Source organism: Salmo salar, chromosome 03 (genome assembly GCF_965601325.2).
Source record: "Salmo salar chromosome 03, fSalSal1, whole genome shotgun sequence".
NCBI classification, from domain to species: domain Eukaryota; kingdom Metazoa; phylum Chordata; class Actinopteri; order Salmoniformes; family Salmonidae; genus Salmo; species Salmo salar.
In genome coordinates this window covers 43,778,276-43,850,364 of record NC_138293.1, presented here as the reverse complement: position 1 = coordinate 43,850,364, position 72,089 = coordinate 43,778,276, and the positions used below count along the sequence as shown (strand labels likewise).

Here is a 72,089-nt window from a genome sequence, read left to right as displayed (position 1 = left end):
AGACCTGAGGTTAACTACTGTATGTTGGTACCCGAGGTGAACTACCGTACGATGGATGGTAGCACAATAGTATAATGATGAACAAACAAACATTGCAGGCAGAACTAGAACGTAAGACATTCTACCATGTGGAAGGAGGGTGAGACCTGTGCATACAGTCTGACAACAGAATAGAACGGATGCAGGATACAGATAGGACAATTCTTAATCTATGCCTACACTCAATCTATGCCTACACTCAATCCTTCAGTATGTAAAATGGGGTGATGTAAATGTAAAAATAAAACCAAATAAAATCCACCCAGGATTTTAGTTTCATTTAGCCATTTTGACAAGCTAATTAAATAAGCCTTGTCCAAGCCAGAATTGTCCATTTTGATTTAAGTATTGGGTCAATAAACATTTACAATTCCTTCACAACATAGGTTACATAAAGACACTGGCTTGGTTCAGCCAAAGCGTTGGTCAGTTACTGTCAGTCAATGTTATGAAACACTTTCAGTGAGGCCTAAGTTTCTCTCACTCACTCACTGGTTCACTGTCAAGTCGGAGAGGTGCGAGAAGGGGGCCAGTCAGAACCAGTAGCCGAGCAACACACAAATTGTTGATGAATTGTCAGTCGCGCAACAGAATCTCACACAAACTGGTCTGATGACATTACCCAATCTCAACTCCCCCCTTTCAGTTTAATGAAAAAGCTAGCTTCACATTACTATTAGGGTTTTTTCAACTCTGTCCAACTCGCTCTCTCATCCCGTCACATAGGCTGAAACCAAACTCGACAGCGTTTAACATCCAAAACAAGTACAGAGGTGTTAGTCGAGCATTTGATTTGTTGCAATGCTGCTAGACAAAGGCTGTTTAAGAGGGTCAACTCCCATGCCTAAATACATTAATGGTGCATAGTGTTGGTGCAAGAGTAGGTATAGGCCTATTTCATCACAAAGTCTCAAGAATTCTACTACACTGACTCTTACCAGCTTTTTAAATAGTTAGTTAAAAGATCACGAGTGGGTCACCAGGTGCAGACGGGGTGAATAGAAACCATACGCAGAACTCCAGAGTGTGACCATTTAGTCGTATTTTGTGACCTTTTAACTTGGCTGTGCGAGTTTCATTTTTAATTGCTTGCACTGGTGCGATCTGCCCATTCCACCTCAATCAAAAAGTCCTATTTTTGGGCAGATAAATTCATGAATTTGTTCAACAGTAAAGTGCATTATCCGCAAGATTCCTGTAATAAGTGTCTGCCCTGACAGTGTGCCTGCCCGTTTCACTGGGGCAGGCTGCTGTAATGAACGAGCCTCTCACTCGCTCTCCCCACTCATGATTGTAGAACATTTAAAAATGCAATTGCGGGGGAAAATACAACTTTGGAAGCAACTAGTTGTCCATATTAAAAAGAGAGGAGTGTCTCAACCTTCTGTAGGTATAGTTGTTCTTTTTCAACTATCATTACTGTGCTCAAAGCACTGTTCTACAATCAAGATACCTGATATGGCTTTGAAATACGGAGGGTGTGAAATTACGCATCGGCCATCGCAAGTGAACTAGCCTCATTGCACTTACATGGCTACTAGCAGTAGGTGTTATATTTAGAGTTAGCCATCTAGCTAATGTGTTGAGTTTCTACTTCCTCAGGTGGTGAATTAGCACCAACTGAATTAGAGAAATAATATATTGTTAACGTACATAAAGATGAAGGCAAATTAATCTCTATTTAACAAGACATTCTGGAGCCCTATTTGACAGTAAAATATTTTAAGAAATAGGCTAATTGTCAAGCCAAAATGCATGACTATCACTGGATCAGGTTGCATATCAAAATATTTTGAATCATGCATTCCTGTTTGGACGTGTTAGATGAAACAACTTATACAGAAAAAAATAAACGCAACATGCAACAATTTCAAAGATTTTACTGAGTTACAGTTCATAAGGAAATCAGTCAATTGAAATATATAAATTAGGCCCTAATCTATGGATTTTACATGACTAGGCAGGGGTGTAGCCATGAGTGGGCATAGGCCACCCACTGGGGCCACAAATAAGACAAATAACAGCACAACAGTTGTATGCAGAACGGCATCTCGGAATGCACAACTCGTCGATCCTTGTCACAGACAGACTATTGCAGCAGACGACCACTCTGGGTTCCACTCCTATCAGCTAAAAACAAGAAACGGCTCCAGTTGGCATGCGATTATCAACACTGGACTATTGAGGAGTGGAAAAACATTGCCTTGTCCGAGGAATCCCGGTTCCTGTTGAGTCATGCTGATGGCAGAGTCAGGATTTGCTGTAAGCAGCATGAGTATATGGACCCATCCTGACTGGTGTCAAAAGGTACAGACTGGTGGCGGTGGTGTACTGTCGTCCAATCTGCAGCAACTGAGTGATGCCATCGAGTCAGCATGAACCAAATACCCTGTGGAATGTTTCCAACTTGTAAAATACATACCCCAAAGAAAATCAGGTTGTTCTGGAGGCAAAGGGGGTCCCGACCCAGTACTAGATGGGTGTACCTAATTAACTGGTCGGTGAGTGTAAACTGCCCTCTTTTAACCTGTTAGGGCTAGGGGGCAGTATTGACACGGCTGGATAAAAAACATACCCGATTTAATCTGGTTACCACTCCTACCCAGTAACTAGAATATGCATATACTTATTACATATGGATAGAAAACACCCTAAATTTTCTAAAACTGTTTGAATGGTGTCTGAGTATAACAGAACTCAAATGGCAGGTCAAAACCTGAGAGATTCCTTTACAGGAAGTGGCCTGTCTGACCATTTCTTGAACTTCTTTTCCATCTCTATCATTTACTAAGGATCTCTGCTCTAACGTGACACTTCCCACGTCGTCCATAGGCGCTCAGAGCCCGGGAAAAAACAGAATGTCGTCATTCCAGCCCCAGGCTGAAACACATTATCGCCTTTCTCAAGTGGCCGATCAAGGGACACGGGCTTATGCGCGTGACCCCGACCGCCCCCGCCTTTGGAATTTTTTCCTCTGTTTGCCGAAAAGGAGATTCCCTGTCGGAATATTATCGCTTTTCTACGAGAAAAATGTCGTAAAAATTGATTTTAAACAGCGGTTGACATGCTTCGAAGTACGGTAATGGAATATTTAGAATTTTATTGTCACGAATTGCGCCATGCGCGTGACACTTCTTTACTATTTCGGATAGTGTCTGGAACGCACGAACAAAACGCCGCTATTCGGATATAACGATGGATTATTTTGGACCAAACCAACATTTGTTATTGAAGTAGCAGTCCGGGGAGTGCATTCTGACGAAGACAACAAAAGGTAATCAAACTTTTATAATAGTAAATATGATTATGGTGAGTGCTAAACTTGCCGGGTGTCTAAATAGCAAGCCCGTGATGCCTGGGCTATGTACTTAGAATATTGCAAAATGTGCTTTCACCAAAAAGCTATTTTAAAATCGGACATATCGAGTGCATAGAGGAGGTCTGTATCTATAATTCTTAAAATAATTGTTATGCTTTTTGTGAACGTTTATCGTGAGTAATTTAGTAAAATGTTAGCGAATTCCCCGGAAGTTTGCGGGGGGTATGCTAGTTCTGAACGTCACATGCTAATGTAAAAAGCTGGTTTTTGATATAAATATGAACTTGATTGAACAAAACATGCATGTATTGTATAACATAATGTCCTAGGGTTGTCATCTGATGAAGATCATCAAAGGTGAGTGCTGCATTTAGCTGTCTTCTGGGTTTTGGTGACATTATATGCTGGCTTGAAAAATGGGTGTCTGATTATTTCTGGCTTGGTACTCTGCTGACATAATCTAATGTTTTGCTTTCGGTGTAAAGCCTTTTTGAAATCGGACAGTGTGGTTAGATTAACGAGAGTCTTGTCTTTAAATGGCTGTAAAATAGTCATATGTTTGAGAAATTGAAGTAATAGGATTTTTAAGGTTTTGAAAATCGCGCCACAGGCTGGCAGTGGCTGTTACGTAGGTGGGACCTAGCCCATAGAGGTTAATCTCCGTCTTTGTTGGGAGGGCAACAGAAGCTAGGTTGTTCGTACCATGTCCATCCTTTATCCTTACCATTCATTTGAACTAATTTGTTTTATCCAATCTCATTCAAATCAGTGTCGTAAAAAACCTGCAATTAAAGTGGTTGGTTTGACATAATACTTTAAGGCCAAACTAACTATTTTAACCTCCGTCTTTGTTTACTCACTGTTGTACATGTGCATCCGGTTCCTTTACCATTCATCCTTTACCATTCATTTGTTTCAACCAATTTCATCCAGTGCTGTGATAAACCTGCTGTGATTTCAGAAAGTGTCTGGTTTAACATTAAGTACCCTCTTTTAATCTGTCATTTTGTTAACTAATTTACTGCTATTTGCAACACAACAGTCAATCTAGTGAATCACACAGTAATGTAGATGGCTAATACATGTACATGTCTTGTAATAATGACTATTAGTGAGTGAATGTGTGGCGTATGTGTGTTGGTGTGAGTGCTGAGAAGTGTATGTCTGCGTTAGGCTGTGTGTACGTGTGTGTGTGTTGGTGGGGGTGCTGTATGAGTGTGTAGGGATGCTGAGAAGTGTTTGTGTGTGTGCGCGCGTGCACTCTAGTCCTATTCAGAGGGGCTACTGAATACAACGGTGACACAACCTAACTTACTAACTAGTAAATAGTTACCCTACTTTTTGTTCATGATCATGTCATCCCAATTACTCTGTTACCACCCCTGGTGTGTGTGTGTTTGTGTGTGCTCACTCAAGTACATGGGCGCCACCTTACTCTTCAGTGTAGACTCCCAGGAGTGCATAAAATCAATATACATGTTAACAATAGGACCACCTGATTTTAAATTAATGGGTTTAACATACTGTATTTGTTTTATTCTGTACCGACTAATTAGCATATTCATATGCATCTGATTTGCATAAGGCCATATTTTTTTATTCTAATTTCAAAAATTGTTTCAATTTGTTACAAACTCTCAGTTATGCATAAAGCATGTATATTTGTTAATAATATGACCATTGGCCTCAAATTAATGTAATTATGCATTCTGTACTGCCTACTGTGCATATTAAGTGCCTAATTGTCATAATATTACATATACATTTCATAAATGTCAGAACAATATGACCACTCCATCTTAAGATATTGGACAAAACTGGTTGAAATTAAGAATCCATACAGGTGCTTTGGTGCCTTTCTGACAAGGGATTATCATTGACCTGTCCACAATTGTTTTTTTTTAACCTTTTCTGATCACGTGAAAATAAGATCTCAGCGATGGTGAGTCTACACCCTCATGAAATAAAGTGTTCTGTGTCCTGAAAAGCTGTACTATATGGAATACAAAGTATAACACAAGAACCAGGGTCTCATTTTGAGCCCTAACACCCTACCCCTAATCAATTTGTGATGTACATTGCACCTATTTGATAGCCAAGCACATTTATGGGATAGACATGAACAATTGCAGGTTGCAAAGGCATTTTGGCCAGTTTAGGTGGTTAAGTAATTTTTTTACTAACCAAAAAGTCAATAAAATAGACCTTTGTCCGTTTAAATCTAGCGTATGTAACGAAAAGGTTGGCCTTGCTGTCATCATAGCGGATATTGATGTCAAAGCAGAGCCTTCCAAAAGCAAGTTAAGTGACACTCTTAAATTAGGTACAATTATGCAAGTGAACACAGATGAGTAGGGTGAGAAGATTATAACTAGGTACTTACTTTCTGTATTTTCTCCATTCGTTTGCTGACAATTCCATATGTAGACAGCAGTCACAAAAACCACAAGGAAAGTCCGCTGACACATATTAAATCAATATCCGACCGACGACACAGTCGAGAGCAACTGGGTTTGAATCCGTGTCTACTCGGTTAAAACTAGCTTGCAAGTGGTTTGTTAGCTAAACCACGAGAACCCACAGGTAAACAAAAATAAAAACATGCATTCCGGAAAAATGGGCGGAGGGAAGTTAAGAGTCCAACGTGTTCACTAGCTACCTGGTTAGCCACTGCTAGTTATCTGTACAGATCTGGTGGATATTCAAAATCGCCACAAACAAATGCAACAATGTGATTCATTGTGGACAAACGAAGCTAAAGTCTCACTTGCCAATAACTTGCATGGCATTTTGTCTTTTCAATTGTTCTTGATTCAATCCAGTCTCGAAAGTCATAGAACAGGCCAAGGGGAGTAGCTAGCTAACTGCTAGCTGGCTGTGCAGCAGGCCACAACGCAAGTTAGTGCGATTTGATACCAACTCACAATTGAATTACGCTTTCGGCAACACTCGCTATGGCGCCGTGTATCTACTTCGGAAATTGCTTATTCCCTTGCATTGAAAGAACAAAAGCCACAGCTAGTGATGTGCAGCAATTTCTCTCGTGACGCAGTCCCGCATTCTGTAGCTTCCCTTATGACAACTTCAGGTTCATGGCACGCGTGGCGTACTAAACCAAATCCACGGGTCACTGAGTTTCACGCTCACCGCTGGTGTCTTTCACAAAAATACCCCAATAATAAACGCAAAAGTATTGCGATTACTAGGTCGTTTACTTAAACTCATCTGAACCTTGTATGGAGAGAATAAATAATTAAACCGCAAACTCGATTCGGTCAACACTAACATTAACGAGACAACATTTACTGTCAGACTTCGCCGTTGGTCAAGTTGTTCGCACTATTTCTTCGCAATAAAGCGCGTTTAGGTGATTTTACATGAGGGATATCTCCCTTCAAAATGACCACATGGTTATTGCATAACGACAACAGCAAAAAATAAAGTCGAAAACTTATATTTTAGGCTCCCACATGAGAGGTAGATTGTTAAATCCTCTTCTCTGCCTCTCCTCCGCCAGTAAACAAAACCTGCAAGTGAGCCAGCTGGGGCTAAAGGGAAATACGGACTGGAATATATTGGATTAGGCAGTTAGACTAAAAATACTGTAAAAACCTATATTGCATCTGTGAATAGGCTACAAACGAGCGGGGGTCATACCATGGATCATCTTTACTACTATAACCCATAGAAACGCATTAAATAACACATTCATAAATGGAAAAAAATAAAGAAAAAATTAATCATAAGGAATAAGATTTTTAAGTGTCTGTCCTATATTTAGAATACGACCGATTTTCGGCACGTCTTAGAAATAACGCTATAGCTTGGCCACCTTTCACCGCAGATGCGGAAGGCCGACACAGCTGGGTGTGAGAGATTGAGATGCAGCCCATGGAGAAAAAAACTGATATCTCTAGTTTAAATGTACTGATTTTGATGGGGATTTTTATTATTATTAATTACTTAGATTGACGCACCACTACGTCAATAGACTCTTAATTAATTATGTGTTGGAATAAAGGTCCACTTTCAATTAGGGTCATGAGTATGTTGATTGAACTCCACTCCATGGTCAAGGAAGTTTCTGTTGAACTCCACCAATGGAGTGGAGCAGAGACCAGGCTTTGTGGTCAATACTTAAACAACTGTAAATTATGAAACACCTACCTTGTACCTATGTTTGACGTCTGTAGTTGAGTGACTTTCTTTGTCAGTTGGTGGTTGTATTTGATTAACATTTATTGAAAAAGTATGGATTTCAACAAACAAAGGCATGCAACTACAGAGGGCAAATATAAGTACACAGTAAGCGTTTAATAATTGAAAGTATTGCCCTTGGGGCGAATTGATGTAGTTGGAGCTGAATTCCCTAGGAGTTCATCAGAAACTTCCTTGACCATGAAGAGTTTAGTCAGCTAGGTCAGGAGGAAAAATATTTTCTAGAACACTTGTTGATTACATTTTAATTTCTTCCCCCTCTTATTTAGTTTTATGTTCAGAGGACGCCAACCAACCTGCCCATCCAGTTTTAAGACATGGTGGGAAAGGGGCGGGGGCAGTTGTGTGTCTGTTAATCATGGTCTGCATTACAAACGGCACCCTATTCCCTTTATAGGGCACTACTTGAATAGGGTGCCATTTGAGACACAAACTCGTAGGCTAGACCAACAATTCAAGGACACCTAAGCAGTACCTGCAATATTCTCTTTGGAAAGGGGGATACCTATGCAGTTGTACAACTGAATGCTTTCAACTGAAATGTGTCTTCTGCATTTAACACAACCCCTCTGCCTTAATCGACATCCACGTCTTTGACGCCCGGGGAACAGTGGGTTAACTGCCTTGCTCAGGGGCAGAACAATTTTTACCTTGTCAGCTCGGGGATTCGAAGGTTGCTGGCCTAACGCTCTAACCACTAGGCTACCTGTTTAAACATCACATTGTCCAGCATTGTTATCTCTTCTCTCTGTGTTAGTCCTTGGCAGCCTTTATGGGAAAAACAGCTGCACTGAAACCCCTATGCTCAGATATCCTCCCTATGTCAATGCTATCCGCTTAGAGAGGAACTATCACCCGTGGTGGAAAAAGTACCCAATTGTCATACTTGAGTAAAAGATACCTTAATAGAAAATTACTCAAATAAAAGTGAAAGTCACCCAGTAAAATACTACTTGAGTAAAAGTCTAAAAGTATTTTGTTTTAAATATACAGTACCAGTCGAAAGTTTGGACACACCTACTCATTCAAGGGTTTTTCTTATTTTTTTGTCTTAATGCCAAGAGTGTGAAAAACTGTCATCAAGACAAAGTGTTGCTACTTTAAAGAATCTGAAATATAAAATACATTTTGATTTGTTTAACACTTTTTTGCTTACTACATGATTCCATATGTGTTGTTTCATAGTTTTGAAAATAGTAGAAATAAAGAAAAGCCCTGGAATGAGTAGGTGTTCTAAAATCTTTGACTGGTAGTGTGTGTGTGTGTGTGTGTGTGTGTGTGTGTGTGTGTGTGTGTGTGTGTGTGTGTGTGTGTGTGTGTGTGTGTGTGTGTGTGTGTGTGTGTGTGTGTGTGTGTGTGTGTGTGTGTGTGTGTGTGTGTGTTTATGTATGTATGTATGTATGTATGTATGTATGTATGTATGTATGTATGTATGTATGTATGTATGTATTACATAATTCCAAACTTTTGACTGGTACTGTACTTAAGTATCAAAAGTAAATGTAATTGCTAAAATATACTTAGGTATCAAAAGTAAAAGTAAAAGTATATATCATTTCAAATTCCTTATATAAAGCAAACCAGACAGCGTAAATTTCTTGTTTTATTTTATTTACGGATAGTCAGGGGCATGCTCCAACACTCAGACATCATTTACAAACATCAGAGGCAGTAGGGATGACCAGGGATGTTCTCTTGGTAAGTGTGTGAATTAGGCAATTTACCTGTCCTGCTAAGCATTCAAAATGTAACGAGTACTTATGTGTCAGGGAAAATGCATGGAGTAAAAAGTACATACTTTTCTTTAGTACTGTAGTGAAGTAAAAGTTGTCAAAAATATACAGATACTCCGATAACTACTTAAGTAGTACTTTCATGTATTTTTACTTAAGTACTTTACACAACTGACTGTCACTAAGACATATGTGTACCAATTGTTTCCAGTTTTAGCTTTCTGAATTCCCTTGTGTTGTCTGTATGTATGTATTGTTGAATAGGTGGATAACATCCCAAATCGCACCCTAGTCTCCTCATTGTGCACTAGTACACTACTTTAAAAAAAAGTTATGCACTACGTAGGGAATAGGGTGCCATTTGAGGCATACATAGTCTCACGTGCCAGTCTTAAAGGGCTGAACTGAAGGGGTCTTTTCCTACACTGCTGTAGGGAGACACTATTGAAGATGTGGGAGTATGTGCCCGTGCCAAATGGCGACCTATTCCCTAAATAGTTGAGCATTATATAGGGGGATAGGGTGCCATTTGGGACTAACCGATATGTGTTGATGTTCACAGTACACTTAGAAAAAAAGGAGCTATCTAGATCCTAAAAGGGTTCTTCGGCTGTCCCCATAGGATAACCCCTTGAAAAAACATTTTTGGTTCCAGGTAGAACCCATTCCACAGAGGGTTCTACATTGGAACACAAAATGGTTCTATGTGGAACACAAAGGCTTCTCCCTGGAACCAAAAAGGCTTTTTCAAAGGCCTATCCCTCTTGAGTTGGGACAACGTGTTTTTTTATTAAGTTAAACGTGCTCTTTATGAAAAATGTTTTTTGGGACCAAGTTACACTTCTCAAAAGGCGGCGAACTGGTGGAACGACCCACAAATACTGGCTCTCCTCTTCCCTGGCTGCAACTCTTTCCCACACTTCATTGTTGGCGTGGAGAGGACAATGTGTTCTTCTCAACCAACATAACTGGTAAAATAAGGGTCCTAGATAGATAATAGATAATAATAGAAAAATAGATTTTACTACACTGCGTCTAAAATGGCACCGTATTACCTATTTAGTGCACTACTTTCGATGAGAGCCCTATGGGCCCTGGTCAAAAGTAGTTCAATACATAGGGAATAGGCTCCCATTTGGGACGCATGATTTGATAGGGTGGAGATGCTTATTGTTCATTTATTGTAATCATAACTAACCACAAGCCTACCTGTGTTCAAAAGTTGATGGGTGATGCTTATAACTGATAACAACAAGCGGAATGATGACTTAGATTAGTTTTTCTGTACTGGCAGCCAGGGGATTGGCTGGACAATACCACCAGTGTTAACTCACTACCTGTTAGCATCCTGCCATCCCAGCAGGACCAGTACATTTCGGATAAAAAAAGGAACCTCTTCTGTCACCAATTAAGAGAAAATAGCCCTCAATCTTACAGGAATTCAAACACATGCACAAACACTCACATACGCACCAATGATGTCTATAAACCCTGGATGACTGACAGGGGATGCTGTATTGAAGCCACTGTGCAGCCATTTTGGTACTACATTCATTTTTGACAAGTGTATTATATTACAGACACCTTAATGCATGCTTTTTTAAATTATTAGGTGAATCAAGTGAACTAGTTCAGGGCTAAAACAAAATTGTGAAACATCTGGAGCTGTCACAGGATCCAACGAAAGTGGCGCCCCTCCTTGGTCGGACGGCGGTCGGCGGTCGTCGTCGCCGGCCTATTAGCTGCCACCGATCGTTGTTTCTGTGTCGTTTAGTTTTGTCTGTCTGTTCCGCACCTGTTTTGTGTATGTCATTAGTGGGGACTTATTTAATGTGTGTTTTCAGTTGGGATTTTGTGCGGGATTGTTTATTGTCCACGTTGTGTTACCGACAATTATTATCGAAGGATTTACCGGGCTGCGCTCCGTGCCTTTGAATTATATTTGGTGTTTTATGGGAAAGTGTTTCTCCCAGGCGAACTTTGTATAGCGCCCTGTGCTTTTTGGCGTTTGTGTGTGTCCGTTTTATTAAAAGACACTCACCTCCAGCACCTCTGTCTCCTGCATTTGATTCCGCCTATCTGCCAGTCCAAATCAGACGTGACAGGAGCTCCCCATGGAGAAGCTTGAGAATCACTGGGCTAACTTAACCAGGTAACATTTTGAGTTAGTATCTAAACATTTTGAGTTAGGATCTCAATATCTTGAGGTAGTATCTCGATATTTTGAGGTGGTATCTCAACATTTGTAGATACTAAATGTTGAGATAGCATCAACATACAAAAATTAATTGGGCTTCCATAAAGTGCATTCGGAAAAAAATAAGACCCCTTGACTTTTTCCACATTTTGTTACGTTACAGTGTCACGTCCTGACCGTAGTAAGATGTCATTTTCTATAGTAGAGTAGGTCAGGGCATGACAGGGGGTGTTTTGGGGTTCTATGTTTTCTATTTCTATGTTTAAGTTCTAGTTTTTCTATTTCTATGTTGGGATTGTTTGGGTTGATCTCTAATTGGAGGCAACTGATCCTCGTTGCCTCTGATTAGAGATCATATTTAAGTAGGGGTTTTTCTTCCTGGGTTTTGTGGATAGCTGTTTTCTGTTTAGTGTATGTCACCTGACGGAACTGTTGTCGGTCATTTTGTTGTTTTTGTTACGTGTTTCATTAAAAGTAAATATGAGCACATCACATGCCGCACCTTGGTCTCCTTTATACGACCCACGTTACATACAGCCTTATTTTAAAATGGATTCAGTGTTTTTTTTCTCCTCATCAATCTACAAACAATACCCCATAATGACAAACAAAAGAAGGTTTTTAGAAGTGTTAGCAAATTTATTAAAAATTGAAAACAGAAATACTTTATTTACTTAAGTATTAAAACTTGCTATGAGACTCGAAATTGAGCTCAGGTGCATCCTGTTTCTATTGATCATCCTTGAGATATTTCTACAACTTGATTAGAGTCCACCTGTAGTAAATTCAATTGATTGGACATGATTTGGAAAGGCACACACCTGTCTATATAATGTCCCACAGTTGACAGTGCATGTCAGAGAAAAAACAAAGCCATGAGGGCAAAGGAATTGTCCGTAGAGCTCCGAGACAGGATTGTGTCGAGGCACAGATCTGGGGAAGGTTACCTGTGCAGCGACACTCCCCATCCAAACTGACAGAGCTTGAGAGGACCTGCAGAGAAGAATGTAAGAAACTCCCCAAATAATGTTGTGCCAAGCTTGTAGCATCATACCCAAGAAGACTCAAGGCTGTAATCGCTGCCAAAGGTCCATCAACAAAGTACTGAGTAAAGGATCTGAATACTTACAGTACCAGTCAAAAGTTTGGACACACCTACTCATTCAAGGGCTTTTCTTTATTTGTACTATCTTATACATTGTAGAATAATAGAAGACATCAAAACCATTAAATAACACATATGGAATCATGTAATAACCAAAAAAGTGTTAAACCAATCTAAATATATTTGAGATTCTTCAAAGTAGCCACCCTTTGCCTTGACGACAGCTTTGCACACTCTTGGCATTGTATGACATTGTAACAAGTCAGCTGTAAAACTGTATTTTATGGGCTATGATGGGACAATACTTTTTATAATCTGGTCGTATTGTAAAAACTACACAACAACTGCGATTGGACAATACAACTAACAGGGCTGCACTTGCTTTATGCAGGGTTGCATTGTGTACGCCTTTGCATCTGTAATTAAATAGTTACTCACACAGTATGTCATCACTATTGTGTTAATTGATTAATTCCAGTCAATCCTTTTGGATTGATAATGTCTAAGTAGCCTAGCCACCTGAAGTTGTAATATAAAACAAATTTGATGACGTTCACATTTTCTCTTAACACAAGTAAATAGGCCTATTTTCGGCTATAAATACTGGAACATAGCTTAGGCTATTACTGCTTCGTTTCCCCTGGCCAGATGTGATCAGAGCTCATAGGCTTCTCTAGGCTACCTGCAGCTGTGATTGTTAGTAGGCTACAGCTGATCAGACTGAAACACAGATTGTACATGAGTTGACCAATCATGAGACAAATCAGTCTAACAACAGTACTTTGACCCTCTTTTCAATGCTTTTGTGTCAATATTTTTTATTCAACTGAATAGAAAGTGCCAGCTCGCCACACATTTGCCGGTGGCAGTGCTGTGCTGACCTCTGAAACATGGATAAATTGAAATAATTTGCCACATATTGCTACAAATGAAGAAATATTTCCTGTATGTATGTTCTACTATCAAAAAATGTCAAGTTAGTTTGGGCTTCCATACTAATGTTACTGTCCTCAATACAACAAATAAATACTACTGTAGAATTCCATTAATTCCTATGGAGGACTGCTCCTTCTGAGTGCCAATATGGCGGCCGGTGGCTTCATAGCATCTAATTGGCCAATACATAGCATCAGCAATCCAGGGTTTCTATATATATCTTTGGTCCACACGCACATGCGCACACACACACACACACAACCCCCCCCCCCCCCCCCCCCCACCTAGACCGATTATAGCTCTGAATCTGTTATTGTGTTGAATTGACATCAATCTGCTATAGTTAATCAATAGCTGTGGCAATGCAGTTTTTGGCTTTCACACACCATTGCGGCAATATCGTACACTAGTATTATTGCAGTGTTTGTTATTCTATTAGACAGCCATATTCCCCTCCTTTCTATGAGATTTGGGATGCCACCCTATTCCCCATGTCAAAAGTAGTGCACTATGTAGGAAAAGGAGTGCCATTTGGGATGCAGTTTTGATGGCCGGCAAACCTCCAGAACACGGCTTCCTCCGATCACAGAAGACAGAGCAGAGATCAGGGTTGAGTCCCAAATGGCACCCAATCCCCTGTAGTGCACCCCTTTTGACTAGGGCCCATAGGGTTCTATAGTGCAAAAGTACTAGTCTCTGGTCAAAAATAGTGCACTAGGGAACAGGGTGCCAACTAGAATGGAGACCAAATCATGCAGAGGAGAGAGTAACTAGAATAATAAAGATGTGTAATGAGTGTGCTGCAGTTGAATACCAGGAACAACAGTCACTGGCCCCATCACATCAAGGATCAGTACACTACAAGGGCTTAGAGAGAGATCATGGTGGTTTGCAGCCAAAATAGCACTCTATTCCCTACGTAGTGCACTACTTTTGAGCAGGGCCCTTAGGAAATAGGGTGCCATTTGGGATGCAAACCATGTCAGCAAGGCCATCACATAGTACATTGATTCAACATCATGAAATTAGATGAGATGAGAGGGTCAGAGAGGTGAATGTTATAGCCATCTTACTAATGATGATGCTGTTCAACGTGTCATCCGCAGGCTGTGGAGTGGGAGGTGAGTCACTCACAGGCACTGGATGGAGCCTTGCACTGGGCTTTCTGATAGCAGTTCTTTTCAAGGAGTGTTGACTTGTGATGATTGGTATTGAATGTGGTCTTAGCTATTTTAGTTGATGCACTTATTGCAAATTGGTCTGGGTAAGAATGTCTGCTAAATGACTATGAAGTAAAGTCCCAGGCTATGGGAAAGAGGGAGATAGGTTAAGAGAGATAAGGGGGTGAGGGTAAGGGTGAGAGAGAGGTGACCAGCAGCTTTGAGCCAATGAGCCGATTTCAGCATGTCACTAATCTGGGAACATCTTTTATTATAAGAAGGTGTAAGGAAGCTAATAGGGTTGTGATGCACTTCTTGACACAAATTATAATCTCATAGTCTGTCTGTAGGTATGTGGAGTTATAATAACATCATGGCACTAGGCAGTTTCAGTTTTAATCACCCTGTTAAGGTATTTTGTTCCAGTCTTTTGTTCACAATATTTCCAGTAACAGTTTATTTTAAGGGTATAACACTTCACAACAAATTCATAACGATTACATTACACATTCATAAGTAATACAAGTCATGTAGGTACACTTCAAATAAAGTGTTACCAAATTTCCATTGAGGAAATTATCATTTATTTAGCAGTACGCAGTGGCTGATTGTGGGTGTTTACAGTAAGGCTTGTTTTGCCTCCTTGACAGTGTAGTTCAAGAACCATTTGAGGAAATTGAAGCAAGATCCTTTCCCATAATTTCTGATGGAAATAAGAGCGAGAACGAGCACACAAATAAATGCCTGATCTAGTTAATGGCGACATTATAACACAAATACATGTTTGAGGTCTACTGAGGTTCTTTTGAACAACAATTTAAGACTGGGGCCATGCATAGAGCTAAGCTCAGCAGTATTGATGTAGTATTGACAGTCTAGCTTCCTGTCCAGGGGGTGTACTTGTACATCAAGCCAACTCACGGTACACGAAACAGCAGATAAGCTCCTGCCCCTATGGGCCACTCTGACTCGGACAAGGCTTACTTACTGACGACAACTGAAGGATAGCAGATGACCGGTAAACACATGATGCTATTGTTGACAGTATGTAACTAGTTGCCATGGTCTGTGTCGTGAATGGCACCCTATTCTCTAACAAAAGTTTTCCAAAGGGGTTCTTCAGCTGTTTCCATAGGAGAACTCATTCATCCATTCATTCAGATTACACTAGCATTTCGTTTTCTTACAGCATAAAACAGTCAATTTACGGTATTGTACTGTCATTACACAGCACTAGCTTTGATACCATATTACAGCAGGTATACTGTAATATAGAATTTTCTTTACCACCGAGCTGTCTGTATCAACTGTCAAATTCACTGTAACTCCTTTACAGTGTAGATGGCACCTTTTTTTCTAAGAGTGTATGTAATGCATTACTTTTGACCAGAGCCCTATGGCTCTGTGGCTCTCAAAAGTAGTGCACTATATAGGAAATAGGGTGCCGCAGTATTTGCTACGTAGACATAGTCAAAAGGCTGTTGTTGACTGACTGACTCCTAATCCTGCTAGCCCTCATCCGGTTCCAGGGGCCTTTGGGGAGGCAGGTCACAGCTCTCTTTCGCCCCTCTCTCTCTCTCTCGCTACCCTCTCTCGCCCTCTACCTCCCTCTTCTCTCTCAGGGGTTTCTCTGAAATCCCATTACACAATGCACAGAAGTAGGCCAGCTTAGAGATGATTATGTAGCTGCTCCTACACACTGATCTAAGGTCAGTTTTCAGTATATACACTGAGTGTACAAAACATCAAGAACAACTGCTCTGTCTAAGACATAGACTGACCAGGTGAATCCAGGTGAAAGCTATGATCCATTATTGATGTCACTTGTTAAATCCACCTCAAAATCGGTGTAGTTGAAGGAGAGGAGACAAGTTAAAGGATTTTTAAGCCTTGATACAATTGAGACATGGATTGTGTATGTGTGCCATTGACGGTTAATGGGCAATACAAAAGATTTAAGTGCCTTTGAACAGGGTATGATAGTAGGTGCCAGGCACACCGGTTGTGTCAAGAACTGCAACACTGCTGGGTTTTTCACACAGTTTCACGTGTGTATCAAGAATGGTCCACCACCCAAAGGACATCCAGCCAACTTGACACATCTGTGGGAAGCATTGGAGTCAACATGGCCCAACATCCCAGTGGAACACTTTCGACACCTTGTAGAGTCCATTCCCAGAAGAATTGAGGCTGTTCTGATGGCAAAAGGGAGATATTAGGCAGGTGATCCTAATGTTTGGTATACTCTTGTGTGTAATACATCTGAGAATATGTAAACCTGGTGATCCAAATATCAATTCCCACTGGGAATTTCACTTTGGGAATACGGTTCCCACGTTCCCAAAAATAGTTATCTTGTCTGCTGCCTGGTATATTGACTCACTATATATCTGCAGATCTTAGAGAAACATTCATCAGTGCTGGACGTACCTCAAATGGATGATCTTAACCGGTCGGATATAGACATGGAGTCAGAGAGGACCCTCATCGAGAGGATCAAATCCATCAAACAGGAGAAGTGAGTGAAGAGACTGAGACTCCTCTAGTTCTCTGTTATGGGGTGCAAAATCTTGTTCTAGCCCAGCACTAACACATCTGACTGAACTAATCACCAATGAATCAGATGTGTTAAAGAGGAACGCTATCTCAGTAGAAGCTGTCAGTGTTAAAGGGGCAGTGGTTAAAAATGTGATTTCCCGTTTTTTTTAAAGATATTTCCACAAGGTTGAAATAGCAATCTGAAAGTGAAAATTGTGATAATGCCATTTTTGTGTAGAGCTGTTTTAAAAAAAAGGCCTGGAATTTCAGCCTGTTCAGGTAGGATGGAGTTTTTTGCCCAGATCATGACATCACAATATGATCTAATTATTCTGACCAATGACCAGTCATCTTTTATTTGAATATGTATCCTCCTACTTTGAAGGGGTAAGCAGTGTATGCACCATATACCATACAGCTCAGCATTTCTCAATACTTTCCTGGACCTTTAGAGGGGTGCACAATTTTGTTAAACCCAGCACTAACTCACTTGATTCAAATAATCATTGAGCCGGTCACGGTGAGCACTACTGGTGGAGAAGTCAGGTGCAGGAGAGCAGAGAGTTGTGAACAGGCGCACACTTTATTTGGGTAGAGGCAACAAAACAGACAGACGCCACTGCGTCAAAACCTCCAGCCAAAGGATAAAGTGCAAGACACGAAACAGTCCCAACAAAATGAGCAATATTTTACAATAAACAACCTTCGTGAAATACCATGGAAAATACAGGAAAAAACCCAGCCTGGCGCGTACACACGAAATGCGTAACAATTACAATTTCACACAAAGACATGGAGGGGAACAGAGGAATAAATACATGCAGTGGATTTGGGAATGAAAACCTCTGCTCTCCTGCAGGGAACAAGACAAAACAAATGGAACAATGGAAAAATGGAGCGGCGATGGCTAGAAAGCCGGTGACGTCGACCGCCGAACGCCGCCCGAACAAGGAGAGGAGCCGACTTCGGCGGAAGTCGTGACAGAGCCCTTGTTAGTTGAATCAGGTGTGTTATAGTGCTTGACTAGAACAAAAGAGGGGGGGTGGGTGCAACTCAATATTAGGAAGGTGTTCTTAATGTTTTGTACACGCAATGTATATATTATCTCCCTCCAATGATTAAGGTAAGGATTTAGGGGAAGTAAACTGATCATAGACCTGCTCTGCCCAGGAATGGGGTACAGTCTGGATGAAGCAGCAAGATTGGACACCCATGGAGTCATCAAGGCTTAGGTAGCAAATCTCTTACTGCTAGAGCAAATCTGTTAGGGCTTGACTCATTACTTACTTAACTATTCAATCCGATAGCCCCCTTTTCGGCTATGAAACATTTAAAGGCAATCTTACCGCGGTCTCCGAGACTTCATTCAGTCAACGCTGTAGATGTTGGCTTAATTGTAAATTACCTTTAAATGTCATAGTGGTCAGTGTGGCTGACGTCTGGTGAGGTACAGTAGAAACCTCATGATGATAGCATCACCATCAAAATGGCCAGATAAACGCTGGACAACAGTCAGTGGGGGAATAGGGTTTAAAACAGATTGAGCCTAGTTCCGGATTAAAAACCACTTTCAATAGAGATTCACAGGTAAACCGGCCCTTCGAGTACCTCAAGCCTTGAGCTACACATGAATGTCCTTGACACAGTATTGAAAAGCTAACCCAATAGCCCTCAGCTTATTCCTCTATGTAGGTAACCAGCTGCACACTGTTCAAACATGACAACTAAAACAACAGGGTCAGGGTTCAGCCTGATAAGAGCCATGCGAAGGCCACTCTCTCGCTGTTATATCATGTATGATAATATATGTGGCTCAGCCTAGTGTTTGTTATTCGGCCAAGTCTGCGACAGTGTCATAAAGTGCTTGTCTTGTAGAATATATACAGTGCATTCGGAAAGTATTCAGACCCCTTGACTTTTTCCACATTTTGTTACGTTACAGCCTTATTCTAAAATTGATTAAATAAATAGAAATCCTCATCAATCTACACACAATATCCCACAATGACAAAGTGAAAACAGGTTTCTAGAAATGTTAGGAAATGTATTAAAATGGAAAGGATTAATACTTTATTTACATAAGTATTAAGACCCTTTGCTATGAGACTCGAAATTGAGCTCAGGTGCATCCTGTTTCCATTGATCATCCTTGAGATGTTTCTACAACTTGATTGGAGTCCACCTGTAGTAAATTCAATTGTTTGGACATTATTTGGAAAGGCGCACACCTGTCTATATAAGGTCCCACAGTTAACAGTGCATGTAACAGCAAAAACTAAGCCATGAGGTCAAATGAATTGTCTGCAGACCTCCGAGACAGGATTGTGTCAAGGCACAGATCTGGGAAAGGGTACCAAAAGACTTCTGCAGCATTGAAGGTCCCAAGAACACAGTGGCCTCCATCATTCTTAAATGGAAGAAGTTTGGAACCACCAAGATTCCTCCTAGAGCTGGCCGCCTGGCCAAACTCAGCAATCGGGGGAGAAGGGCCTCCACCAATCAGGCCTTTATGGTAGAGTGGCCAGACGGAAGCCACTCCTCAGTAAAAGGCACATGACATCCCGCACCTAAAGACTCTCAGACCATGAGAAACAAGATTCTCTGGTCTGATGAAACCAAGATTGCACTCCTTGGCATGAATGCCAAGCGTCACATCTGGAGAAAACCTGGCACCATCCCTAAGGTGAAGCATGCTGTTGGCATGCTGTTTTTCAGTGGCAAGGACTGGGAGACTAGTCAGGATTGAGGGAAAGATGAACGGAGAAAAGTACAGAGATCCTTGAAGAAAACCTGTTCCAGAGCACTCAGGACCTCAGACTGGGGCGAAGGTTCCCCTTCCAACAGGACAACGACCCTAAGCACACAGCCAAGATAATGCTGGAGTGGCTTCGGGACAAAGATTGGAAAGCTGCCGCGGTCATCCCCCTCTTCAAAGGGGGAGACACTCTAGACCCAAACGTATAGACCTATATCCATCCTGCCCTGCCTTTCTAAAATCTTTGAAAGCCAAGTTAACGAACAGATGCCCAACCATTTCGAATCCCACCGTACCTTCTCTACTATGCAATCTGGTTTCCGAGCTGGTCATGGGTGCACCTCAGGTCAAGGTCCTAAACGATATCATAACCGCCATCGATAAAAGACAGTACTGTGCAGGCGTCTTCATCGACCTGGCCAAGGCTTTCGACACTGTCAATCACCACATTCTTATCGGCAGACTCAATAGCCTTGGCTTCTCAAATGACTGCACCGCCTGGTTCACCAACTACTTCTCAGATAGAGTTCAGTGTGTGAAATTGGAGGGCCAGTTGTCCGGACCTCTGGCAGTCTCTATGGGGGTGCCACATGGTTCAATTCTCGGGCCGACTCTTTTCTCTGTATATATCAATGATGTCACTCTTGTTGCTGGTGATTCTCTGATCCACCTCTATGCAGACGACAACATTCTGTATACATCTGGCCCTTCTTTGGACACTGTGCTAACAAACCTCCAAACGAGCTTCAATGCAATACAACACTCCTTCCGTGGCCTCCAACTGCTTTTAAATGCTAGTAAAACTAAGTGAATGCTCTTCAACCGATTGCTGCCTGCACTCTCCTGCCCGACCGTCCAGCATCACTACTCTTGACGGTTCTGACTTAGAATATGTGGACAACTACAAATACAGCACACCCAACTACCTCATCCCCATATTATTACTTAGCCTCTTGCTCTTTTGCACCCCAGTATTTCTACTTGCACATCATCATCTGCACATCTATCACTCCAGTGTTAATGCTGAATTGTAATTATTTCGCCTCTATGGCCTATTTATTGCTACTTACCTCCCTACTCTTCTACATTTGCACACACTGTACTGTACATATATTTTTCTGTTGTGTTATTGACTGTATGTTTGTTTATGTCTAACTCTGTGTTGTTTTTGTTGCACTGCTTTGCTTTATCTTGGCCAGGTCGCAGTTGTAAATGAGAACTTGTTCTCAACTGGCCTACCTGGTTAAATAAAGGTGAAATAAAAAATAAAATAAAGTCTCTGAATGTCCTTGAGTGCCCAAGCCAGAACCCAGACTTGAACACGATCGAACATCTCTGGAGACCTTAAAATAGCTGTGCAGCGATGCTCCCCATCCAACCTGACAGAGCTTGAGAGGATCTGCAGAAACAAATGGAAGAATCTCCCCAAATACATGTGTGCCAAGCTTGTAGCATTATACCTGAGAAGACTTGAGGCTGTAATCTCTGCCAAAGGTGCTTCAACAAAGTACTGAGTAAAGGTTCTGAATACTTATGTCAATGTGATATTTCCATTTTTATTTGTAATAAATGTGCAAAAATGTCTAAAACTGTTTTTCTTTCTCCTTATTGTGTGTGGATTGGTGAGGGGAAAAAACAAGTTAATACATTTTAGAATAAGGCTGTAACGTAACAAAATGCGGAAAAAGTCAAGGGGTCTGAATACTTTCCGAATGCACTGTATATGTGAGGATGGGAAGGAGTGTGGGGGCTGTCATGATGGGTCTACTCTGTCCAATCTTCACAGTTCCCAACCTTCCCCTGGTGGAACAAAAACTAAACAGTGATGTCCCCCAGAGGCTCCCCCGGCCCCTGGCTGCATCCCGTAAGGCAACCTATTCCCTACATAGTGCACTACAGGGCCCAGGTCAAAAGTAGTGATCTATGGGGAATAGGGTGCTATTTGGGACTCATTCTTTGTCGAAGCAGCAGTTAGGTGAGAAACTCCCATCCCTGTGTTAACAGTCCACCCAACATCCATGGACAATGGGAGTGAAGGACGCAGTCTGTCCGGAGGCACTCCACCGACGGAGATCTACATATAGAACATGGGAAGGGAACAGGGGTGCAGCAGAGGTGAGAGACAGAGACCCTTTCACACGAAGCTGCCTGACAGGAACAACAATAAAGTTCAGAGTGATTCATCCGAGGGCTCTGCCAGGGCGCCACGACGATCCGCACTGCCCCGTCAGGAAGAGGTGATGCCATCCGCTCTCTCCACTCAGTCCGAGTGTGACGTCCTCTTCCACCTCGCTGGCTTCCCCTTTGGACCGCCCGGGGTCCCATGGTGTCTCGTTCTCAAGAAAGATTCCTTCCGGCTGCCCCTTTCTAGTATTTCTAAAAACAACATTGTTGTTTTGAATCTTGGCTGATGGATACTGGGGCTTTGGAGGGTTAATGGACACACTCATTTACTATGGAGGTTTGTGTGTGTGTGTGTGTGGGGGGGGGGGGGGGGCTGTGTGTGAGCGTGCGTCCTTCCGTGTGTGTGTGCGTGATTGTATGCGTGTGGACCCGAGCCAGTTCAAGGAGAACTAATTCAATGTACGTATTCGTCCAGTCTGGGACTAGAACCTAAATATGCTATGACAGCGTCTCTGCTTAAGTGATAATGCCAGAGAATCCAGTGTTTGGAGGATATATTGGCACGTGTGTTGTTAGTATTGACAAACCGTGCCAATAATGTATATCCTCCAAACACCAGCTTTTATACAAGGGTTACCAACATGTTAAAATAATGATTGACATATTTTCATAAAAAACGTTATTTTGCTGAATTTATTCATACTATTTCCTCCTTCCACAATATTCCAGACACAAATCTCGTGTTGCTACCCATGCCGGCTGGTCATTCATTCTATCAATTCTGTATCTATGAACGCGACCCAGTCGTTCGTTCTAAATGTTCCATTGTCATATTGGCTGGCAACGGTCGTATCCCTTGCTTGCTAGCTAGCCAATTATGGCTAACTTACAGTCACGTCAAAAAGTGCAGCCAGAATAACAGCAAAGTAGCTGCACTTGCATTGGTTTAAGCTATTTTCTAGTGACATTTATTTGGATACACACATAACAATGAGAAAATGAAGCGAAATTTCGCCTGGCATAGAACATTTGCTCACTCGTCAGGATACTGTTGTTCAGAGGAGCTAGACAACAACACAGCTAACACAATCACGTCATAGTGAAGCTGGAAGACAGCAAACTAGCTACACTTCTTTTTGTTTTACCTTTTTTCGATTTAAATTTCTTTATATATATTCATAAAAATGATGCCAGCTGATTCATGATTTCAACTGGCTGAGAAACGCTGCCAACCCGGATGTAATATAATTCTGGTTTTGTGGCGCTAGTCTGAATTCCCCATGGGAAAACTATAAACAGGAAGACGTGCATATTTCTTCGCCAGCACCAGTCACTGAGCTTGCAAGCTGAAGTTAGCTAGTGAGTCACAGAAAAGTACGTTTAGCCTGTAAATTATTTCAACCCGATTCTTGCTGGATAGATACTTTTATAGCTAACATGCTAGCTAGCTAATGCTAACGATGCTAGATGACCCCATCTAGTTCCCAAGAGAAGCAGACCGATAAATCAAATTTGCTTTCGAACTTTGTAATTATCTGTAAAGTTGTTTTACATGAACTCATACTAGCTATATATATATATATATATAATATATATATATATATATATGTGTGTGCACGTACAGTTGAAGTCGGAAGTTTACATACCTTAGCCAAATACATTTAAACAATTTTTTTCACAATTCCTGACATTTAATCATAGTAAAAATTCCCTGTCTTAGGTCAGTTAGGATCACCACTCTATTTTAAGAATGTGAAATGTCAGAATAATAGTAGAGAATTATTTATTTCAGCTTTTATTTCTTTCATCACATTCCCAGTGGGTCAGAAGTTTACATACACTCAATTAGTATTTGGTAGCATTGCCTTTAAATTGTTGAACTTGTGTCAAACGTTTCGGGTAACCTTCCACAAGCTTCCCACAATAAGTTGGGTGACTTTTGGCCCATTCCTCCTGACAGAGCTGGTGTAACTGAGTCAGGTTTGTAGGCCTCCTTGCTCACACATGCTTTTTCAGTTCTGCCCAAAAATGGTTTATGGGATTGAAGTCAGGGCTTTGTGATGGCCACTCCAATAGCTTGACTTTGTTGTCCTTAAGCCATTTTGCCACAACTTTGGAAGTATGCTTGGGGTCATTGTCCATTTGGAAGACCCATTTGCGACCAAGCTTTAACTTCCTGACTGATGTCTTGAGATGTTGCTTCAATATATCCACATAATTTTCCTCCTTATGATGCTATCTATTTTGTGAAGTCCACCAGTCCATCCTGCAGCAAAGCACCCCCACAACATGATGCTGCCACCCCGTGCTTCACGGTTGGGATGGTGTTCTTCGGCTCGTGTAACCGATGTGAAATGGCTAGCTAGTTACCGGGGTGCGCGCTAGTAGCATTTCAATCGGTGACGTCACTCGCTCTGAGACCTTGAAGTAGTTGTTCCCCTTGCTCTGCAAGGGCTGTGGTTTTTGTGGAGCGATGGGTAACAATGCTTCGAGGGTGGCTGTTGTCGATGTGTGCAGAGGGTCCCTGGTTCGAGCCCAGGTAGGGTCGAGGAGAGGAACGGAAGTTATACTGTTACACTCGCAAGCCTCTCCCTTTTTCCTCCAAACATAACAATGGTTGTTATGGCCAAACAGTTATATTTTTGTTTCATCAGACCAGAGGACATTTCTCCAAAAAGTATGATCTTTGTCCCCATGTGCAGTTGCAAACCGTAGTCTGGCTTTTTTATGGCGGTTTTGGAGCAGTGGCTTCTTCCTTGCTGAGCGGCCTTTTAGGTTATATCGATATAGGACTCGTTTTACTGTGGATATAGACTTTTGTACCTGTTTCCTCCAGCATCTTCACAAAGTCTTTTGCTGTTTTCTGGGATTGATTTGCACCTTTCGCACTAAAGTACATTCATCTCTAGGAGACAGAACGCGTCTCCTTCCTGAGCGGTATGACGGCTGTGTGGTCCCATGGTGTTTATACTTGCGTACTATTGTTTGTACAGATGAACGTGGTACCTTCAGGCCTTTGGAAATTGCTCCCAAGGATGAACCAGACTTGTGGAGTTCTACAATTATTTTTCTGAGGTCTTGGCTGATTTCTTTAGATTTTCCCATGATGTCAAGCAAAGAGGCACTGAGTTTGAAGGTAGGCCTTGAAATACATCCACAGGTACACCTTCAATTGACTAGATTATGTCAATTAGCCTATCAGAAGCTTCTAAAGCCATGACATAATTTTCTGGACTTTTCCCAGCTGTTTAAAACTTCTGACCCATGGGAATTGTGATACAGTGAATTATAAGTGAAATAATCTATCAGTACACAATTTTTTGAAAAATTTGTTGTCATGCACAAAGTAGATGTCCTAACCGACTTGCCAAAACTATAGTTTGTTAACAAGACATTTGTGGAGTGGTTGAAAAACAAGTTTTAATGACTCCAACCTAAGTGTATGTAAACTTCCGACTTCAACTGTATGTATGTATGTATGTGTTAGGCTACAGTACACTACAGTACCGTTAGTATTACTGAATGACAACAATATAGCCTTGTCACTACTAACGTTGGTTGATAGGGGTGCAGTAGGCTACAGTACAACATTACTAAATGATAACAACGTAGCCTTGTCACTAGCTAGTAGTTGGTTGATGGGGTGTGATACAGTAGGCTACAATACAGCAACAATAGCCTTCCTATTGTTCTGTTATTCATTGGGTTTATGGTTAAATTAGTTAATATTATAAGAAAGATCACACATTCATGCAGCTGTTGTTGTGTCTCATTGTCTTTATCTATACCATAGCTTCTGCTATGGATATGCCTTTTACTTGAGAGCCCTTCCTCTTTGCCAGGTCTCCCTTTACAAAATGTTATTTTTGACCTGGTACAATAAGCTAACGGTTGTGTGCACTCTCACCAGATAGAATTGTGTGGTTCGGGGGCAGATTTTCAAAAGAAAATAGACATATACAGTATATCATCAGCAATCAGCACTCTTTTGGTTGGGCTTCCTCTGGAGAGGAGGAGTTATCATTTGAGTTCCCATTCAGGACAGGCTTCTGCATGAAAACAAAACAATAATGTAAATTTGGTCAAGGCAAGTTCTGTTTATATTTTTAGGTTATATCGATATAGGACTCGTTTTACTGTGGATATAGACTTTTGTACCTGTTTCCTCCAGCATCTTCACAAAGTCTTTTGCTGTTTTCTGGGATTGATTTGCACCTTTCGCACTAAAGTACATTCATCTCTAGGAGAGATGTTCCAAGATGGCGTAGCAGTTCAGACGTCCTTTGTCGTGTCCCGTGTGTATGTATATATATATATATATATATATATATATATATATATATATATATATATATATATATATATATATATATATACATATATATATATATATATTTACATATTTTCTTCGCATATCTTTTTACATATTTTTTTCTAAAAACTCAACCTCAAAACACTCTCCTGCAACCCGCCTCACCAATTAAAAAAAAAAAAAAGTATTATTTACCTCATCTGAAATCCACAACAGAAGCTAGCCAGAGGTTAGCCATTTCACTGGCTAATGTTGGAGTTCAGGCTAGCCACGGTTAGCGGTCCTCAGCTATCCATTAGCTCGAAAAGCTATCGCCAGTTTTTGTACAGCGCGACTCAGTCTCAGACCACCTATTCTCTCTCCATATCCCCGGATTCCTACCGCAGGCTCTGGACTTTTACACCTGGATCTTGCAGCGTGCTAGCTGTTACCTGAGTGACTATTGGCAAACGTCGGTCCTGGAGCTAACATAAATTATTCCGGAGCTAGCCAGCTGAAGAGTTCCTTCAGCCACTCCTGGGCTACAATCACCTATCCGGACCCGGTTTTTTTTACTGCCGATGCGGAGCCCCATCGGGCCTTCACGACTGGACGACCGACGTTATCTGCCCGAGGGAGTTATCCAACTGGCCCCTCCGTCGCGACGTAACCTGAACGCCCATCTGCGGCCTGCTAATCGTTAGCTATCTTATCGGCTGCTATCTGAATAGGTCTATCGGACAACTTCTTTGGGCCACTATAACTATTTTGCCAATTGGACTGATCCCCCCCCTACCACACGGAACCCCACTAATCTACAGACGGAAACGCACGAGGTGGCTAAAAACAGACCTCCCTCCATCTTCTACCAGCTTGCTACCTATGGCTCGGCTAGCTATCTAATTCTCACTGGACCCTTTGATCACTCGGCTAAGCATGCCTCTCCTTAATGTCAATATGCCTTGTCCATTGCTGTTCTGGTTAGTGTTTATTGGCTTATTTCACTGTAGAGCCTCTAGCCCTGCTCATTATACCTTATCCAACCTCTCAGTTCCTCCACCCACACATGCTATGACATCTTCTGGTTTCAATGATGTTTCTAGAGACAATATCTCTCTCATCATCACTCAATGCCTAGGTTTACCTCCACTGTATTCACATCCTACCATACCTTTGTCTGTACATTATACCTTGAAGCTATTTTATCGCCCCCAGAAACCTGCTCCTTTTTCTCTCTATTCCGGACGTCACAGACGACCAATTCTTATAGCTTTTAGCCGTACCCTTATCCTCATCCTTCTCTGTTCCTCTGGTGATGTTGAGGTGAATCCAGGCCCTGCAGTGTCTAGCTCCACTCCTACTCCCCAGGTGCTCTCTTTTGATGACTTCTGTAACCGTAATAGCCTTGGTTTCATGCATGTTAACATTAGAAGCCTCCTCCCTAAGTTTGTTTTATTCACTGCTTTAGCACACTCTGCCAACCCGGATGTCCTAGCCGTGTCTGAATCCTGGTTTAGGAAGTCCACCAAAAACTCTGAAATCTTCATCCCTAACTACAACGTTTTTAGACAATGCCTTCCTCACCATCTTAAATGCCTTCCTCGCCATCTTAAATAAGCATGCCCCATTCAAGAAATTTTGAACCAGGAATAGATATAGCCCTTGGTTCTCCCCAGACCTGACTGCCCTTAACCAACACAAAAACATCCTGTGGCGTTCTGCATTAGCATCGAACAGCTCCCGTGATATGCAACTTTTCAGGGAAGTTAGAAACCAATATACACAGGAAGTTAGAAAAGCCAAGGCTAGCTTTTTCAAGCAGAAATTTGCTTCCTGCAACACAAATTCAAAAAAGTTCTGGGACATTGTAAAGTCCATGGAGAATAAGACCACCTCCCAACTGCCCACTGCACTGAGGATAGGAAACTCTGTCACCACCGATAAACCCACTATAATTGAGAATTTCATAAGCATTTTTCTACAGCTGGCCATGCTTTCCACCTGGCTACCCCTACTGCAGTCAACAGCACTGCACCCCCCACAGCTACTCGCCCAAGCCTTCCCCATTTTTCCTTCTCCCTTATCCATTCAGCTGATGTTCTGAAGGAGCTGCAAAATCTAGAACCCTACAAATCAGCCGGGCTAGACAATCTGGACCCTTTCTTTCTAAAATTATCTGCTGAAATTATTGCAACCCCTATTACTAGCCTGTTCAACCTCTCAACACTCTTGACCCAAATTGCTACAGACCTATAGCCATCCTACCCTGCCTTTCTAAGGTCTTCGAAAGCCAAGTCAACAAACAGATTACCGACCATTTCGAATCCCACCGCACCTTCTCCGCTATGCAATCTGGTTTCAGAGCTGGTCATGGGTGCACCTCAGCCACGCTCAAGGTCCTAAATGATATCATAACCGCCATCGATAAGAGACAATACTGTGCTGCCGTATTCATTGACCTGGCCAAAGCTTTCGACTCTGTCAATCACCACATCCTCATCGGCAGACTCAATAGCCTTGGTTTCTCAAATGTTTGCATTGCCTGGTTCACCAACTACTTCTCTGATAGAGTTCAGTGTGTCAAATCGGAGGGCCTGTTGTCCGGACCTCTGGCAGTCTCTATGGGGGTGCCACAGGGTTCAATTCTTGGGCCGACTCTTTTCTCTGTATACATCAATGATGTTGCTCTTGCTGCTGGTGAGTCTCTGATCCACCTCTACGCAGACGACACCATTCTGTATACTTCTGGCCCTTCTTTGGACACTGTGTTAACAACCCTCCAGATGAGCTTCAATGCCATACAACTCTCCTTCCGTGGCTTCCAACTGCTCCTAAATACAAGTAAAACTAAATGCATGCTCTTCAACCGATCGCTGCCTGCACCTAACCGCCTGTCCAGCATCACTACTCTGGACGGTTCTGACTTAGAATATGTGGACAACTACAAATACCTAGGTGTCTGGTTAGACTGTAAACTCTCCGTCCAGACTCACATCAAACATATCCAATCCAAAGTTAAATCTAGAATTGGCTTCCTATTTTGCAACAAAGCATCCTTCACTCATGCTGCCAAACATACCCTCATAAAACTGACCATCCTACCGATCCTCGACTTTGGCGATGTCATTTACAAAATAGCCTCCAATACCCTACTCAACAAACTGGATGCAGTCTATCACAGTGCCATCCGTTTTGTCACCAAAGCCCCATATACTACCCACCACTGCGACCTGTACACTCTCGTTGGCTGGCCTTCTCTTCATAATCGTCGCCAAACCCACTGGCTCCAGGTCATCTACAAGACCCTGCTAGGTAAAGTCCCCCCTTATCTCCGCTCACTGGTCACCATAGCAGCACCCACCTGTAGCACGCGCTCCAGCAGGTATATCTCTCTGGTCACCCCCAAAGCCAATTCCTCCTTTGGCCGTCTCTCCTTCCAGTTCTCTGCTGCCAATGACAGGAACGAACTACAAAAATCTCTGAAACTGGAAACACATCTCCCTCACTAGCTTTAAGCACCAGCTGTCAGAGCAGCTCACAGATCACTGCACCTGTACATAGCCCATCTATAATTTAGCCCAAACAACTACCTCTTCCCCTACTGTATTTATTAATTTATTTTGCTCCTTTGCACCCCATTATTTATTTTCTACTTTGCACTTTCTTCTACTACAAATCTACCATTCCAGTGTTTTACTTGCTATATTGTATTTCCTTTGCCACCATGGCCTTTTTTGCCTTTACCTCCCTTATCTCACCTCATTTGCTCACATTGTATATAGACTTATTTTTCTACTGTATTATTGACTTTGTGTTTGTTTTACTCCATGTGTAACTCTGTGTTGTTGTATGTTGTCGAACTGCTTTGCTTTATCTTGGCCAGGTCGCAATTGTAAATGAGAACTTGTTCTCAACTTGCCTACCTGGTTAAATAAAGGTAAAATAAAATAAATAAATAAATAATTCTCAATCAGATGAGGTACACAGCTAACCCAAATTTAAGTTCATTCATTCATAAATGTGGACACTAATTATTGTTAATATTCCAATTCTCTAGGCCCTTCATTCCCAAACCTGAAGCCCCCTGTCCACAGCAGGAAAGACCAGGAAAAAGTGTTTGCTTAAGGTACAACTTCCTATTGAGGAAATGTAAGATGACTCAATGTCATATTTAGTTACTGACATGAATCGAAGCATATACAAGCGATCTTTCAAATGTATTTCATAAAGCCCCTTTTACATCAGCAGTTGTCACAAAGGGCTTATACAGATACCTAGCCTAAAACCCCAAAGAGCAAGCAATGCAGATGTAGAAGCACAGTGGCTATGAATAACTCCCCTAGAAAGGCAGGAACCTAGGAAGAAACCTAGAGAGGAACCAGGCTCTGAGGGGTGGCCAGTCATCTTCTGGCTGTGCTGGTGGAGATTATAAAATAGTGCAGCCATTTAATAATCACAGTGGTTATAGATTATGAAGTAGTTCAGCACCTCGGGAGTAAATGCCAGTTGGCTCTTCATAGCTGAGCAATTAGAGGTTGAGACAGCAGGTCTAGTAGAGAGAGACCGGATCAAACAGCAGGTCTGGGACAAGGTAGCACTTCCGGTGAGTCCTGATCGGGTCAGGGTTCCATAGCCGCAGACAGAAACAGCAGAAACTGAATCCGCAGCACGACCAGGTGGACAGGGATAGCCAGGAGTCATTAGGCCAGGTAGTCCTGGTTCTAGGGCTCAGGTCCTGCATCCTTTATTTAATTTGTGTAGACTAAGCCCTAGGAGGTTTTATAACTTCACATGATTTAGCGTACTTGTCAATCCAGATCTGAATCTAATCACTGAATGTCCTAATACAAGGATGTGGTCAGGTTGCCTCACTTCTGAGTCACAATAACACAGATCACACACACCACAGATTGCGAGGGCAAGTACAATGAGAAGTCGGGAAAATGAAGTCTGCTGTGTGGTTGCCCCACACACACACACACAAACACACACTTAATTTAGGTTAGTTAATGCTTTGTCATTAAAATATTAGTGTCTATCTTTCAGATCTGCCAACCAGGCACGGTGGGTGACAGGTAACTGTGTTTCCACCAAGCTGTTCCATTCCTGGAGTGGCATGCTGGAACTTCCAGAGGCTTGTAGACCTGAAGCAGTGTGATGTGGTCCAAGTATTTATCACACACACGTATACTCACTCACTCACTCTGTTATGTTGTATCATTATTTTCACTTAAGAAAATTGTTCCTCTCTCTTTTAGATCTATTAGCACAACCACAGTCCTCACAGCTGCAGTCGTCTGCCCCTTCACCTGCTACATTGGCCATGACAGGTGATACAGGTAATTATCACATCTATGTATACACGCATGCATACTCTCCCTCACATACTCTCCGACATCCGCATAGCGGTGGAACTGTCTTAGAGCTGTCAAATTCAAAAGCGGCTCCTGGCATTATACCTAAAGCGGGCATTGCCATTGGCTGCATGGAGTCGTATTAACAGAAATCTCATGCAGCCCTGTTTACAAGTTAGAATACTGAAATTTGAGATGTAATCTACACCTCGATTAGGCTGATAGAAATCCTCATTATTTAGTTTAATGAGTGTCATTAATTCTATGTAACATACAAATATCAGAACGAGGAAGTGTAACGTCACGAAACTACACCCGTCCTTCTCACAACAAGAGCAGCTGCTTTGTGGTTTGACAGAGCCAACACAGTTACACCTCAGACACCACCAAAACATCAGCTATGTGGGTGTCGGGTATCGCCGGTTAACACTTGATCTGATCGAATCTAGGCCTTACACTATTTCTGTCTGTTTAGTTGTATGATTACTGTCAGTTAATAAAATTGTGCCTCTCACTTTTAGATCTGCCACCCCCAGCAGTTCAGCTGCAGTCACAGTAGTCCTCTGCTGTGGTATTTCATTTACCGGCTGCACCAGTTCTTACTACACTGGCTGCGAAGGGAGAAACTTTTGAGGATTCCCAGATGGATATAGGTAATTCAGAATTATATTACACATACATATGCTCACTCACACCAACAACTGTTTACTTACTGTCACTTTGTGCATCTCTCTTTCAGATCTGCCATGCACTCCACCAATGCCCCTGACAGCCTCACCCAGAAGTGCATACACCGGGTCTATCACGATTGACAAAGCAGAGATAGGTGGCTGACAAGGAAATATAAAACAACATCCACACACTCTCTGTCACACACACATTATCCCCAAAGTAAATACATTGTAATTACTTCATTATTTTATTTTAGGATTGGAGATATCTACACCTACATATTCATTATCAATATCTACATAATTACTCTAAGTATCATTCCAATCAGTGTGATTGATAATATTGTAAGAGTATTGCTTAATTTGTAGTTTGAGAAAATTCGGTGAGCTTTTTTTCTGAGTTGAAAAACATTCCTCTCTCTCTCTCGCTCTCACACACACACTACACCCAATGTAAATACATTTTATGTATGCTCCATTTATTTGAGGATTGTGTGTAATAAAGTACATTCACAGTTAAAGCAACAGTTAGTTTTATTAGATATTTGAATGACAGAAAGGAAGTCGGCACACTCTGGGAGTGTGTGCAGATTTTGTCATCTCGAGCTGAAACAGGGCCCCAACAGCCCTCAGATATGTACAGTGTTCCCAGGAGTGGCAAATATGTTTATTGTCCTGCAAAAGTATTTTGAATGTATCAAGGGCATTCCCTGGCTACCCATCCACATTGTTCAGGTTAAACTGACGTTTGTTCTCCACAGTGAGATGACCTGGAGAAAGTTCCAGACGTCAGCTTTTTATGTAGCAGAAAAGCACAGATGTGTTTCTCCCATTCTTCTCTTCAGATCTGTCAGGTTGAATGGGGAGTGTCGCTGCACACCTATTTTCAGGTCTCTCCAGAGATGTTCTATCGGGTTCAAGTCCAGGCTCTTGCTGGGCCAATCAAGGACATGCAGAGACTTGTCCCGTAGCCACTCCTGCATTGTCTTGGCTGTGTGTTTAGGGTCGTTGTCCTGTTGGAAGGTGAACCTTCGCCCAAGTCTGAGGTCCTGAGAGCTCTGGAGCAGGTTTTTATCAAGGATCTCTGTACTTTGCTCCGTTCATCTTTCCCTCAATCCTGACTAGTCTCAGATCCTGCCGCTGAAAAACACCACCACCATGCTTCATCGTAGGGAAAGGGGCATACCTAGTCAGTTGTACAGCTGAATGCATTCAACTGAAATGTGTCTTCCGCATTTAACCCAACCCCTCTGAATCAGAGAGGTGCGGGGGGTTGCCATCCACGTCTTCGTCGCCCGGGGAACAGTGGGTTAACTGCCTTGCTCAGGGGCAGAACAGATGGTGCCAGGTTTCCTCCAGATGTGATGCTTGACATTCAGGCCAAAGAGTTCAATCTTGGTTTAATCAGACCAGAGAATCTTGTTTCTCATGGTCTGTGAGTCCTTTAGGTGCCTTTTGGCAAACTCCAAGCGGTCTGTCATGTGCCTTTTACTGAGGAGTGGCTTCCGTCTACCCACTCTACGATAAAGGCCTGATTGGTGGAGAGTTGCAGAGATGGTTGGCCTTCTGGAAGGTTCTCCCATCTCCACAGAGTTACTCTGGAGCTCTGTCAGAAGGACCATCGGTTTCTTGGTCACCTCCCTGACCAAGCCCTTCTCACCCGATTGCTCAAGCTCTAGGAAGAGTCTTGGTGGTTCCAATCTTCTTCCAGTTAAGAATGATGGTGGCCACTGTGTTCTTGGGGCCCTTCAATGCAACACATTTTTTGGCACCCTTCCCCAGATCTGTGACTCGACACAATCCTGTCTCGGCACTCTACGGACAATTCCTTCGACCTCTTGGCTTGGTTTTTGCTCTGACATGCACTGTCATCTGTGGAAGCTTATATAGACAGGTGTGTGCCTTTCCAAATTGTGTTCAATCAATTGAATTTACCACAAGTGGACTCCAAGTTGTAGAAAAATCTCAGGGATGATGAATGGAAACACGGTGCACCTGAGCTCAATTTTTAGTCTCATAGCAAAAGCTCTGAATACTTATTTAAATAAGGCATCTTTATTTTTTTGTAATAAACTCAAACATTTCTAAAAACCTGTTTTCACTTTGTCATTATGGGGTATTGTGTGTAGATTGAGGACATTTTTTTACTTAATCAATTTTAGAATAAGGGTGTAACTTACCAAAATGTTGAAAAAGTGAAGGGGTCTGAATACTTTCTGAATGCACTGTAAATAAATTAAAATTACTTGTTTATTTTATATGTGGATAGTTTGTGGGGAAATTCTGTGTGCTTTTGTCTGAGTTACAAAACATGACTCTCACATACCCACATTAGACCCAATTTAAATAAATAAAATAAACAAGTTATGTATGTTCCATTTTATTTAAGGAAAATGTAATGATATAATATGCAATAAAGTACATTCACAGTTAAAGCAATGTCTTTGGTTTATTGGATATTTATCCAAATAAAACGTGTGACCAAAAGGAAGTTGGCAGACCTGCAACACTCGGCGCATGTACAGGTTGTCATCATGGGCTGAAAAATAGAGAGATGGAGGGGAGGAAGAGTGCAGTTCAAAGGTTTATCATTAATAACTGACAGAGTGACCACTAGTTACTGTATTGTGATTGTTTGACTTACTCATAAAGTAGTGCCCTAAGGTTGGATCGAACCGTGTCTCAAAAGCAGTAGAAAATGTCAAATAAGGTCACCAAAATTTCCTTTAAGGCTTTAGTCTTGGTGAAATGGAAGAAGAAAGACTAACTATTGTGACCGTGAAGAAAGAAAGAAATTCAGTTTATCCTCTATTGCCCTTTCTACCACGATAGACGCTTGTCCTTATTCCAGAAAGCTCACCACATATACTCTGGCATTATGTGGCTGAGCGATGAGGAGAAAATGTTTTTTTTGTCCATTTCCTTTTGCAGGATTTGTAGATAAAGCCTGCAATAAAAGAAAAAGGGCGACCTATATAATATATATATATATTTAGCTTCTATATAGCAAATGCCAAGTATGTATAGATTGTGTGTATGCCTGTCTCACACTTGAATCTTCTCTTTGTGCCAGACTGGGTTCAAATGCCTTTCCATATATTTCTGTATTATATATATATATATACACACACACACACTTTTACTGCTCTAGGATTATAATTATTGTTTGGATAACCTTATTTACTGTTATGTATTGATTTCTTATTCACTGGAAGAATTATCATAGTGAATAATTGTAATCCTTGTTGTGTCAATTAATGGGTTGCCAACTGGCGATTTGACACGAAAATAAAATGTCATTCATTCATTAATTACAGTTTGTCAACAAATTAATAATTGATGTTGGATTCATGTCTCCATATAAACCACACTAAATCATAGTCCTATTAACTTAGATTTTTGGTTGCGATGGAGACGCAAATCCAACATATACATTATTAATTTGGAGACAAACTGAAATTAAGGCCAGACTAAATCAGTGGAACAGATGGAACTATCCAAGCAGAAGATCCAAATATCTTCTTCAAAATGTTGATATTTGGTTGCCTTGACAACCAAACACAATTCAATATCCAGTTTGTCTTTAGGTTGCCACTAGATAAACTGTCTAAACTAGCTGCAGTGTAAACCATGTAACTAGCTAACGTTAGCTAGATCAACAGGTAGGTCCACCGCAGCATCATAATAACACGAGGCCTATTGCAACCATGGATGGCACTATATTGAGAGCTCGTTAAACCATCAATATGTGCTAAATTCACCCCCACAGCTGATCTCAACTGCAACCATTACTGGTCACCTCTACCGCTCCCTAAAATATGTCGGTTTCGCCGTAGTCAGAGATCCATTTATAATGACGAGATGCTCATGTTTTAGCCGAGCGTGGGAGTCGTCCCAAAGACAGGAAAGCAGGCGACGAGTTTAGGTCTGCATATTAAGCCGATAGAAACACATTGGGCTTATTTTGGCGAGAGAGGCTTCTCGCTTTGCCTCTTTCTGTCTGCCTTAGTCCTGCTTGCAACCAACGTCTTTCAATATATGTTCGCCCTCTGGTTGGCATTGTCTTCGAGCAATTTAGTCATAAAAAAAAAAAAAACAGACTAAGGGCAACTTATCTATTTTACAAGCATTCTGTACAATAGAAATAAAGGACATCCTTTTTGGTCAATCACAAGGCTCATTTGAATTTCCTGATGCACCATGAAAATTCACTGCAACAAAAGAGTTATTAAATTAAGATCCGACATATGTACTTAGTTAAGAGATATCTTAATTTAGTAACTCCTTTGTGATTGTGATTGACCAAAAAGGATGTACTTTATTTCTTTTGTACAGAATGCTTGTAAAATAGATAAATTGCCCTTAGTCTGTTGTTTTTTTTAAATGACTAAATTGCTCGAAGACAATGCCAACCAGAGGGCGAACATATATTGAAAGACGTTGGTTGCAAGCAGGACTAAGCAGGAATAATCGTTTTCATTATAGCACGTTGGTAGTAGTCAGTGACAAAACCCTGGATGGGAGAGCAAATGGATAGCTGTAGATGAATTAACTCTCCAGTAGGAGACGCTGCCCAGCCTATTGTTTTTCCATTTTTGGGGGGAAAGTGGATATAAAGTTGTTTCAAAAGGTACAAATTTAACATATTTTATACAAGCGTTTGTCTATGTTGAAAATTGGTTACCATGATGACAGACTCCTGTTTGTTGAAATCTCACCCTCAAAACAATTTTGGATTACTTTTTTCAAATCCATTGTATTTTCCACGTAGATTCCATGTCACAATATGTTGATGCAACCAGTTTGTGCCTAGTCGGTATTTTTGACAATTGCTTACACTGTGCCAATGTATCCCCAGCCCCACCCCCTTCCACTATCCATCCATCCTTCCTCATTAGTAATTAGACTAGATGATTAGCACAATTGGGTCTGTGATGACTCTATATCATAACCAGATCCAAATGGCAGGGATCAGCGTTCTCAGAATCAGCTTTCTAAATGGCACTCTATTCCTTATATGGTGCACTACTTTTGACCACGGCCCATAGGGCTGTGGTCAAAAGTAGTGCATTACGTAGGGAATAGGGTGCCATTTGGGACACAAACTCAATTCGACATCATACAGTATGGCAGGTTAATGAGGCCAATGACAGGATTAAGGCTAAGACTCTTATTAGTATCCATCTCAGAGATTCTCTTCAAATCCAAGTTAAGACCACATACCACCTGCTGCTCTAAATAAACATAACTGCCTGCTGTCAGGCTGCCTACATCAGCATTACATGCTTGTGTGTGTGTGTCTACACACGTGTCTAAGTCTGTGTTTGTGGCAATACATTTACATTTTACATTTACATTTAAGTCATTTAGCAGACGCTCCAGAGCGCTCCAGACGCTCCAGAGCGACTTACAAAATGGTGCATTCACCTTATGATATCCAGTGGAACAACCACTTTACAATAGTGCATCTAAATATTTTAAGGGGGGGGGGGGGGGGGGGGGTTAGAAGGATTACTTTATCCTATCCTAGGTATTCCTTAAAGAGGTGGGGTTTCAGGTGTCTCCGGAAGGTGGTGATTGACTCCGCTGTCCTGGCGTCGTGAGGGAGCTTGTTCCACCATTGGGGTGCCAGAGCAGCGAACAGTTTTGACTGGGCTGAGCGGGAACTGTGCTTCCTCAGAGGTAGGGGGCCAGCAGGCCAGTGGTGGATGAACGCAGTGCCCTTGTTTGGGTGTACGGCCTGATCAGAGCCTGAAGGTATGGAGGTGCCGTTCCCTTCACAGCTATACAATACCATACCAGATCCCCTAGTACACCAGATGATGATGATCCTCAACATTTAGAGAAAGTTCTTAGTAAGGGAAGCCGGCTGACAGGCCAGGATCACAGGCCATTAATCGAAATCGAGCTGTAACTTCAGATGTGACAAACTGTACACAGATTGTCCATACTCAGGAACACTATGGGGGATGGGTTTGTTTTATCAACTGTCATTTTCAGGAAACCAATTACATTGTATTACTACAATACTGTGTGTGTGTGTGTGCTTTAGGGTGTACTCTTCCCTCTTTTGCTTGTTTATTATAGACAATTCTGAATTAACATGCTAAAAATCTATGGTTTTAATATAGGTAATATAGTAATATTTGTTTAAAACTATGATTTAGCAGTGTTTGCTTAGAGAAAAGGTCCTATCAGTATGTGTGTGTACTAACTGCTTACAGGAAAAGGGTCCTATCAGTGACTTCAAAATAACCTTGTAGTGGAAGGGAGGTGTTGCTTCTGATTAAAAACTAGAACGTCCTCATGTTTCACGGTTAAACACACACGGAGGATCTAACACAATAGTATAAATGAAAGGAAATTAACAACAGAACAGAATGTTCAGTGTTTGCCCAGGTTCTGAGGTAGAGATCTGAGAGGTTTTAAACAGGGCTCTTACTGCTGGGGCTTGGGTCGTGTTCAGTAGGCATGACATGGAAGAAAACAGATGAGAGGTACCAACCGAACTTGTCCAATAAGAAATGTTCATTTTTATTTCCCATTGCTAAACGTTTTGCTATGGTGTGCACTAATGAACACGACCCCATGTACGTGTATGTTGCAAGAGAAAGTCGCAAAGCCTGATGTAGAATAAACCTTTAAATAAATAGTTTGACATTAGTTCACATATTAAAATTATATTTTCAACCATTTCCACTCATGTTGGCTTGGTCTGGTAATTTCTTGGCTAACAGTAGGCACAAAGAGAGGAGGCTCAGCTCAGGCCACATTGGACTACAAAACAGGAGTGGTCAGAAAAATCTGGGTCGGTCTGAGAAATGTAGCTGCACCATACTACTGTAGCAATCAGACCTATAGGATGCCATATCCTTCAAGTTAACATACACACATGTATTGTAAGTACAAGAATGTTTGTGCATTTACTGAAAAGCCGGTGTGTTGGAACTGTACATGTGTTGTGTGTTAGGGCTGGTGCAGAATTGTTTGAATTCATGTAGGATCTTAGTCTTTGGGTATACTGCCCTTGTGTGTTGTTGGTCCAATATGTGTTGATCCGATGTATTGTGAGCATTGCCTTAAATATACATTCTAAGAGACATTTGGTCTATGTCTCAAATGTCACCCTATTCCCTATGTAGTTTACTATTTTTGACTAGGGCCCATAAGGCTTTTGACCATGGTTATTGCTAACCAGGCTGAAATTATGAACAATATGTTTGGTTGGCATAACGACAACATGTATAACGCAGAACGTTCAATGATGCTAGTGATGTCATTTATACAATTCAGTAAAAACATTACAGCTTGTTATTAAATCAAACATTCAATAAATCCCCAAAATGTAATGTTGAAGAAATCCACAAATAAAAAAAAACATTGGAATGCCCAAGTGTTAAAAGCTATTTTAAATAGCACTTAAACTTTTAGCCAAAAAATTAAGACAAAAGTAGTCACAAACAATAACAAAACCTGAGTTAAAGTAGTCACAAACAAGTTAAAACAAACTAACATCAAATATGGCACAAAAAAATGTAAATTACAAAAATGGGACAAAATTGAAATCCCAATAAAATGTCCAACATTTTGACACCTACTGGTTCTATTTCCATTTGTGATTTGGTTATTTCAATGCACTTGAGCATCCTTTACAAAAAAAATCTACTGTTTCAAAAGTACAACAGCAAAGATTTACAGTAGTATCTGCAACACCTTTGGAATCAAAGACGGACAGACACAGGGAGCTAAAAATGTCCTAAGATTCCTTTAACTTGTTTTAGTCTAAATCCAAAATACCACATTTGCAATCTTGTAGATCAGCACTCCTACTCTGAGATGCTTTGTGAATACATACAGTACCAGTCAAAAGTTTGGAAACACCTACTCATTCAAGTTCTTCTTTATTTTTACTATTTTCTACATTGTAGAATAATAGAAGACATCAAAACGATGAAATAACACATATGGAATCATGTAGTAACCAAAACAATTGTTAAACAAATCAAATTATATTTTATATTTGAAACGTTAAAAGTTCTTGACATTTTCTGGATTGACTGACCTTCATGTCTTAAAGTAATGATGGACTGTCATTTCTCTTTGTTTATTCGAGCTGTTGCAATAATATGGCCCTGTCTTTTACCAAATAGGGCCATCTTCTGTATACCACCCCTACCTTGTCACAACACAACTGATTGGCTCAAACCCATTAAGAAGGAAATTAACAAGGCACATCTGTTAATCGAAATGCATTCCAGGTGACTACCACATGAAGCTGGTTGAGAGAATGCCAAAAGTGTGCAAAGCTGTCAAGGCAAAGGGTGGCTACCATTGAAGAATCTCAAATCTATTTTTATTTGTCTAACACTTTTTTTTGGTTAATTCATGATTCCATATGTGTCATTTCATAGTTTGATGTCTTCACAATGTAGAACAGTACAAAATAGTACAAATAAAAACCCTTGAATGAGTAGGTGTGTCCGGACTTGAACTGGTACTGTATATACACTACCGTTCAAAAGTTTGGGGTCACTTAGAAATGTCCTTGTTTCCATGCAAACATACATGAAATGAGTTGCAAAATGAATAGGAAATATAGTCAAGACGTTCACAAGGTTATAAATAATGATTTTTAATTGAAATAATAAGTGTACTTCAAACTTTGCTTTCATCAAAGAATCCTCCATTTGCAGCAATTACAGCCTTGCAGACCTTTGGCATTCTAGTTGTCGATTTGTTGAGGTAATCTGAAGAGATTTCACCCCATCCTTCCTGAAGCACCTCCCACAAGTTGGATTGGCTTGATGGGCACTTCAAGCTGCTCCCACAAAAGCTCAATAGGGTTGAGATCCGGTGACTGTGCTGGCCACCCCATTATAGACAGAATACCAGCTGACTGCTTCTTCCCTAAATAGTTCTTGCATAGTTTGGAGCCGTGCTTTGGGCCATTGTCCTGTTGTAGGAGGAAATTGGTTCCAATTAAGCGCCGTCCACAGGGTATGGCATGGTGTTGCAAAATGGAGTGATAGCCTTCCTTCTTCAAGATCCCTTTTACCCTGTAGAAATCTCCCACTTTACCGCCACCAAAGCACCCCCAGAGCATCAGACCTCCACCATGCTTGACAGATGGCGTCAAGCACTCCTCCAGCAGCTTTTCATTTTTTCTGCGTCTCACGAATGTTCTTCTTTGTGATCTGAACACCTCAAACTTAGATTTGTCTGTCCATAACACTTTTTTCCAATCTTCCTCTGTCCAGTGTTTGTGTTCTTTTTCCAATCTTTTCTTTTTGTTGGCCAGTCTGAGATATGGCTTTTCCTTTGCAACTCTGGCTAGAAGGCCAGCATCCCGGAGTCACCGTTTCACTGTTGACGTTGAGACTGGTGTTGTACGAGATCTTCAGTTTCTTGACGATTTCTCACATGGAATAGCCTTCATTTCTCAGAACAAGAATAGACTGACGAGTTTCAGAAGAAAGTTTTTTGTTTCTGGCCATTTTGAGCCTGTAATTGAAGCCACAAATGCTGATGCTCCAGATACTCAACTAGTCTAAAGAAGGCCAGTTGTATTGCTTCTTTAATCAGAACAACAGTTTTCAGCTGTGCTAACATAACTGCAAAAGGGTTTTCTAATGATCAATTAGCCTTTAAAAATTATACACTTAGATTAGCTAACACAAGGTGCCATTGGAACACAGGAGCGATGGTTGCTGATAATGGGCCTCTGTACGCCTATGTAGATATTCCATAATGACCCCAAACTTTTGAACGGTAGTGTACATATACACTAAACAAAATGTTTCATGAGCTGAAATAAAAGATCCCATAAATGTTCCATATATAGAAAAAGCTTGTTTCTCTCAAATTTTCTGCACAAATGTGTTTACATCCCTGTTAGTGAGCTCCAATAGGAGTGATAGCAACAATTACAGACCCACGTCAGACAACAGTCTTCATACAGGTTGTTGTAATATATTAATATGAAGACAACATCACCAATATTTCCCTGGAATAAAAACTTGAAGCACCACTAGCCTTAAGTGTGTGAACACAGGAAAAAAATACAACCCAAAACCATACTCTGTCCGTCTGTCTGCTATGCTAATGTATGGCAGATAGGTAAACATTGAAAAACGTCTTTCTGACTAATAAAGTGGTCGCTCTCATACACAATTCTCTCAGGAAACTGTCCTATAAAAACGTTATAGGGTTAAGCCTGCACTGTCTCAATGGATAGGTAGCATCTCTTAGATTGATCTAAAGATGTTCTACATTGTCTGCATCCCAAATTCCTTTATAGTGCACTACATTTTGTCAAAGGTAGTGCACTATAAAGGGAATAGGGTGCCATTTGGGACGCATCCAGTAGCTTCTCTCCCAGCTATAGACACACACTGAGGCAGACATGCTTTCCGTTCTTACGTATTAAGACATAAAATCAGACAAGTCACAACAGAAGTTTGTTAGCTTGTAAATTGGCCATTAGAGTAGAGCTCGAGCTGTGGCTACTGTTGACTTTGTTGACTTACTCTCTTCGGACAAAGAACACTGTGGTTATTGCCACAGATTGAGCTGCTTGCCTACAAAGGAAATAGAATCATCGGTTAAATCGCAAATGGCACCATATTCCCTACATTGTGCACTTCTTTTGACCAGAGCCCAAGTGGCTCTATGGCTCTATGGCAGCCTGTACATCACATCCTCCTTTATCCTCTTCCTGTTACTGCTTCTCAGGACTCGCTCAGGACAGAGATCAGCTCAACCAAGTTTCTCCCAACATAACACATACCTCTCCCCAGCGCTACCCATCCTCTATCTCTCTTCCCTTCATCTCCTTCCTCCCTCCCTCAGGGCCTTCGGGAACTCCTTACACCACACTGAGGTGTTCAGACTTCAGAGGACAGCCCACAAAGTTCTCCGACACACACACACACATCTTCTCGGTTCTCAGAAGAAGCCACTCCCTTATCTGGGTACGTGTGTGCAAGAGTGTGTGAATATATATAGAACAGTTTGTTTGTAACGGTTAACTTGTTTGTTCAGGGGGGCAGGTGTAGTGTGTTAATGCCGTCGGGCTGGTGTTATACACAACTGTCGTCCAGTAGTGGCTCCTTGCCCTCTGCCCCGCTACTGGGAGGGCTGTGTGAGTGGCTCTGGGCTACACTGCTGTATTTCTTGTAGCTTCCCGGTCGGACCCCTGGGCCACTGTGCTCTGGGATGAAGAGGGCTACTAACAAGGAGAGTAGTACGGAGCACGCCCCAAACAGGAAGGGAGGGCCAGGGATGATGGATCTCTGTGGAGGGAGAGAGAGAATACATATGTGATTGTTAGTAAATGTGTGAGTTTGTTGCTTTATTCACACTATAGGGCCAACTTGATCTGTACTGCACTGGCCCAGAAATTTTATTTTTTACATTGAACTTTCATCCATTATATGGTGGATAGATAACCAGGCCAGCCCAGTACAGCTCAACTTGTATTGGCCCTATTGTGTGAATTAGGGTTGTGTGTGTGTCTCTCTCTCAAAAGACGGTTATCTATCTTAGTCCTGTCCTTCCTGGTCTCACATTGTCCGTGGAGTTGGCTGAGTGAGCGAGTGTGTATGTGTCCTGTCGTCACTGGTCTCACCTCGTCTGTGGGGTTGGCCATTTTGGGTTTGGGTTCTTTCCCAGGGCTGTCTACTGCGTCCACATCTGTCAGCTCCATGTGGAACAGATAGAAGATGAAACCATAGAATGCTGGGCCCAGACCGTTACACAGACCACGGATACCTGTTATCATCCCCTGGACCACGCCTAGAGACGGACAATGAAGAGGTTACACAATGATCGAACACAGTAAACATACTACAAATTAAGGTGGTCCATTGCAATGAACAAGCTGAACTTTGCATGTACCATCGTGATAACGCTGGTTTACTTAAAATGCTACTAAAACGGGAGATTACATGAACCTGCATGTTAAAGCAAACTTGATTTCAACCAAAAACCCTCAAGGATAAACCAGCAGTTCAGTTGAGGGTCAAGTGATTATAATAACAGACAGCTGCTTCTAGGTTACATTTTCAATTTTCATAAAAAAATATAGATTATAAAGGCCTAACTTAATCACGATTGACTTGATTTAGTTACACATTTGAAATATGGACAGTCCAGGGATATTTTACACCCAATCTTGATAAGTACTGACCATACCACACATTTTTACTTTAAAGACAGTTGTCTGGGTAGCCTAGTGGTTAGAGCGTTGGGCTAGTAACCGAAAGGTTGCAAGATCGAATCCCCGAGCTGACAAGGTAAAAATCTGTCGTTCGAACTGTTTCTAGGCCACTGTTTCTAGGCCGTCAATGAAAATAAGAATTGGTTCTGACTTGCCTAGTTAAATAAAAGGTAAAATAAAAAAATGTAATGGATAAATTACAAAACTAATAAGAGTAGGCTAGATCAACAGTTTTCCATTCGTAAATTGCCACAGTAAACAAGGAAATAAACCTACTTTATTTCAGTTATACGGAATGATTGTCAAATAGATAAAATCGCCCTTAGTCCGCTCAAAAAGTAGGATTAAGTTGTTTCCGATGATAATACCCACCAGAGGGCGAAATTCTTTGAAAGATACTTGATACAGTAGCAAGCAGGATTAAGGTAACAGAGAGCGGTAATGAGGTGACCAATAAAGATTGCAATTGAGATAAGCAGTGCAGGTGAATTTAGCTCATATTGACGGTTTAACGAGAGATCTGCTGGCGATAATCTGGTGGCCATCGATGGTTGCAATAGACCCAAAGGCTTTATAGGGCATTCATAACGCCTTCACAAGAACTAGATGAACGCTTCAGAAACCATTTATAAGCTCACTATTGGGGTTGAAATCTTTAGAGCAGGTAGCTTATACTAAGCATTGTACATTATATAGACAAACATTTAAGATCTGAAAAAGAGGGGGACAATTTCTGATTAGGGCAGCCTTATATTGGTATGTGGTAGTAGTAGCTCACCCTGCTGGTCTGAGTCTGCGTTGCGAGACACGATGGCACTAATAGCTGGGAAGGTGATGCTAGACATGGCCGCTACCGCTCCTGCTGCCCACATCATCCTAACGGGGGAGAGAGAGAGAGAGAGAGAGAGAGAGAGAGAGAGAGAGAAACCACAACTCCATTTTCCCGACCATTTGCACGTGTGTGTGTGTGTGTGTGTGCGACGAGAAACACATTTTTTCCAACTCTGGAGAGGAAGCAGCAGGCAACAAATCAGACTGTACACACACAGTACACTGAAAAGATCATACAGTCAGGAGGTGGAAACATGGAAATCCTCCTCACAGACCGATATCACAGAGACAGGACTAATCTGGCCTGTATTCAACATCTCTTCAATGCATCTATCAGAGTCAACACTAACAACAGTAACCGTCATAAGACAACATTCAGAGCATCAGGACTGCATCAGGATTACTTTCTCTCCCCTGTCCGCTCAGTCCCCTGGTTCAAACCACTAACAGTAGATTAGTGTTAAAGCCAGAACAATAAAGTCAAATCAACTGTCCTCTGCTGACCCCATGATAAAGGATCCTCGCAGTGTGACCTGTTCAGTGCTGTGGATCATTGGGATACACTAGATACAATGCTCTGGTCAGTGAACTGTATTGTTGTTGGTGTTTTGCTGCGCTCTAATGGCCTGACAGGATAGTGCCGTTTAATGCGACACAATATACTTTGTCAACTCATAAAAATTGTATTCCCATTTCATTTCGAGTTGATTAGAAGAAAAGAAAGCAATGTCTACTCACCGTTTGCTGACTGCTCCACAAAAAGTGGTGCTTAAAGGGGTTATTGTGACCAGTATGTTAGGGTAAGGACTGGGTCAAGATTAGTAATAGGGACAGTACATTAAAAGGTAGTTGGTACTGACCATGGTTGTGATCCGAAGCCGTACCAGGCCAGCTGTAATATCTGGAAGCCCAGGCCCAGTAGGATGGTGTTCTTATTCCCTATGGAGCGCATCAGGATCCCGAGAACCACCGTCTGACACAGAGAACACAGCAGGTAATCAATCGATCAATTTATTTATTTATTACAGATATGTCAACAACTCTAGGACTTCCGAAAAGACATCACAACCTAAGTTAAAGAAAACTGTATAACAAGTATCAAAGGTCACCAACCTGAGCCACAATAGAGAGGATGCCCACCACAGCGATGAAGGCTGCAACTGTCTCTGACCTGAACCTTATCACCTGGGGAGAATATACAGTTTAGAGGAGACATACAGTATATACACTGAACAAAAATATAAAACGCAACATGTAAAGTGTTGGTCCTATGCTTCATGAGCTGAAATAAAAGATGCCAAAAATGTCACAAAAATGCCAAAAACGCACAAAAAGCTTATTTCTCTCAAATTGTGTGTGCAAATTTGTTTACATCCCTGTTAGTGAGCATTTCTCCTTTGCTAAAATAATCCATCCATCTGACAGGTGTTGCATATCAAGGAGCTGATTAAACAGCATGATCATTACACAGCTGCACCTTGTGCTGGGGACAACAAAAGAGTCAAAATGTGCCAGTTCTTCCATGGCCTGCATACTCAGACATTTCATCCATAGAGCATGTTTGGGATGCTCTGGATCGATGTGTATGACATGGGACTGTACATTATCATGCTGGTGACAGCGACGGATGAATGGCACTACAATGGGCCTCAGTATCTCGTCACGGTATGTCTGTGCATTCAAATTGCCATCGATAAAATGTAATTGTGTTTGTTGTCCTTAGCTTATGCCGGTCCATACCACAATCCCACCGCCACCATGGGGCCCCTCTGTTCAATGTTGACATCAGCAAATCGTTCGCCCACACAATGCCATAAACGCTGTCTGCCATCTGCCCGGTACAGTTGAAACCGGGATTCATCCGTAAAGAGCACACTTCTCCTGCATGCCAGTGGTCATCGAAGGTGAGCATTTACCCACTGAAGTCAGTTACACGCCTAACTGTAGTCAGGTCAAGACCCTGATGAGGACGACAAGCACACAGATGAGCTTCCCTTTCTGACAGTTTGTACAGAAATTCTTCAGTCGTGCAAACCCACAGTTTCATCAGCTGTCTGGGGTGGCTTGATTACAGGTGGTCTGAGTTTGTGAGGCCGGTTGGACGTACTGCCAAATTCTCTAAAACGACATTGGTGGCGACTTAATGTAGAGAAATGAACATTCATTTCTCTGGCAACAGCTCTGGTGAACATTCCTGCAGTCAGCATGCCAATTGCACTCTCCCTCAAAACTTGAGACATCTGTGGCCTTTAATTTTCCCCAGCACAAGGTGCACCTGTGTAATGATCACACTGTTTAATCAGCTTCTTGATATGCCACACCTGTCAGGTGGATGGATTATCTTGGCAAAGGAGAAATGCTCACTAACAGGGATGTAAACTAATGTATCCGATCTCAACCCAATTGAGATGGTTTGGGATGAGTTGGACCGCAGAGTGAAGGAAAAGCAGCCAACAAGTGCTCAGCATATGACTGTTGCAAAAGCATACCAGGTGAAGCTGGTTGAGAGAATGCCAAGAGTGTGCAAAGCTGTCATCAAGGCAAACAGTGGCTACGTCAAAGAATCTCAAATATATTTTGATTTGTTGAACACCTTTTTGGTTACTACATGATTCCATGTGTGTTATTTCATAGTTTTGATGTCTTCACTATTATTCTACAATGTAGAAAATAGTAAAAATAAATAAAAACCCTTGAATGAGTAGGTGTGTCCAAACTTTTGACTGGTACTGTATGTATGTATGTATGTATGTATGTATGTATGTATGTATGTATGTATGTATGTATGTATGTATGTATGTATGTATGTATGTATGTATGATGTATGACACATATATATGGCAGCTTCATTAAATAGTACCCACTAAACACCAGTCTCAACGTCAAAGTGACTCCGGGATGCTGGCCTTCTAGGCAGAGTTGCAAAGAAAAGTTTTAGAAGAAAGTTCTTTGTTTCTGGCCATTATGAGGCTGTAATCGAACCCACAAATGCTGATGCTCCAGATACTCAACTAGTCCAAAGGCCAGTTGTATTGCTTCTTTAATCAGAACAACAGTTTTCAGCTGTGGTAACATAATTGCAAAAGGGTTTTCTAATGATCAATTAGCCTTTTAAAATGATAAACTTGGATTAGCTAACACAACGTGCCATTGGAACACAGGAGCGATGGTTGCTGATAATGGGCCTCTGTACACCTACGTAGATATTCCATAAAAAATGTGCCGCTTCCAGCTACAGTAGTCATTTACAACATTAACAATGTCTACACTGTATTTCTGATCAATTTGAAGTTATTTTAAAAATGGACATAAAAAAAAAGCGTTTTTCTTTGAAACAAGGACCTTTCTAAGTGACCCCAAACTTTTGAACGTTAGCGTGTGTGTTCGCACACGCGCATGCACACGCGCACACGGTCATTTCCAATACCACATTTACAATGTGCAGGGATTCTGGAGTGATAAGGGTAGAAAGATATGTACAGTGTTACGTTTTACATATTTTTAATAATGAATAAAAAATGAAAAGCTGGAATGTCTTGAGTAAATAACTATTCAACCCCTTTGTTATTGCAAGACTAAATAAGTTCAGGAGTAAAAACGTGCTTAACAAGACACATAATAAGTTGTCAGCAATTTTGATGAGTCGTGCATGGCCACGCAATCGTGGGTGAACAGGGAGTACAGGAGGGGACTAAGCACACACACACCTGTCAGAGTTGCGGTGGTGATGTTGCCTACCCTCACCACCTGGGGTCGGCCTGTCAGGAAGTCCAAGACTAAGTTGCAGAGGGAGGCGTTCAGTCCCAGGTCCTAAGCTTGGTGACGAGCTTGGAGGGATCAATGGTGTTGAACGCTGAGCTGTAGTCAATGAACACCATTCTCACATAGGTATTCCTCTTATCTAGGTGGGTGAAGGCAGTGTGGAGTGCAATTGAGATTGCGTCGTTTATGGATCTGTTGGGGCGGTACACAAATTGGAGTGGGTCTAGGGTGTCTGGGATGATGTGTACCATAACCAGCCTTTCAAAGCACTTCATGATTACATATGTGAGTGCTACAGGGCGGAAGTCCTTGTGCCATGAAGCCTTAGAGTTCTTGGGAACAGGAATGGGACAAGGAGAGGTTGAAAATGACCTGCCCTGCGCATGCTGAGAACGCGCCCTAGATTACTGTTCGGCCCCCTGCCTTGACAGTGCTCACCTGATTAAAGACTTCACTCACATCGACCTCGGAGAGCGAGAACATCCAGTCCTCTGGGTCGGTGGGGGCCATCACGCACAGCGTTTTTATTGTCGAAGCGTGCATAAAATGCATTGAGTTCGTCTGGTAGATCACGGCTGGGTTTTCCTTTGTAATCCGTAATGGACTGTAGCCCCTGTTACAGGTGGTGGGTGTTGAAGCCTGTGTAATATGATTCCACTTTATTCCTATATGGTCCTTTTGCTCGTTTGATGACTCTGCGAAGGCCGCAGCGGGACTTCTTATACTTGTTCCTTCCCTCAGTCATAGCCTTCAAAGTAAATAAGGCATACTTTTATGACTGTTGAATACCAACTATCAATCACTTAGATCATATATTACAGAAATATAGGGGGTAGGGTTGAGACTAGGGGTTGGTTTGGTTCTGGTGAGTACCTGTCTACCTCTAGGAGGAAGTGCCTAGGGGGTAGCAGTGCTTGACTTGGACTGCACTGTTTATATTTACACTTGAGCTAATATTCTATAAGAAGAACAGGAGCTCAAGCAGTAGAACATTTGAGGGGCCGGTACTCAGCTCCGATGAGCTCTTGCCCAATTTGAGGCTTAAGGGTTAGAGGAAGAAGCTAGAGTACTGTTCGCCCTCAGGGAGGTAAGGGGTTAGGTTTAGAGGATGAGGTTAGGAGGTATTTGGGATCAGCACCTGTCTGAGATAGAGGAAGAAGCTGGAGTACTGTCCTGCCTCAGGCAGGTAAGACAGGAACACTGTGATGCAGATGAGAAGCACCGTGGAGTCCTGGCCCACCTTACGCAAAGACTGGAGGGGAGACAAGAGAGAGAGACAAGAAACACAACACATTAGATTCACATTCATTTCATTGCCACACAAACACTGATTGGTTGTCCTGTTCCCAAGAGATGGGGGCTCCCCTCAGGCAGAATAGTATCTAAGAGTACATTCTAGTATACTACAGGTCAGTACTGCGAAGGGGTCTACCTGCTCCAAGGAGATAAGAGCTCCCCAGGAGGTCAAGTACAGTAGTATAATATAGTATAGTCAGTTATAGTACTATAGTATAGCATAGTACTCACAGTGACGGGGTCAGCCTGCTCCCAGGATATGGGTGCTCACCAGGAGGCAGTATAGGACAGTACTATAATATACTGAACCAAAATATAAATGCAACATGCAACAATTTCAAATATTTTACTGAGTTACAGTTCATATAAGGAAATCAGTCAATTGAAATAAATTCATTAGGCTCTAATCTATGGATTTCACATACAGATATGCATATGTCGGTCACCGATACACTACATGACAAAAAGTATGTGGACAGCTGCTCGTCAAACATCTCATTCCAAAATCATGGGGATTAATTACGCTCCTTGCCTATGGAATAGCCTGCAGACTAAACTTAAACTTGAGACTTTTGTCCCCCTTGCCCATTTTAAATATTTATTGGAGGATTTTATTTTTGAATTCCTTGTAACTGTTTCGGGTAATGCAAGTTCTTGTGCTGTTAGGGGAATAACCTATGTGTAAATGTAATCTGTTGCTGTATTTTTTTGTGTTATCTGTGATCGTTTTGTTTGTCTTGTGTAGTTTCTTAATCATTGTACCTAAACTGTATATGTAAACATGTATACGCAGGGCCCAGCTGTAAAAGAGACCTTGGTCTCAGTCTGTGTTCCTTGTTGAAATAAAGGTATAATAATAATAATAATAATAATAATAATAATAATAATAATAATAATAATAATATGGAGTTGGTCCCCCCTTTGCTGCTACAACAGTTTCCACTCTTCTGGGAAGGCTTTCCACTAGATGTTGGAACATTGCTGTGGGGACTTGCTTACAATCAGCCACAAGAGCAATAGGGAGGTCGGGCACTGATTTTGGGCAATTAGACCTGGCTTGCAGTCGGCATTCCAATTAATCTCAAACGTGTTCGTTGGGGTTGAGGTCAGGGCTCTGTGCAGGCCAGTCAAGTTCTTCCACACAGATCTCGACAAACCATTTCCGTATGGACTTTGCTTTGTGCACGGGGGCATTGTTATGCTGAAACAGGAAAGGGACTTCCCAAAACTGTTGCCACAAAGTTGAAAGCACAGAATCGTCTAGAATGTCATTGTATGCTGTAGCGTTAAGATTTCCCTTCACTGGAACTAAGGAGCCTAGCCCAAACCATTAAAACCAGCACCAGACCATTATTGCTCCTCCACCAACCTTTACAGTTAGCACTATGCATTCGGGCAGGTAGCGTTGTTCTGGCATCCGCCTAACCCAGATGTGTCAGTCAGACTGCCAGATGGTGAAGTGTGATTCATTGTTTCCACTTCTCCAGAGTCCAATGGCAGCGAGCTTTACACCACTTCAGCTGACGCAGGGCATTGTGCATGGTGATCTTATGCTTGTGTGCGGCTGCTCCACCATAGAAAACCATTTCATGAAGCTCCCGACGAACAGTTATTGTACTGACCTTGCTTCCAGAGGCAGTTTGGAACTGGGACTGAGCGTTACAACCGAGGACAGACTTTTACGCGCTACGCCGTCCCGTTCTGTGAGTTTGTGTGGCCTACCACTTCACAATAACAGCACTTACAGTTGCCCGGGCCAGCTCTAGCAGGGCAGAAATTTGACTAACTGACTTGTTGGAAAGGTGGCATCCTATGATGGTGCCATGTTGAAAGTCACTGAGCTGTTCAGTAAGGCCATTCTACTGCCAATGTTTGTCTATGGAGATTACATGGCTGTGTGCTCAATGTTTTACGCCTGTCAGCAATGGCTGTGGCTGAAATAGCTAAATCCACTAATTTGAAGGGGTGTCCAAATACTTTTGTATATACAGTGGCTTTTGTTGCCTTACAACCTGGAATTAAAATAGATTTTTGGGGGGTTTGCATCACTTGATTTACACAACATGCCTACCACTTTGAAGATGCAAAATATTTTTTCTTGTGAAACACACAAGAAATAAGACAAAAAAACTGAAAACCTGAGCGTGCATAACTATTCCCCCCCCCAAAGTCAATACTTTGTAGAGCCACCTTTTGCAGCAATTACAGCTGTAGGTCTCTTGGAGTATGTCTCTATAAGCTTGGCACATCTAGCCACTGGGATATTTGCCCATTCTTAAAAGCAAAACTGCTCCAGCTCCTTCAAGTTGGATGGGTTCCGCTGGTGTAGAGCAATCTTTAAGTCATACCACAGAGTCTCATTTGGATTGAGGCCATTCCAAGACATTTAAATGTTTCCCCTTAATCCACTCGAGTGTTGCTTTAGCAGTATGCTTAGGGTCATTGTCCTGCTGGAAGATGAACCTCCGCCCGTCTCAGATCTCTGGAAACAGGTTTCCCTCAAGAATTTCCCTGTATTTAGCGCCATCCATCATTCCTTTAATTCTGACCAGTTTCCCAGTCCCTGCCGATGAAAAACAGCCCCACAGCATGATGCTGCCACCGCCATGCTTCACTGTGGGGGTCGTGTTCTCGGGGTGATAAGAGCTTTTTTCCTTGAAGAGACATAGCGTTTTCCTTGATGGCCAAAAAGCTCAATTTTATTCTCATCTGACCAGAGTACCTTCTTCCATATGTTTGGGGAGTCTCCCACATGCCTTTTGGCGAACACCAAACGTGTTCGCGTATTTATTTCTTTAAGCAATAGCTTTTTTCTGACCACGCTTCCGCAAAGCCCAGCTCTGTGGAGTGTATGGCTTAAAGTGGTCCTATGGACAGATACTCCAATCTCCGCTGTGGAGCTTTGCAGCTCCTTCAGTGTTATCTTTGGTCTCTTTGTTGCCTCTCTGATTAATGCCCTCCTTGCCTGGTCCGTGAGTTTTGGTGGGTGGCCCTCTCTTGGCAGGTTTGTTGTGTGGGCATATTCTTCCCTTTTTTTTAATGAATGGAATTAAAATGGTTCTCCGTGGGATGTTCAAAGCTTCTGATATGTTTTTATATCTAAACCCTGATCTGTAGTTCTCCACAACTTTGTCGCTGACCTGTTTTGAGAGAGAACTAATTATGTGACTTCTGAAGGTAATTGGTTGCACCAGATCTAATTTAGGGGCTTCATAGCAAATAGGGTGAATACATATGCACACACCACTTTTCAGTAAAAAATTTTTTTAAACAAGTAATTTTTTTCATTTCCCTTCACCAATTTTGAATATTTTGTGTATGTCCATTACATGAAATCCCCCAAAAATCCATTTAAATTACAGGTTGTAATACAACAAAATAGGAAAAACACCAAGGGGATGAAGACTTTTGCAAGGCACTTTTTTTTTTTTTTTAAGTAGGGGCGTGGATTAAAAAAAACAGTCAGTATCTGGTGTGACCACCATCTGCGTCATGCAGCGCGACACATCTCCTTTGTATAGAGTTGATCAGGCTGTTGATTGTGGCCTGTGGAATGTTGTCCCACTCCTCTTCAATGGTTGTGCAAAGTTGCTGGATCTTGAACACACTGCCGTACACGTCGATCCAGAGCATCCTAAACATGCTCAACGGGTGACATGTGTAGTGAGTATGCAGGCCATGAAAGAACTGGGACATTTTCAGCTTCCAGGAATAGTATACAGATCCTTGTGACATTGGGCCATGCACTATCATGCTGAAACATGAGGAACTATGGGGCACTCTGTTCAAAACATTGACATTAGCAAACCATTAAAATTACGTTGGCGGCGGCTTATCATAAAGAAGTGAACATTCAATTCACTGGCAAAAGCTCTGGTGGACATTCCTGCAGTCAGCATGCCAATTGCACGCTCCCGCAAAACTTGAGACATCTGGCCTCCCGAGTGGCGCAGCGGTCTAAGGCACTGCATCGCAGTGCTAGAGGCGTCACTACAGACCTGGGTTTGATCCCAGGCTGTATCACAACCGGCTGTGATCGGGTGTCCCATAGGGCAGCGCACAATTGGCCAAGCGTCGTCCGGGTTAAGGGAGGGTTTGGTGGGGGGGGGCTTTACTTGGCTAATTTCTGGGATCTTTTATTTCAGCTCATGAAACACTTTACATGTTGCATTTATATTTTTGTTCAGTGTATATTAGTATTTAGTACAGTACTCACAGCGAAGGGGTCAGCCTGTTCCCAGGATATGGGTGCCCCCCAGGAGGCCGGTCTCATCTTCTCAGGCAGTGACTCAGGGACAGCTACCAGGATGAAACAGATGTCCAGCAGGGCGATGGCAGTAGCCAGGATCACTACCAAGGTGTCTCCATACGTCACAGACAGGTATGCTCCGATGGCTGGGCTGGTCACTAGGCTGGCTGCAAACGTGGCCGACACCTGGAAGGGGAGAAAAGGGAAAGGAAGTGGGAGAGGAAGGGCGAGAGGGGAGGAAAAAGGAGGTGAGGAATAGATGGAAGGGAGAAGAGGGAGACCTGGTGTCATTCTAACATTACGAGAATATATGACAACAAAAATAACACTGACAGGTATTCCATCTGTGTTATCATTAAAATCTAGTCATTCAGCATCACTCCTCACCAAACCGTAGGCTGTGCTCCTCTCGTGTTCTGCTGTGATGTCTGCCACATACGCAAAGATCACAGAGAAGGTGACTGCAAACACACCGGACATGGATATGGCTGCAAAGTACCACCTGGAGCGAGGAGGAGAAGAGGAAATAGGAGGAGAGATGAGGGAGAAGAGAGGACAGGGAGGAAGGAGAGAGGAGGAATGTAAGCATGTCTGTAAAGCTCTATCGTGACTGTAGAAACCACAACAATGATGGTCCACTTTAACATAGGTTGAACCACAGCAGAACGGCAGAGATATAGGGCCAGTTGCATAGACTACTCCTAGAATTTAAAACATGTTCATGTCTCTACACACTTGAAGTTGACAATGCTTTTTATTCCATGAGTAGGCTTAATCCGGCTCAGTACAATCACAGGCCATAGAGTGAAGTGTGTGTTATCTTAGAGGTGACTTCACCATGGGCTGATCTTCATGAGAGGAATGGGGGCGCAGGTGAAGAAGACTGTTAGCAGTAGAAATGACTTCCTCCCCCATACGTCTGACAAAGCTCCAATCAGAGGAGCACTCAGGAACGACAGCAGACCCTAGGGGAAGGAGGAAGAGAGGGTGGTGGAGAGAGGGCGGGAAGAGAGAGCGAGAGAGAGGGAGGGCGAGAGGGAAAGAGGAGAGAGGGGCAGGAAGAGGAGCGATAAAAAAGAGAGGGAGAGATGTAGGGACAGAAATAAAGAGGGGAGGGAGAGAGAGGAAAAAGAAGAGAGGGAGAAAGAAAGAGGAGAGGGTGAGAGAAAGAGTGAGAGAGGTACAGACAGAGAAATAAAGAGGGAGGGAGAGAAGAAAAAGGAGGGAGAGAAAGGAGAGGGGAAGAGGGAGAGAGGAAGAAATAAAGAGGGAGGGAGAGAGGAAAAATTAAAAGGAGAAAGAGAAAATGAAAAGGAGAGAGAGAGAGAGAGAGAGAGAGAGAGAGAGAGAGAGAGAGAGAGACAGACAGACAGAAGAGGGAGAGAGATGAAGAGGGAGAAAGAGGAGAGAGGGAGAGGAGGGGGCAAGAGAGAGGGAGGGAGGAAGAGGGTGAGAAAAAGGGAGAGAGAGTTAAACACAGAGAAATAAAGAGGGAGAGGGAAGGAGAGAGAGGGAGTGAGAAAGAGAGAGGAAAAAGTAGAGGGAGAGAGGAGGTGGGTATAGAGAGAGGGAGATGGAGCGAGAGAGGAAGACAGAGAAAGAGATGGAGGGAGGAAGAAAGAGGGAGAGAGAAAAAAGGAGAGAAAAAGAGGAGAGAGGGAGAGGAGACAAAGGGGTGAAAGAAATGAGACCTCATTGAGCTGTGTACTGAGCTACTGAGTAACTAACTACAGTTATGTACAATCATTTACACATGTAGCTCTATTCCAGTAGTCCATGCTTTCCCATGACATAGCTTACTACACTGAGTATAGCAAACATTAGGAAAACCTTCCTAATGGTTCCCACAGTTGTGTCAAGTTGGCTGGATGTCCTTTGGGTGGTGGACCACACAGGAAACCCATCCCCGTTCAAAGGCACTTAAATATTTTGGTTTGCCTATTCACTCTCTGAATGGCACACATACACAATCCATGTCTCAAGGCTTAACAATCCTTCTTTAAAACTGTCTCCTTCCCTTCATCTACTCTGAATGTGATATCAATAAGGGATCATAGCATTCCCCTGGATTCCCCTAGTCAGTCTATGGACAGAGCAGGTGTTCTTAATGTTTTGTATTCTCAAGTGTATACTAGCCATACTGCCATCATCTACACACCCCACTAAACAGACCACCGGAGATTAAAATGTAACATTTTGAGTTTAGGCTACATGAGATAAGACGCCATGCACTACTGCAGCTGTCAGTGGTACAACAAACACACAGTACTTGGCACAGAGAATTCTATCATGACGGGTCGTTCTCGTATCCAACCTAGTGAGTGACGAGTGTCCTCGCTAGGCAGCGGCTAGCATAGCGTTTTCTTACCTACAGGGTGTCCTAGCTACAGGCTAGAGCAGGGTTTCCCAACCCTCTCCTCAGGGATCACCAGACGTTTCACATTTTTGTTGTAGCCCTAAACTAACACACCCGATTCAATTAGTCTACTAATTAGTCTGTAACCAAACTGTTACAGACCTATATCCATCTTGCCCTGCCTTTCTAAAGTCTTCGAAAGCCAAGTTAACAAAACAGATCACCGACCATTTCGAATCCCACCGTACCTTCTCCACTAGAGGTCGACCGATTAATTGGAATGGCCGATTAATTGGGTCCGATTTCAAGTTTTCATAACAAATCGGTAATCGGTATTTTCGGACACCGATTTGCCGATTTTTTACACCTTTATTTAAATAGGCAAGTCAGTTAAGAACACATTCTTATTTTCAATGACGGCCTAGGAACGGTGGGTTAACTGCTTTGTTCAGGGGCAGAATGACAGATTTTTACCTTGTCAGCTCGGGGATTCAATCTTGCAACCTTACGGTTAACTAGTCCAACGCTCTAACCACCTGCTTTACATTTCACTCCACGAGGAGCCTGCCTGTTACACGAATGCAGTAAAAAGCCAAGGTAAGTTGCTAGCTAGCATTAAACTTATCTTATAAAAAAACAATCCATCAATCATAATCACTAGTTAACTACACATGGTTGATGATATTACTACTTTATCTAGCCTGTCCTGCGTTGCATATAATCGATGCGGTGCGCATTCGCGAAAAAGGACTGTCGTTGCTCCAACGTGTACCTAACCATAAACATCAATGTCTTTCTTAAAATCAATACACAAGTATATATTTTTAAACCTGCATATTTTGTTAATATTGCCTGCTAACATGAATTTCTTTTAACTAGGGAAAATGTGTCACCTCTTGCAACAGAGTCGGTATATGCAGCAGTTTGGGCCGCCTGGCTCGTTGCGAACTGTGAAGACTATTTCTTCCTAACAAAGACAGCCAACTTCGCCAAACGGGGGATGATTTAACAAAAGCGCATTTGCGAAAAAAGCACAACGGTTGCACAACTGTACCTAACCATAAACATCAATGCCTTTCTTAAAATCAATACACAGAAGTATATATTTTTAAACCTGCATATTTAGCTAAAAGAAATCCAGGTTAGCAGGCAATATTAACCAGGTGAAATTGTGGCACTTCTCTTGCATTCATTGCATGCAGAGTCAGGGTATATGCAACCGTTTGGGCCGCCTGGCTCGTTGCGAACTAATTTCCCAGAATTTTACGTAATTATGACATAACATTGAAGGTTGTGCAATGTAACAGGAATATTTAGACTTAGGGATGCCACCCGTTAGATAAAATACGGAACGGTTCCGTATTTCACTGAAAGAATAAACGTTTTGTTTTCGAGATGATAGTTTCCGGATTCGACCATATTAATGACCTAAGGCTCGTGTTTCTGTGTGTTTATTATATTATAATTAAGTCTATGATTTGATATTTGATACAGCAGTCTGAGCGGTGGTAGGCACCAGCAGGCTCGTAAGCATTCATTCAAACAGCACTTTATTGCTGTTTATGACTTCAAGCCTATCAACTCCCAAGATTAGGCCGGTGTAACCGATGTGAAATGGCTAGCTAATTAGTGGAGTGCGCGCTAATAGCGTTTCAAACGTCACTCGCTTTGAGACTTGGGAGTAGTTGTTCCCCTTGCTCTGCATGGGTAACGCTGCTTCGAGGGTGGCTGGTTCAAGCCCAGGTAGGAGCGAGGAGAGGGGCGGAAGCTATACTGTTACACTATCAATACTAAAGTGCCTATAAGACCATCCAATAGTCAAAGGTATATGAAATACAAATCGTATCGAGAGAAATAGTCCTATAATAACTACAACCTAAAACTTCTTACCTGGGAATATTGAAGACTCATGTTATTTAAACCAAATTGAACATGTTTCATTATTTATTTGAGGCTAAGTTGATTATTGATTTATTATATTAAGTTAAAATAAGTGTTCATTCAGTATTGTTGTAATTGTCATTATTACAAAAAATTAAAATAAAATCGGCCGATTAATTGGTATCGGCTTTTTTGGCCCTCCAATAAATCGGTATCGGCGTTGAAAAATCATAATCGGTCGACCTCTATTCTCCACTATGCAATCTGGTTTACGAACTGGTCATGGATGCACCTCAGCCACGTTCAAGGTCCTAAATGATATCATAACCACCATCAATAAAAGACAGTAGTGTGCAGCCGTCTTCATCGACCTGGCCAATTGACTCTGTCAATCACCGCATTCTTATCGGCAGACTCAATAGCCTTGGTTTCTCAAATGACTGCCTCGCCTGGTTCACCAACTACTTCTCAGATAGAGTTCAGTGTGTCAAATCGGAGGGCCTGTTGTCCGGACCTCTGGCAGTCTCTATGGGGGTGCCACATGGTTCAATTCTCGGGCCGACTCTTTTCTCTGTAAATATCAATGATGTCGCTCTTGCTGCTGGTGATTCTCTGATCCACCTCTACGCAGACGACAACATTCTGTATACATCTGGCCCTTCTTTGGACACTGTTAACAAACCTCCATACGAGCTTCAATGCCATACAACATTCCTTCCGTGGCCTCCAACTGCTCTTAAATGCTATTAAAACTCAATGTATGCTCTTCAACCGATTGCTGCCCGCACCCGCCCGCCCGACTAGCATCACTACTCTAGATGGCTCCGACTTAGAATATGTGGACAACTACAAATACCTAGGTGTCTGGTTAGACTGTAAACTCTCCTTCCAGACTCACATTAAGCATCTCCAATCCAAAATTAAATCTAGCTTCCTATTTTGCAACAAAGCCTCCTTCACTCACGCTGCAAACATACCCTCGTAAAACTGACTATCCTACCGATCCTTGACTTCAGCGATGTCATTTACAAAATAGCCTCCAACACTCTACTCAGCAAATTGGATGTAGTCTATCACAATGCCATCCGTTTTGTCACCAAAGCCCCATATACCACCCACCACTGTGACCTGTATGCTCTCGTTGGCTGGCCCTCGCTTCATACTTGTCGCCAAACACACTGGCTCCTGGTCATCTATACGTTTTTGCTAGGTAAAGCCCTGCCTTATCTCAGCTCATCGGTCACCATAGCAACAACCACCCGTAGCACACGCTCCAGCAGGTATATTTCACTGCTAATCCCCAAAGCCAACACCTACTTTGGCCGCCTTTCCTTCCAGTTCTCTGCTGCCAATGACTGGAAAGAATTGCAAAAATCACTGAAGCTGGAGACTTATATCTCCCTCACTAACTTTAAGCATCAGCTGTCAGAGCAGCTTACCTACCGATCACTGCACCTGTACACAGCCCATCTGTAAATAGCCCACCCAACTACCTCATCCCCATATAGTTTTTTTTGTTGTTGCTCATTTGCATCCCAGTATCTCTACTTGCACATCATCTGTACATATATCACTCCAGTGTTAATGCTAAATTGTAATTATTTCGCCACTATGGCCTATTTATTGCCTTACCTCCCTAATCTTACTACATTTGCACACACTGTATATAGATTTTTCTATTGTGTTATTGACTGTACGTTTGTTTATCCCATGTGTAACTCTGTGTTGTTTTTGTCGCACTGCTTTGCTTTATCTTGGCCAGGTTACAGTTGTAAATGAGAACTTGTTCTCAACTGGCCTACCTGGTTAAATAACAAAAAATAAATGTCAAAAAACTGTTGTTATCCTACCTAAAGTGTCCTGGCTCCAGACTAGAGAGCAACAGGCTAGGCTGCTGTTAACTGTTGTCATCTTACCTTGACACCGTGAATAAGCCCATTCATCAGGAATGTGTGTTGAGGGAATGTTTCATGTAAGACCTGGGAAACAAACACAGATAAGACATCATCAACTGTTGTGTCCATACAGTAGCCTACAGTAAAGTGACCCACACAGTACAGTGACTGCTATACACTTCAGCGTTAATCATTCTGAAGCAAAGCACACACACACACACACACACACACCCCCCCCCCACCCAAAATAAAGTGACACTGAGAAAACAAAACTGTTGTGTCTATATTAGTACAGTGTAACAGACCTATGTAATGACATACAGTGGCTCGTGTTGACTACAGTAACTTCAGTTAGTCAAACTACAGCACACTGACCTGACGGTACCCATTAACAATATCCGCTCCATTACCTAATAGTGACCTTTCTGGGTCTGAGATACTGAGGGAACAAACTTTCAGTTAGATCATGGAAACTGATATAGAAAGGTTGAGGGGAGAGACTCTAGCACACTGTGTAAATAACACACTTAAAGTACACCTTGATTGCCTAACAAAATGTACTATTCACAAACAGAGGTCAGGCATGATGGTGCAAATTCAGCCTAAAACAAATGTGATGCAGTTCAAAGTCTACAGACAGTATTGGTGAGGAACTCCGTTTCAGAGCAGGTGAGGGAGGGGTCATTGACACCAGTAGGATCATGACCCTGTGAGTGTTTACACAGGACTAAGAGAACAAACACATACAGGGTTTGACTATTGGTCAGGAGGACATGGACCAAACAAAATGGGAAGTAGAAGCCATTCAAGGCCCCTAAAACAGGCTTACCCAAACTCAGTCTTGGGGCCTCCCTTGGGTGCACATTTTGGTTTTTACCCTAGCACTACACAGCTGATTGAAATAATGAAAGTTGATCATAAGTTGGTTATTTGAATCAGCTGTGTAGTGCTAGGGCAAAAAAACTCAAACGTGCACCCAGGGGGGTCCCAGGACCGAGATTGGGAAACCCTGCCCTGAGAGAGTTTTCCTGCACAGATGCAGAATATAGTGGGTTTGGTGAGGCTGAGAGAGGCTCTGGCTGTGGCTAATGAAAGTGGGAACCTCAGTGGGTAGAGTGAGAGAGGGTGATGCATGCGAGAGTACTGTAACAGGAACAGGTAAATGGATAGAGCACAGTGGGAGCTCACTGTGCACCTAACTAAGGAGGACCTGAGTGGAAACAGTGAAGCCAGCGTCTCTTTCCACTGCTCTCTGATTAACCCAACACGCAAATGTTAACCGCCCCCTGGGAGATATAGTAAGTGGAACAGATTTTCATTGTCAGAATAAGCACCACTAACCCTCCACACAGACCAGGGTCATGTTCAGTGGGTGCGAAACAGAAGAAAACACTCCGAAATGGAGTGAAACGAGGCGGTATCTGAACTTGTCCAGTAAGAAACACTCTAATGAACAACACATAGCACTGACTTCAAACAAATCATTTGAAACTGTTCATAATGTGGGCTGTAGATTTAGTTGTTTATCATTTGTTTGGTGGGGAAAAGTAGCTCACTGGTAGCAAAGGTAAATGTAGGTTCCAGGAAATGGATGAAAAACAGATCACATGGTCCTGAACACAAACAATGCATTTTCAATTCATATTCACTACTATATAGTTTGTCTGATATGATTAGTCCGTCCATTGAGGGGAGTCGTGTGTGCCCGGATGTGTGTCTACAACATCTATAGTTTAACAACAACCACTCACTAACCTTCTCTCTCCCACTCCCTTTGACAAGCCCTTTCAAAAGCAAAAGACACCTTGATACACTGCTTGGTGTCTTTTTCATATTGCTCAGCCAAGTACCATCTGTCGACACTGAGCCTCTCATTCCCACAACACAGACTGCATTATCAGGCCCTGAACATTTGATTATCAATTCAATTATTCATAGCTGTTTGTGGAGCTGTTTGTTGGGAAATGTCACTCCCTGGTAGTCTGGTTGGGCTTAGGACAGAATTATGAAGGAGTGGGGTGGGAGGAATGAATGCATTATAACCAGTCATTATGAATGCATTAAACAGTCCTGTTGGGGTGGAGGGGATTATTAACATACATTTAGGTCATTTAGCAGACTCTCTTATCCAGAGAAACATATAATGAACTTGTGTTTAGTAGGGCTGGGAATTGCGAGAGAATTCACGATACGATATTATCACGATACTTTGGTGCCGATACAATGTGTAACAAAACTCACAATTCTATATGTACTGTGATTTTATTGCGATTCAATGTTGAAAACATATTGCTCACCATATGTATGTTGCAGAGGGACAAGAGGGAGCCATGAGAAAACAAGTTTTGATCAGTCATGGAAATAAAAATGCTGAAAACAAATTGGCTCCCTATTTAAAAGAAGATGGAGAACCAGCTATGAAGAAAAAAACACGGGATCTTTGGTGCAGGTACAGCCAACTAGCGCAAAAATAATATTGTGAAAACGATACATCGTCAAAAATAATATCCCGATATGTAACTGTATGGATTTTTCCCCCATCACTAGTGTTTAGTGGCGGGTGTGGCTCAGAGACTAATACAGAGATCTGAGAAATTGATGAAAGACATTACATCGTAATGTAAGGCTCTGCGGTAGGCTGTGTATGTGGTTTCTCATGAGCAGTCACACCTTATAGTTATGAGAGTAGAGTATTACTTCATTAATCCCAATTTGGGATTTTTTTTTAATCACAGCATGCATCATCAATGACAGGACACGCAACAATGACCAACACATGATGAAACATTTCAGTTGTAGTTTACCCTGATCATGGGCGGGGTGAGCAATGAGCATGTATTGTACAGGAAACTAACATAAAGTGTCTTAATAGGGTGTTGGGCCACCACGAGCTGGAACTCTGTTGGAGGGATGTGACACCATTCTTCCATGAGAAATTCCATCATTTGGTGTGTTGTCGATGGTGGTGGAAAACTGTCTCAGGCAGTGCTCCAAAATCTCCCACAAGTGTTCAATTGGGTTGAGATCTGGTGAATTGACACAAAGAGGGGTCTCAAAGGACCAAAGTTACCGAGATCTCTTCTAGCCATGGTAGCCAAAATAAATGGGCAACTGGGCTTTTTTTTTTTATGTCCCTACGCATGATGGGATGTTTTAAATTGCTTAATTAACTCAGGAACCACACCTGTGCGGAACCACCTGCTATCAATACACCTTGTATTTACTCAAGTGTTTCCTTTATTTTAGCAGTCACCGGTACATCCCAACTGTATGTATCCCTAAGCAAGGGAGGGGAGCAGTTGGGCTTAGGTGCGTGAGTCACACTTGAGCCCAAGTTGATGATTAGTTGATTATTTGAATCAGCTGTGTAGTGCTAGGGCAAAAACCAAAACGTGCACCCCCTGATGTCCCTAGGACAGAGTTAACCCTGCTCTACTGTAAGTTGCTCTGGATAAGAGTGTCTGTTACATGACTCAAACATAAACGCACGTGTTGTCTCTACTGTATGTACATTATGTACCCAACTATGTACTGTAGCCCTAAGTAAGCTTGTTTTCATACAGTATGTAAGGGAACAGTTGGTGGTTAACCTACCTACAGTGATCATGGGCGTGGTGAGCATGTGTCGGCCTATACCTACTGTGGGTAGCACAATGTACAGTAAGCTTGGGAATAGGTGTGCTCGGGTGTATGGACGTTTACTTACCATGAGCATGGTGAGCATGTGTTGTATCCCTACTGTAATGTAGGCTTAGGTAAGCTTGTGTTCCAGGCAGGTGGGCTCAGGTGTGTGGCGGTTTACCTACTGTAAGCATGGGTGTGGTGAGCAACCCCTTCTGTACTGTATGTATCCCTAGGTAGGCCTGTGTTAGTGGAGCGGCTGGGTGGGCTCAGACGTGTGGTGGTAGTTTACCTACCGTAAGCATGGGCGTGGTGAGAAGCCCCCAGGAGAAGAATTCCAGGAAGATAACCACCACAGCATGCAAGACACTGGGCTCAACCATCCCCTGGGGCTAAAGCATGGCGATGAGAGGATGGAAAAACAAAAGAGAGGAGAAAAGAGGGTGAGAGAAAAGAAGAGAGATTAGGGAAAACCGTAAGATGACAGACAATATACATTTCAAAAGTAGTGTGCACAAAATCCACCAAATTTGAACAGGTGCTGGGTAATAGGTTAGTCAGTGAGTGAGTGAGCGAGACTGCCCTAAGTGTGCACTTGTTAATTTCTCTTCATGGATTTAAAAGCAAATGACTGGTGTAAGACATATGATGAAAACTCCTTCTAGTCCAGCCCATACTTACACCAATCCAAGGCTTTTTAAAAGCCCATGGAGGAATCCAACGGTGTACACTTCCCAGAGAGGGAAGCAGGGACATGGGAGCCTTGACGGGGAGGTGTGAAAGCCATGGTGGCTGTAAAGTAGGGCAGGTCCAGCTAAACAAGATAGTGTGTGTGCGTTCCAGACCACAAAGTATGCAATGTCAAGAATGGCAACTGACTGACATAGCCTAGGTCAAGGCTCTCCAACCCAGTTCCTGGAGAGCTACCATCCTGTAGGTTTTCGCTCCAAGCCCAGTTGTAACTAACCTGATTCACTTTATCAACCAGCTGAGTATCATGGCCAAGCCTACACTACCGTTCAAAAGTTTGGGGTCACTTATACATTTCCTTGTTTTCCATGAAAACATACATGAAATTAGTTGCAAAATAAATAGGAAATATAGTCAAGACGTTCACAAGGTTATAAATAATGATTTTTAATTGAAATAATAGTGTCCTCAAACATTTACATTTACATTTAAGTCATTTAGCAGACGCTCTTATCCAGAGCGACTTACAAAATGGTGCATTCACCTTATGATATCCAGTGGAACAACCACTTTACAATAGTGCATCTAAATATTTTAAGGGGGGGGGGGGGTTAGAAGGATTACTTTATCCTATCCTAGGTATTCCTTAAAGAGGTGGGGTTTCAGGTGTCTCCGGAAGGTGGTGATTGAAGAATCAAAGAATCCTCCATTTGCAGCAATTACAGCCTTGCAGACCTTTGGCATTTTAATTTGTCAATTTGTTGAGGTAATCTGAAGAGATTTCACCCCATGCTTCCTGAAGCACCGCCCACAAGTTGGATTGGCTTGATGGGCACTTCTTACGTACCATACGGTCAAGCTGCTCCCACAACAGCTCAATAGGGTTGAGATCCGGTGACTGTGCTGGCCACCCCATTATAGACAGAATACCAGCTGACTGCTTCTTCCCTAAATAGATCTTGCATAGTTTGGAGCCGTGCTTTGGGCCATTGTCCTGTTGTAGGAGGAAATTGGCTCCAATTAAGCGCTGTCCACAGGGTATGGCATGGCATTGCAAAATGGAGTGATAGCCTTCCTTCTTCAAGATCCCTTTTTCTCTGTACAAATCTCCCACTTTACCGCCACCAAAGCATCCCCAGACCATCACATTGCCTCCACCAGCACACCTCCAGCATCCTTTCATTTTTTCTGCATCTCACGAATGTTCTTTTTTGTGATCAGAACACCTCAAACTTAAATTCGTCTGTCCATAACACTTTTTCAATCTTCCTCTGTCCAGTGTCTGTGTTCTTTTGCCCATCTTAATCTTTTATTGGCCAGTCTAAGATATGGGTTTTTCTTTTAAACTCTGTCTAGAAGGAGTCGCCTCTTCACTGTTGACGTTGAGTTTTCAGCTGTGCTAACATCATTGCAAAAGGGTTTTCTAATGATCAATTCGCCTTTTTAAATGATAAACTTGGATTAGCTAACACAACGTGCCATTGGAACAAAGGAGGGATGGTTGCTGATAATGGGCCTCTGTACGCCTATGTAGATATTCCATTAAAAAAAAGAAATTCTGCCATTTCAACCTACAATAGTCATTTACAACCTGAACGTCTACACTGTATTTCTGATCAATTTTATGTTATTTTAATGGACAAAAAAATGTATTTCAAAAACAAGGACATTTCTAAGTGACCCCAAACTTTTGAACGGTAGTGTACATTGTCCATCCTAACAATTAGGAATAAGCAAAGGCTTTGATTTCTTGTCAAACAGATGGAAAAGGAGTCTAGAAAATATCTACCAGAAAGTCTTAAAAAGGTATTAGAAATACATCAAGCCACAATAATGTTGAAGTAAAGACCCCTGCCAACTAATATTAGTTTTTTTTAAGTAATCCGTTACATTACCAGCAAAAATATTGCAATCAGATTACAGATACTTTTGAAAAACTAGATTATTACTTCTTGGATTACTTTGAAATTCAGAAAGGATGTTCACAAAAAAATACATTATGACACCGGTTTTCTCAATTACATAAAATGTTAAGTTTGTTCCAACCCTGAGTACAGCAAAAAAAAAGTGGAGTTGAGTGCAGCACAGTATACAGCAGAGCGCACTAGATTCGAGAACACTATAATGTACTGTACTTTACTGCACTCTACTGAACTCTACTGTTCTTTGATGTCCAAACTTGTGAAACAGACGTCTATGATTGGTTTCAGATTTGGTCTGGACCAACCAAATTTGGTCTTGTTTGGTGGCGGAGCTCATTAAAATAATAACCAGTGAGTAGAATAATATTAAATATGCAAAGGCGGATATTGCATATTTATGTACCAATTTAAGATATTCTCTTCATGGTGGTTGTGACATATCCATAATTATGCATTTCTGTGTAGTGGATCAGGGATCCATGATGCAATTCCATTACCACAATTATTTTACCAGATGTAAATCCACTTCACTTAGTGTAGTTCAATAACCAAAAGCAATTTTTTTAAACTCAAGGTGTCACGTCATAGCTGACACCCCACCCACTGTGTCTGCAGACATCTTTGAATCTGTATTCAGAGCAGATATTTTACAGTTTTTAGAAAACGTGGTCACAAACTGAGGGAGATTTTATCAAAACTCTGTTACCAAACTTTGCAACTGCAGTTCTTCCAGTGAATGTATTTTTGTAAAATGTTCAGTGCAAATTGTTCAAAATGATCGATGTGTATAGAGTTGTAGGGTTTGTTAAACTTCGAAATCAAGGGTTTTTGTTTGGCATATATTTTAAGTGAAAAATCTGAGTCTCAGCCATGTGAGCGGTGTTGAGCAGTCAGAAATCCCGCTCATCGCTCCACTTAAGCACCACTCTGGGACTCCACTTCCTTTCCAACGGCTCTGCTAAAAACCACTCATCGCTCACAGGAAGAAAAAAAATGCGGCTCCAAATTCAATCTGTTCATTAAAGTCACCATTTAACCAACTACATAATCGGTCGACCTCTAATGACAAGAAAACCTGCCGATGAAAAGCAGTTTCACTGGAACTTTGTCAATATTATAATTGCAAACCAACATGAAGTTAAGGTCACCAAAAGTAGAGAAGACATGATGAGGAATAAAATTCCACATAGAAGTGGGTCTTCCTAGGAATTGTTCTATCCAATTGATCTTAAAAGTATTATTTAAGGTAGTAAAGTCCAGAAAATTCAGCCCAACATACTCATACGTGTTCATTACAACAGTTTTCCTAATGTAATGGGTACGGTTTCTCCACAGAAAATTTAAAAGCATCTGGTCTATCTCCTTGCTTATTTTACCGTCAAGATATAAAGATAGAGTGCCATATGTTAGCCTAGACCTTCAGCCTTGGTTATTAGGACTCTTCCTTTTAAAGATAAGTCCCTCTTTAGCCATTGATTTAGCTTATGGGTTTTTTTAATAAGAGGGTTAACATTTAGTAAGCCTCTAGACTTCTGATCCTGGGTAATGGTTATGCCTAAATATGTAAGTTCTTCTTTCACTGGAATATCATAATATGAAGGTGTCACACAATCTTTGACAGCCATGAGTTAACATTTATTCATGTTGAGATATAGACCAGACACTTTGGAAAAAGATTGTAATCACATTAATCGATATGGGAATTTGGTTAGCATCTTTCAGAAAAAGTGTAGTATCATCAGCCAGTTGGCTTATAATAATTTCTTTACCAGCTATGGAAATACCTTGTACGGGACTATTATTTAAAGAATTTGTAAGAAGTTGGGTGATTAATTAAAACAGATACGGAGAGATGGGACAGCCTTGCCTAATTCCTCTCTTTAACTCAAATCTAGGTGAGGTGCCATATTTCAATTTGATAGAGCTGTTACCATTTGTATAGAGTCTTAATAGCCTTACAGAAAAAATCCACAAAGCCAAATTTCTCAAGGGAGTGGAAGAGGAACTGATGCTCTACTGTATCAAATAGTTTATAAAAATCAAAAAATATGAAGCTATCCTCAGTTATTAGGTCTGAGTAGTCAAGTATGTCTAATACTAGTCTGATATTGTTAGAAATATGTCTGTTCCTCATAAAGCCAGACTGTGTTTCATCAATGATTGCATCCAGGACGTCTTTAATTATTTTTGCAAGTAGTAAGGCTAATATCTTATAGTCATTATTAAGAAGACAAATTGGACGCCAGTTATCGATGAGCAGCACTTATTTTTTAGGCTTAGGTATCAGTGTTATTAACCCCTGACTCATTGTAGGAGGGAGAACATTATTTTTAATACTCTCTAAAAAGAATTCTAAAGTAATTCCATCATTTATTGTTCTTTAGATGTTTGATAGACTACAATCTCTTCAACCTTGATGGGTTCATCACATAATTTCGATTCTGTATCACTGATAGAATGAACATTATTCAGTGAGTCAAAAAACATCTGTGGATTCCTGACAGTACGTAGAGCTATACAATTTCCTGTAAAAATTGCTACAGTATTTAGCGATACATTTTTGGTTATCTGTAATAACACCATCAATGTTTAACTTATGGATAGTGTTATTTGTAGAGTGAAATTTCTCAAGTCTAAAGAAATAGGATGAATCCATCCTCCATTTTTTCCTAGATCTAATAAAGGCTCCTTCTGCTTTTAATCTATATATATTATCCAGTTTATTTTGTAACTCAATCAGTTCCATCTTCTCCTCCCCCGAGGGGCCAGCTGGGGATCTCTGAGAAAGGGAAGTTATCTTAATGATCACCTTTTCCTCCTCAGCTCTTCTGGTGTTAGCAAGATTACTACCATGTTTTCTAAGGTATTTGGACACCTCAAATTTAAAAGGCTCCCAGTTCTTGCAATTAGATTTTTGTTAAAGTAATGTTAAAGTCCCCTCCTATCAATAATAACAAATTGGGAAATGTAGATAACCAATGAAGAATATGTTTCTCTACATATTCAAGCAACTCATCATTCTCATTTTTGGTGTTGTACCCGTAGAAGTTTCCAGTAATGAGCGTAATGTCATTGTAACTGATCACAAGACAAATAAAGTGACCAAAGGGGTCACATTCCAAGTGTAGAATATTACCACCAAAGGTATTTTTCATTGTAACGACACCAGCAGAGCAATCAGATCCATGGGAAAGCCAAATATTGTTGCCCCACTGTGACCTCCAGAAGTTGGCATCAGCAGAAATTGAGTGAGACTCTTGAAAAAAGCAAAAATATGTTCAAAATTGTTTAGCAAATAAAAATAAGGCCTTGCGCATTGTTTCGTAACCCCCAAGCATTAGGAGAAACTATAGACAAAGACAGACCAACAAAGATTATATAAAAGTAGAAACTGTAGGATGAGTCAAAAACATAGCAGTGAACGTAAGCGATAAGGAACCGAGATCTGCACCATTTAAGTCACCTTAAAGTGAAAATAGCTTACACCATAAACTGAGCTAGTTGTTATCCGGCTTTTGAAATTCAACTCATCAGAAAATTATGTTCAAGACCAAACCAAGGGTTCTCAGTAGTAAGAGAGACTAAAAACCCTCTTTAGTATAATCAGGAACTATTCTGAGAAATAAAATACAAAATAATAATTTAAATAAAAGGGTACCTACTATTTTAAGTGCATATGAAAACTGATCATAAATAGAATAAAAAATGTTTTACATATACACGTTCCTAATACCTTTTTCACTTGGAAATAAGTATTAATAACTAAATAGAACAATAACCGTGTAAATTAAGTAGGGAGGTGCCAAGGATCCCGACGAGCGCGGACCATTCCAAAAGAATCCGTGACCCGGAAGTGCGATCAGGATGCAGTGGGTCTCAAGATAAAACAAATGTCGCTAGCTGCAGCCTTGTTGTAATAACGTTACTGTCAAAAACTGACAAAGCCATGAACTGACAACAATTCATGAAGTTTGATTCAGTCCTTTCAGATGACATCTACATTCATGAATTTTAGCTCGCTAGCCCTCAACCTCATGCTTCAGATCAACAGCTAAATGGTGTTCGATATTGTCTGATTAGCTTTGCTACTAGCTAGCGCATCCACTTATGGGGCAAGTGGATATATAATAACCTAGCTGGCCAACGAACGTTAGCTACATTGTATGACATACATAGCTAGTAACTCAGACAAAACACAGGATAAGAGTGTCGAAGATGATAGCCGAAGATGACTTGCTCGGCGTATGGTTCCTGTAAAATGTTTACCAACTAACATTAGCTTTACGCTCAAGCCAGCTGTTATTTTGACAGACTGAGTTAACGTGTAAACCGGCCAGCTAAAGCAAACAACTGGTTCATTTCGCAAAGTAAGCAAACCAAAATATAATGCTAGCTAGGTACCAATATTATGCAACAAATGACAATCTAGCTAGCTATCTAGAGTATCAGGCTAACGAATATAAATATTTAACTCACACTGCCTCCATCTTTTATAATAACTTTCTTTGCCAGAAGAATGCTGCGGTTCAGCCGCTTTTTCTTTTTCTCCCTCGTCATTGTTAATTTATGTCCATTTTTGATGTCGGAGCGGTAACTTCAGGAATGTTTGAATTCGCCTTGTCTGGCTATCTAGCTAAGTGATTTCCCAATGCCAATGACCATGTTGCAGCCTGGTTACATAGACGAGACGTAACATAAATCCAGGACAATTTAAATAGTATGATATGTTACGTTTGGTATGGTTAATGGTCTGGGTGGGCGTATAACGTGAACGTCTAGCAACCCAATGGTTGCGAGTTCGAATGTCATCACAGTCAATTTTAGCAACTTTTCAACTACTTAGCTAACCCTTTTAACTGACACTTCCCCTGGCCTTAACTCAACCTTAACCCCTAACCTAGCAAAAATTTGCCAGCAAGCTAACATTAG

General features: G+C 41.7%; 2 protein-coding genes across 2 annotated transcripts in view; both read right to left on the bottom strand.

Annotated features, from left to right (window-relative positions):
* Positions 1 to 6,905, bottom strand: part of LOC106600510 (insulin receptor) — a 95,827-nt gene extending 88,922 nt beyond the window's left edge. Inside the window, exon 1 of the mRNA XM_014191920.3 lies at positions 5,742 to 6,905. Coding sequence (XP_014047395.1) covers positions 5,742 to 5,826 — 85 coding nt within the window. The 5' untranslated portion in view covers positions 5,827 to 6,905. The remainder of the gene's footprint in view (positions 1 to 5,741) is intronic.
* Positions 6,906 to 39,697: 32,792 nt separating this feature from the next.
* On the bottom strand, positions 39,698 to 71,832 carry LOC106600512 (solute carrier family 71 member 1). Its single transcript, XM_014191922.3, has 12 exons — positions 71,637 to 71,832; positions 64,845 to 64,940; positions 60,949 to 61,011; positions 55,633 to 55,760; positions 55,183 to 55,297; positions 54,763 to 54,981; positions 50,389 to 50,502; positions 46,602 to 46,673; positions 46,349 to 46,461; positions 45,436 to 45,533; positions 44,067 to 44,233; positions 39,698 to 43,731 (listed from the first exon to the last, which is right to left on the bottom strand). The coding sequence occupies exons 1-12, from the start codon at positions 71,715 to 71,717 to the stop codon at positions 43,519 to 43,521; spliced, it is 1,479 nt and encodes a 492-aa protein (XP_014047397.1). The 5' UTR covers positions 71,718 to 71,832; the 3' UTR covers positions 39,698 to 43,518.
* Positions 71,833 to 72,089: the final 257 nt, after the last annotated feature.

Bases quoted from the DNA above. Each gene is read 5' to 3' on its own strand.
- LOC106600512 (XM_014191922.3), bottom strand. From the start codon at position 71,717: ATGACGAGGGAGAAAAAGAAAAAGCGGCTGAACCGCAGCATTCTTCTG. The intron at 46,462-46,601 runs GTTGGTGACCTT...TCTCTGTGTCAG, and splicing joins TCCTCTCTATTGTGGCTCAG to ACGGTGGTTCTCGGGATCCT. The intron at 44,234-45,435 runs GTGAGCTACTAC...GTCCGTCTCTAG, and splicing joins CGCAGACTCAGACCAGCAGG to GCGTGGTCCAGGGGATGATA.